The sequence below is a fragment of the Miscanthus floridulus genome, chromosome 15 (genome assembly GCF_019320115.1).
Source record: "Miscanthus floridulus cultivar M001 chromosome 15, ASM1932011v1, whole genome shotgun sequence".
Taxonomy (NCBI): domain Eukaryota; kingdom Viridiplantae; phylum Streptophyta; class Magnoliopsida; order Poales; family Poaceae; genus Miscanthus; species Miscanthus floridulus.
The window spans coordinates 74695812-74756759 of record NC_089594.1 but is presented as its reverse complement, the minus strand read 5'-3'; the positions used below and the strand labels follow the sequence as shown (position 1 = coordinate 74756759).

General features: G+C 43.9%; 2 protein-coding genes and 2 pseudogenes across 2 annotated transcripts; 3 read left to right on the top strand and 1 right to left on the bottom strand.

Annotated features, from left to right (window-relative positions):
* Positions 1 to 6752: 6752 nt before the first annotated feature.
* Positions 6753 to 12100, top strand: LOC136506711 (extra-large guanine nucleotide-binding protein 1-like). The gene is made up of 8 exons (XM_066501603.1): positions 6753 to 8265; positions 9085 to 9222; positions 9361 to 9465; positions 9555 to 9731; positions 9991 to 10171; positions 10381 to 10628; positions 10748 to 10914; positions 11241 to 12100. Exons 1-8 carry the CDS (start codon positions 7249 to 7251, stop codon positions 11836 to 11838), a joined length of 2631 nt encoding a protein of 876 aa, XP_066357700.1. The 5' UTR covers positions 6753 to 7248; the 3' UTR covers positions 11839 to 12100.
* Positions 12101 to 12715: 615 nt separating this feature from the next.
* Positions 12716 to 13290, bottom strand: LOC136506712 (uncharacterized). The gene has a single exon (XM_066501604.1). It carries the CDS (start codon positions 13122 to 13124, stop codon positions 12852 to 12854), a length of 273 nt encoding a protein of 90 aa, XP_066357701.1. The 5' UTR covers positions 13125 to 13290; the 3' UTR covers positions 12716 to 12851.
* A 459-nt stretch (positions 13291 to 13749) lies between these two features.
* LOC136506710 (probable histone acetyltransferase HAC-like 3) lies at positions 13750 to 23573 on the top strand (annotated as a pseudogene).
* Positions 23574 to 30646: 7073 nt separating this feature from the next.
* Positions 30647 to 35056, top strand: LOC136506430 (probable LRR receptor-like serine/threonine-protein kinase At3g47570; annotated as a pseudogene).
* The last annotated feature ends 25892 nt before the right edge of the window (positions 35057 to 60948 follow it).

The window sequence follows — 60948 nt, the reverse complement described above, 5'->3', positions numbered from 1 at the left end:
AGAGACAGGATACACACAGAGCAGGTGTTACCTCCTGAGCAGCTCGCCTATATGTACCCACCAGGAGGTGATAGAGGAGCAGTGGGGAAGGTTTTAGGTCTTCACCCTACCTATAGATACCTGGACAAGATATTCAAGAAGACTATTGACTACAAAAGAGGAGACAAGGGCAACATTGCAGATTATTCCAGGAACCTGCTCCACAGGATGGCACCTGATGCACAACCATTTAGTGTTTTTGACTTTATTTGGTTAGAGATCAGGAGTGTGGGAGAGAGGCCCCTCAAGGGCTATGGATTTGCACCTTACATCATGTTTATGATTGAGAAGGTCATATGACACACATTTGAGTATGACAAGACGCATAAAGTCCTGAAGATAGTAGATGACTTGACAGAGATTGGGGTACCTCCAGCAGGACCAGGAGGAGGAGCAGCATCAGAGGCAGATGCACCTACAGGTGGTGCAGCAACAGGACGGGCTTCCCCTCTACCCCATGATCCTTCACGTTCTTCTTCACGTCGTCGTAGTCCTCCTTCTCCTATTTGCAAGATGTTCAGTGCTATCATTGGGATGTACAAGGACATACGGATCTGTCAGCAGAAGGAGAGAGAGGCTAGGAGGAAGGACACTCAGACTTTGAAGCAGATTGCTGCTAGACTTGAGCTTGATCCTCCTAGATCTCCACTATTAGATGAGGCAGCTAGTGAGCCTGAGACTGAGGAGGAGGAGCAGGGTAGGTACGACACAGAGTTTGTTGAGTTCCTTCAGTAACAGGGGCGGTAGCAGCAGCAGGCACCAGAGCACCCTAACACTTTACCACTACAGGCTCGGGTGCCTACTCACTCTCAGCCACGTTCTAGTGCTGTAGACGAGTATGCTTCAGACTGGTGGAGTGACCTCACGGGTAGTTTCAGCTACTATGGGTCTAGTGGCTATGACCCGTCTGGTGCTGGTGGTTCTTGTCCAGCCGGTGCTCCACACTCAGATGGTGAGGATGTTGGTAGAGATGAAGATGATGATGATTGATCTCAGCTTTTAGAGACAACTTGCAACCCCTTTGTCCTTAGTATGTCATTGTTGGATCTTTATGGTGATAGATAACAAAGGGGGAGAGAGACTGATTAAAGCTTCAGGATAGTTTCATTTGCTTATCTTTGTATCTAAAGATATGTACTGCAGGCTGTAGTTTCTTGAGTTTCTTTTTTGTTTCTGAGCTTTATTGATGTATCTTGAGTTTGAGATGAGACTTACTTATGCTTTATCTATGTATCTCTTGAGACATGATATTTATTTATATATCAGTGGTTTGTGGACTTGAGAAATATGTAATGAGTGCTATGTCTAACATACATGTGTTGTATTTATTTTCATAAGGACTATGCATGCTAGAATGAAAATATTTGATGTGATGCCTTTATATTTATTCTTGTGCGATATATCTTGTCATGTGCATCATGATTTTACTTTGTCACACACACATACACCCCACAGATACAATGATTTAGGAGGAGTCTTCTATATGTTTTAGTATATGCAATTGACACTTGAGATCATTTTGTGAATTCTAATAATAAGCACATATTAAGGGGAGCCTCTCATAAATCATTAAACCCAAAAGCTTAAATGTTTATATTCTTTTGTAAGCTTTAATCAAGTTGTCATCAATCACCAATAAGAGGGATATTGAAAGTGCATCTAACCCTTTAGTGGGTTTTGGATGATTCAATGACAACGTGATTAAAGGTCTAACCCGTTTGCTAAGTGTGGACATGTAATAGGTTATCTCACAGGTACTTAATAAAAGCCAAAATAATATGTTGTTGTATAAACAATCTAGTTCAAGCACAAGACAATAATGCAAATGGAATTCATGCAAAGGATTATTTATTGTGGGATTTCCATGTACTATGTGTCGGTGCAGAAAGTGATCAACTAGTAAATATTTGTAGTTTTGCTGTACGTTGTGATCGGAGGTGGCCTAGCACTCAATGACACATGATTTATACTGGTTTGGGCAATGTGCCCTACGTCTAGTCGGAGTCGGTCGGTGACTTTATTCCTGAGCCCAGGTGCTCGAAGTCTGTAGTGGGGTTACAAACGAGAGGGAGAAAGATGGGGTGTACAAGAGGTTCGGTTGGCTCCAACCGGAAGGGCCGAGAGTGACAGGAACTTCGCTATGAGCTAAGTATTCAAGCGGGTGCTTGAGGTCCGAACCTAGTGGTTCTGTGGTTGTGAGCTATCAATCTAAGGAACTCTGGCCTCCTGGAATCGGTCTGGTCCCCCTTTGTTGGAGGAAGCACACCCCCTTTTATAGATGAAGGGGATGGCTTTACAAGTGAGAGGGTGAGGGTACGTATACTATCGAGCCTTGTTGCCCACGCCTATCGAGCCTTGTTGCCCACACCGACGAGTACAAGATAGTGGTAGGCGCCTACAACACTGTTGCTGTCGCTGTAGAATGTCAGATGCACACGGGATGTCGTGCTGCCTTTTTTAGGGATGGTGGACGTCGGTGCCTGCAAATACTATTTGATTCCTAGAGGCATGTGAGGAGTCGCGCTATGTTCACCCGGTACGGTAAATCCTGGTGCCCATACCACGATCGATGTCCAGAGACACACGGGGGGTCTTACCGTATGGGAGTTTTAGCGGCCCCTACAACACTGTAGAGGGAGATGTCGGCGCCTACAATACTGTTTATGTCAGGTGGCTGTAGGGTACTATTCTGTGTAGGGTATGGTCCCTAGTATAGTGGTTTTGACTTATGAGCCTTGCATTGCCTTTCTTCGCACGTCTTCTGGTTCCTACCGAGTGGGCGTCCCTGGTCGGATGGCTTCAGTCAGCTCTGAGTGCGCCGGTCAGAGAAGAGCGGTGATCAGGGTTCCTACGAGCCCCGGTCAGAGGAACGCGGGGTTGAAGTCGGAAGTAGGGCTTGGGGCAGGCCTTCCAATCGGAGAGGCCATCCGGAGGCGGCTGAAGCCCGAATCGAGCGCTCCGGTCGAAGAGGTGGGCCGAAGTTGCCGACGAGCGGGCATTGCTCTTCTTAGGCCTGGCCTTCTGGTCGGTTGCTGGACCGTTCCTTTACCCTGTTATTTTTAGACTCTTGGGCCGAGCCTTGGCGTAGAAGCCGGTCCCCGAGGGACCCCGGGTTTATGAACCCGACACTATGTGAAAGCAAGCCCGATAAAAATTAGTTGATGAGACATGAGGGATCACATATGGAATAGTCTCATATTTGAAGCTTGCTAAATTAAAATGAAAAAGATGACAATACAAATGAATAGATGATTCAACACAAGATGTGATTTGATGGCTTGAGATGGTGAAGATAGCAAGAAAAGGCTTCGAGGTACTAAGCAAGGGTGAAGGGCAAGCGACGGCTTGGCGAACGAAGAACCTAGCTAGGGTGAAGAAGAAAGTACTTGCATTTAGTTGAGGTACTAATCAAGCTATGATGGTCATATTGATGTGGAGGATCAAATCTATATTGAACAAAGTGTTAAAAGTGACTTGATGCATTTGGAGTTATTCATATTTAATGAATGAAATCAAGTCATGTACTCAGGATGGCTATGCTCAAGTGAAAAAGATTAAAGTTGACATGTTGGCACCCTCACTTGATAAAGATTGGAATACATGGCTTCGGTTGAAAGAGATCAACTCAAAATGTTTAAATTCATTATACTTTTAAATTTGAGTTAATAGGAATGTCGTACTGTTAAGAGGGATGCATCATGTTGATAGATAATGTTTCATAAGTGCTCAAGCCAACCCATGTGAGTTTTAGAGTGTTTGAGAGACAAAAGAGCTAACTTGATTTTGCTGGTCTGGTAATACCGGACGTGTTCGGTATTGATACCGGACGTGTCCGGTATGTGCCCAGCTACGATAAAATTCTTGATGTATTTGGGTTGGTTCGTCGGAAGTTCCGACGGTCAGAAGTTCTGATAATAGTCGGGAGTTCCGACGTCTTGTGCTTAACTGACTTGAAGAGTTCACTGTGGTGGTCATACCGGACGTGTCCGGTATTAACGGCCAGAGGCCAACGACTAGTTTTCAAATGCCTTAAGGGTCGTGAGTTCCGACGTAAGTCGAGAGTTCTGATGGTCGGAAGTTCTAGCATGCGTCAAAAGTTCTAACACCTCACATACTTTAATTCAGTTACCATGGTTTTCAAATGAGCTGAGGGTCAGAAATTCTGACATGAGTCGGGAGTTCCGACGGTCGGGAGTTCTGGCATTCATCGGGAGTTCTGACTCCTCACAACCTTACTGTAACTCAGTTACCGTTGGCGTAGTATAAGTCATACCGGACGTGTCCGGTATGCGGTATGGCAACGGCTATAAAACGGCTAGTTTTTCTAAGGGGGCTATAAAATACCCTCAAGCCTCCATCTTTGGAGGCTGTTGATTCTGCTGGTTGCAATACATATGTTTTGAGCCTTGCCAACTCTCCCAAACCCTCTCTTAGTGAGTGTGTGATCCAAATTGCCAAATCAATTAGTGGGTTGAGAGAAATTCAAAAAGAGAGTAATCCAACCACTTGAGCACTTGTGCATATTATCAATCTCGTGATTTGCATTTGTTACTCTTGGACTCTTCGGTCCTAGACGGCTAGGCGTCGCCGGAGAGCACCCGAGAGATTGTGGTGTGCCTCGAAAAGTTTGTAACGATCGATTCCGCCGCCTTGGAATCAACTAGTGGAAGGAGAAAAAGGAGTTGGAAAAGACTCAGACTAGAGTGACCTTCGTGGTACCCTCTAGGGTTGACCTTCGCTGGGTCACCCGCAGCCCCCTCAACGGAGAGTAGGACTCGAACGAGTCTGAACTTCGATAAAACAAATATCGTGTCTCAATTTATATTTCATTTGATATTTGTGTTGCTCTAGCTCTTGTGTAGGTTCTCTGTGTATCTTGTCATCTCTATTAGGTACCTGCAGTTTGGTTGGAAGATAAAAAATTGAAAGGAGCAAGCTTGGGGCTGTTCAACTGAAACCGTGTATACTAGACACGTTCGGTATCCATACCGGACACGTCCGGTATTAGAGCTCAGTGCTGAATTTATTTGATCTCTGTTCTAACTTTGTGTTGCAGGGTTGTAACTTCTAGATATATTCTTTATACCTTGTTTACTCTATGGCTAACTTGTGAGGGGTGGTATTACTTTTAATTTGGAGTTTCCATTTTGGAAACTCTCTTTACTAATCATTTCCGCATTTAAAGGTGTTAATTTTCAGAAACGCCTATTCACCCCCTTCTAGGCGGCATCCTAGGTCCTTCCAGAATGTATGAGACAATACTATATATATCATAGAGGGTTTTGCTAGGAAGTGGGTATGGCCTCCATCATCGCGTCACTGGATAGGTGGATCTGGCCCTGGCATTGAACTCCTTCCTCTTGACTTGGCTCGCTGGCCGACGCCTGCTAGTGATGCCTTGAACCATGTGACCTCCGACCCTAGGTGAGTCTAAACCTCCCAGATTTTGTTTTTATACTTCTTTTGCGCTATCACCCTCATCTCGTTCTATTCTACTATATATATGCCTTACCGACTTGTCGACTCAAGGTGTCATTTCCCCTACCCCGCTCAGTGGGCCTCGACCACCGCTCCGCTACCCCGCATTATGCCCACAGCCTTTGTTTAGGGTAGCCTACCACCGACGACATTATCTTTACAGTCGTTGCCACTCAGCACATAAACTCTACGCCCAAAATCTGAACCTCGAACCCTACCCCGCTAAATACTTCACCAAAGTTGGCCGGGAGAGGTGCAAAATGGACCAATCCGAGCCCGACAAAAAAATCAGGTGCTCGGTGGCTCTAAAATGGTTAGGCACTACCTACCTTTTCCTAAAGGGAAGCATGCAATGAGTTTTAACGTTGTGTTTGGCAAGGTTCATCCATGTGCATGGTTATCGCTCAATCTATCATGTCATTGATGTTAGTAGATAAAGAAGCTATTATTTGAATTCAAACTATACATCCCTAATGTAAATGTTTAAAACACAAGGGACCTAGGACTTGGTAGCCTCTTTTCTGGCTATGTCATTGATGTTAGTAGATAAAGAAGCAACCCAGCGTCCTAAGTTGGTAAATAATAGCTTTACAGTCGAACAACCCGGTTGAAGATAGGATTTTACGTTACATGTTGCATGTCCTCTCTCCCACGCAAAAGCACTTTAGGCCTTGTTTAGTTCCACCCCAACTTTCAAAAAGTTGCTACAGTGCCTGTCACATCGAATGTTTGCGGCCCGTGCATGGAGCATTAAATGTAGACGAAAAGAAAAACTAATTGCATAGTTTGGTGGGAAATTACGAGACGAACGTTTTGAGCCTAATTAGTCCATGTTTGAACACTATTTGCAAAATAAAAACGAACGTGCTACAGTAGCCCCAAAATCCAAATTCATCCAACTAAACAAGGCCTTAGGTTACATAGGTTTGGGAGGGCCGAGGGATTACAAGTGAACCAGCAAAACGATACGCGCCACCACACTCTCCTACAAATAAGCCACCCTACGTGTGGCCTCAGTTGTGTTCAATGGTTGGTGTAGCCGCAACAAGCCACCCTACGTCTGTTTCCATAATCAATAGTCTTGTCATCTTCTGACTCTAGCTACGGGCATTCTTTACATTTTTTCTTCCTCCTAGTCAATGTAGTTTTACTCGTTCATTTGTAATCCCTCACCCTACTAAACCTACCTAACCTAAAGTGCTTTTGCACGGGAGAGAGGACATGCAACATCTAATGTAAAATCATATCTTCAACTATCCAAAACCCAAACGACAGTGCTTATGATTGGTTTAGTTGTCGTCTTCGCTGTGTCCGCCTTCGTCGTTGGTTGTCGTGGACTCGTTAGAAATAATTCCACGTATATATTCTAAAAATACCAGTAACAAGTTCTTGCAGGCACCAATTGAAACCTGAGCATCTGAGCTTGTTGAAGAAGAAACAGAAAATATAGACGCGGCAGGCAGAACTGGTATATCGGTCCACGGACCCGGCTCAGAGTTCTCACAGGCGAAAGCACTCGCCTTCTCCACCTCACCACCTGCCTCTCCCCTCCCTTTCGTCTCGCTCGTCTCCTCCCTCGCGCATGCTCCAAAAAGCTACTCCTCCTCCCCTCTCCTGCTTTCCCCTCCTCGCCTAGGGTTTCCCACCCCGATGCCTCTCCCGAAAACCTAGCCGCCGCCGCCGCCGCCTCCTCCTCACTGCTCTCCTCGCCGCTGCAGCCGTTTTCCGGACATGGCCGCTGGCGCCAGCGCCAGCGCCAGCGACTACTCTTTCGCGGCGGAGTACGACGGCCCGCCGCTCCCCTACTCGCTCCCGCGCGCCATCCCGCTCGACCTCTCCCGCATCCCGCTCGCGGCTCTGTCCTCTTCGCCCCCGGCCTCCCCCTCCGCCTCCTCGTCCCCGCTCCCCGTCGTTCGCCCGCTCACCCCGTCCTCACTCTGCTCCGCCATCCACGCGCACGCCCACCCGGCGCCCCGCTCCGCCGCCCCCGCGCCCGCCGCGGGAGGAGCTGTGGTGGATTCCCCCACCTCCGTCATCGAGAACCACCACGCTGCCGCGCACCACTCCGCCGAGCTCCCCTCTTCCCCCTCCGACGACGAGGGCACCGGCGCCGGCGACGGCGGCGGCCCCGAGGCGCTGCCGCTGAAGCCCCGCCACCACCAACCCGCGGTCACCTTCGCCGAGACCAGCGGCTCCCTCCTCCAGTCCTCTGACGACGAGGACGAATATGAGGAGGAGGACGACGGTGCCGACGCAGGGGACGCCCGGCCCCGCGCTGCTGCCGGCCAGTCGAGCGGCTCCCTCTCCCCCGCTCACTGGAGGGGCGGCAGGACCCGTGGCTGCTACAGGTGCGGGAAAGGAGGCGGCTTCTGGGGCCGCGACAAGGAGTCGTGCCTCGCCTGCGGTGCGCGGTACTGCGTCGGGTGCGTGCTCCGGGCGATGGGCTCCATGCCGGAGGGGCGCAAGTGCCTGGAGTGCATCGGCCGGCCAGTGGCCGAGTCCAGGCGGGACGCGCTGGGGCGAGGGTCGCGCGTGCTGCGCCGGCTTCTCAGCGCGGCGGAGGTGGAGCTGGTCATGAGGAGCGAGCGGGAGTGCGCCGCGAACCAGCTGCGGGCGGAGGACGTGTACGTCAACGGCACCAAGCTGTCGCCTGAGGAGCTCGTGGTGCTGCAGGGGTGCCCGTGCCCGCCGTCGAGGCTCCGGCCGGGGTTCTATTGGTACGATAAGGTGTCTGGCTTCTGGGGAAAGGTATGTGGCTTGTGACGATCTTAATTTTCCTGTGCTCCTGGGTAACCTCTATCTGTTTGATGCAACAGCAAACACTCTATAACTAAACTGGTTGTGATTCGTGTCCATTTAGTAGAAGTAGGGATATTACACCAGTCAATGTGCAAACATGAAGTGAGGATTGCAAAGTATTCTGTCGGGTAAACTCTTTGAAGGATATTTAGTAGAAGTAGGGATATTACACCAGTCAATGTGCAAACATGAAGTGAGGACTGCTAAGTATTATGTCGGGTAAACTCTTTGAAGGACAATTTATGTGATTTTTTATAGTTGCAGTTCACTATATCTATAGTATTATTAGTTGGAATCATGATGTATGTCTGGAACACTGGGCGCATGGTGCTGTTGAACATAATCTGCTGGAATATTTAGTTGACTTGATGGAGCTTTGATGAATCAGCACCGTCAGGCATGTTGTATGATGGTCCACATGATCTCTCCTTGTCCTAGGAATGATAATGTATTGTGTTCTGTCTAAATCAGGAGAATCTGATAATTTTGATTACACTGCTCAGAAAAGATTGCACACCCAAGTTGGCATGCCAGCAATTTAGTCATGATATATAGACCATGATTTTGGCATATCGTGCTGTGGTTTAGGTAGGCTTCTGTTTTGGGGAAGGATTCAATAGGAATTCTGATTTTTTTGGTCCTTTTCATGCAATTTCATAATAGCTCAATAACTCAGTGGTGGCATTATGAATTTTTGCTTGTTTCTTACAAACGTATAATAATTTATCACCGATAACTCTGACAAACTTTTCACTGAAAATATTCCAGGAGGGACACAAACCACATTGCATAATCACTGCAAATCTAAATGTTGGAGGTTCTCTAGATCAAAAAGCAAGCAACGGGAACACCGGAATATTGATTAATGGGCGAGAGATTACAAAATCTGAATTGAAAATGCTTAAGGTTTGGAATCGTATATTCATATGTTTTTTTTTAGATAATGGAGAAAAATCTGGCTTCATCCCTCTACTACTAGTTCTTGACATATGTTGCTATCTGTATTTTTTTAATAAAAATTTTAAAATAAATGTTTGATTTCAGTTGGCAGGAGTCCAATGTGCTGGGAAACCTCACTTTTGGGTGAATGCTGATGGGACTTACCAAGAGGAAGGCCAAAAAACTGTTAAAGGAAAGATCTGGGATAAGGTAACCCTGAGATTCTTCTTGTCTAGATGGTGTTGTAATTTTTAGGTTGGTAACTAACCAGCTTTGAATTTGTCTGCATTTCTCACCAGCCTATAGTGAAGCTTCTTAGTCCTGTTCTGTCATTGCCAACACCCAACAAAGCAGCTAATCAATCTAGCGAAGATGCTGTCAACATAGTAAATCGAGTCATCCCTGACTACCTGGAACAAAGAACAACCCAGAAGCTTTTGTTGGTTGGGTCAGGGGCAAGCACCATACTCAAGCAGGTACGTATGCTTATGGACATCTAGCATATTCATGTGCACAAATAACTAAATCGGTCGGCTGTAGTAAGATTACCACCCAAGATATAATTTGCAGTTTGCACATGTATACAACAACAACAACAACAAAGCCTTTAAGTCCCAAACGAAGCCTTTAACTATCACTATACAGTTTGCACATGTATAGTGATAGAATATCCTGCACCCCCACAAATTCGCAAAGTTGTATGGAAATTGATTTTGAATCTATTGAATACATCAGGCCAAGTTCTTGTACAAGAGCGGCAAGCCATTTTCGGTGGATGAGCGTGAAGATCTGAAACTTATCATACAAAGCAACATATACAACTACCTTAGCATATTACTTGAAGGCCGTGAGCGGTTTGAAGAGGAATCTTTAGCTGATAGAAGAAAAATCAGTCCATGTGACCCTTGTAGCTCTGGTATGACCAAATCTTCATGGAAGTTTTACAACTTCCATTCTTTCCTTTTGCCCTTCTTTTCGGCATAACTGAGTAATTGAAATGCCAAGTGTTCCAGGACACTCCTATTTTTTTTTTTTTTTTTTGTAAAACAATGTACAAAAAGGAAATGTTCCTATATTGTAATATGCCTACTACAAGTGATTTTTTCCTTTTTTGTTTTTCTGCAGGCTGTTGTGAATCTGGAGTATGTGATGAAGTCACTGAGTACTCCCTTATTCCACGCTTGAAAGCATTCTCGGATTGGATTCTTAAAGCAATGGCTTTAGGTAATCTTGAAGACATCTTTCCTGCAGCAAGCCGTGAATATGCACCACTTGTTGAGGAACTATGGAAAGATCCTGCTATTCAAGCTACATATAGAAGAAGAACTGAACTGCCATTCCTTCCACCTGCTGCCAATTATTTTCTTGACAAGGTATTATTGGCTAATGGCAGTCCTTTTTTTTTCTTTGGTTTTGTAGAGTTGGAAGTGTTGATTTGCATAGTGCGAATTGCGATTGTTCATTTTTTTAACTGTTTGTCTGAAATGACCAGGCTGTTGATATATCTCGAATGGAATATGAGCTCTCAGATATGGATATACTGTATGCTGATGGGATTACATCCTCAGATGGATTAGCATCAACTGAATTCTCTTTCCCTCAGCTGCCTTTGGGTGGACTGGGTGTTGATGAGCCTGATGCACAAGACACCTTGCTAAGGTTAGTTCTTCTGGATCTGTCACATAAGACAATGGTAGTCTGTTATTACCTGTCTCACTGAGTCTGAGGTTTGTTATATTGTGTTGTCCGGTATTATCTTGGCTAGACACTTTTTGTAAATCTGTAAAAATGTGAACAAGATCAGTTTTTTTTCTCTTTTTGATGTATGGGCACGAGGTATGTTCATGTAGAACCAATTAAACCTCACATGCATGTTTAGTATGCTTCACTTATACTTATATTCTAGGTTCAATTCTTTATTGCTATTGGGATCTCAACTGTAATAGGTGTAATAATGATGAGGGGACATTTTCATTTGTTTTCAGGTACCAGTTGATCAGAATAAACAGTAGAGGTTTGCATGAGAACTGCAAATGGCTACAAATGTTCGATGATGTGAGGCTTGTTATCTTTTGTGTTGCTGCTAGCGACTATGATGAGTACTACGAAGATGCAAATGGCACCATTGTCAACAAGATGGTAGAGAGCAGGCAGCTTTTTGAGAGCATTGTTCTTCATCCAACATTTGAACAAATGGATTTCCTTCTACTCCTCACCAAGTTTGATCTCCTGGAGCAGAAGATCAACAATTCCCCACTGACCTCATGCGACTGGTTCGTTGACTTCACTCCTCTGATCAGCCGCAGCCTTCTCAACGGCGGCAGCAGCAAGCCCACGCGCACCAGCACCGGCGCGACGCTGTCCCAGATGGCCGCACACTACATGGCGACGAAGTTCAAGAGGCTGTTCCAGTCCCTGACTGACCGGAAGCTCTACGTGTCCTACGTGAACGCCCTGGACCAGGAGTCGGTCCGGTCGGCGATCCGCTACGGGAGGGAGATCGTCAAGTGGGAGGAAGAGAAGCCCGTGTTCGGTGCCAGCGAGACGGTCTACAGCGAGGAGCCAAGCTCCTTCACTCACTGACTTTGACACCCCGCCTTTGCTGTGTGCAGAAGAAGAGATGTAAATATTTGTGCATTTCCTCCCCAGCACCCTTTCTTAGAGTTGTGGTACCCCCATTCCTTTTGTTCGTAGCTGATCGTAGCTGATCATCGGCTTGTATGTCTGTTTAGTTATTTGCAAGTAGAATGATGAGGCGTGAGAAGACCCGGCCCGTTCTGATTCTTGTAAATTGTATTATGAGTTGCTTGCATTTGATGCATTAGGCTGGCGCAAATTGAAGTCCAGATCATCGGCTTGTATGGTTGTTATTTGTGATATATTGTCTGGTTCGTCATCAGTGACCATACCATGGGACTGGGAGGATGCATTGCCCATTGCTGAGATATTTTGCTGGGAGAAGGGTGCATCTTCTGTTGAGATATTTGCACTTTTGCCTCTGTGGAGAAGCGAGAAGGTAGACGCATCTGTTGAGATATCTCCCAGGCCCACTTTTGCTGGGAGATATCCATTATTGAGATGCGTCATCTTCAATTGTGGGCCTGGGTACGACGATGCAGATGGTTATTAAAATTTCAGAAAGACCTCGTTAAATAGAACATGAAATCATCGACCACTTCCCTATAAAAAGAACAGCTAAAACTTCGACGGACGTACATAACAAGGCCGGCCGATTTGTGTTCTAGCAGATTGTTCCTCGAAATTGAGCATTGATTTCGGATTTGAATTTCTGTGGATGTAATGTTTTATAATGTTTTGGGTTCCGTAAACTGTAAAAATTCGAATTGCATTTTAGGCAACTGACAGAACTTCACCTCTGACTGGTACATCGCTCCGCGTGCATGTCCAGTTCACACTGAAACTTCGTGCCTTTGCTCATGCTCTCATAGAACCGGGAAAGTGAGCAATCAGAAACATGGCATTGCAATTTACAGCATTTACACAAAACCATGGCGCGCAGTTATTCCGCCTGTACAGTACAGCGCGCGCCGACGACGGACACGACCGACGGGCGACCTAGGGGTCAGCTCAGCTGCTCAGCTGGGCGAGAACCGGTCGAGCAGCAGGTAGAGCGTGGTGTCGGACATGGCGCCGCCGCACCTCGCGACGTCCCCTCCCTGCTTGTCCCTCCCGACGGCCGCCGCGGCTCCTCGCACCGCCTTGTTGCTGTCGCCTCGTGCCGGCTTCTGCTGCTGGAGCTGGCGCGGGTCCTCGCCGGTGGCGGCCACCGCCTGCCACGTCCCCTGCAGCGCCGACGCGAGCTCGCTGAACCACGCGCCGCCCAGGTTGGACGCCGTCGTCGAAGCCATGGAGATGCTTTGCTTGCTTGGATCCGACGCAGAGCAGAGCTGATCTGAGCTGGAATTCAGTTGGTGTGGTGTGGGACTATGTGCTGTGCGGATGACAGTGTGTGTGAGAGAAACAAGGCCTGGATGTGGATGAGCTGTTGGTTGCCGTGTCTGTCAGGGGGCCTTGGTGGCCTGTGCTTATATAGATGCCGCGCGCCCGAACGGATCAGGCCTTCTAGACAGCGGCCGCGAAACGGTTGGCGCGCCCGCGCGCCCCGCCCCGCCGTGCCCGCGGTTTCGCCTCAGCTCGCCGGGTCGCTGTCGGACCGAGCCCGACTCGTCAGCTGCGAGCCTGTGAGGGCTCAGGCGCGTGCGTGCGGCGTGCCATGCCGGATGCCGCGGCCCTCGTCCTCGTCGTTCTTATCGCGACGACGTGTCGCCGCCGTGTCGGTGTCACCGTGTGCTTCCCGGCTGGCCCCGTGCCGGCGACCGGCGACCCTTCCAAAGGGAGGAAGCGCGTGCGTGCGTGCGTGAGTAACCTCGCTCGCTGCTGATAAGCCTTCCAGCTCCGGTCCGCCGTCGCCATCGCAACAACGTAGACGTGTGCTGTGGCGCGGCGCGGCGAATTCTAAATTTCTAATACGGTGGGTGATGGTGATGCTACCAGCTGTAGCCGCCGTGTGCAGGGGGCGTGCCGTCCCTCCGCCTCGTACGTTCCGGCCGGCCGTCCGCCGTCGCCTTCTTCCCGAAGCATCTCGGCAGCCAGCCAAGCCCATGACCAGCAGCGGAGAACAGATTGGATCCGCGCCGCGGAGATGCCGGGCCGGATGCCCGAATAGATCCATGGGCCGCCAGCATCTTCTTCTCATGGGCCTGCTTCCGAGTCCGCAGCCCACGTGCCGCCCCAACCCGTAGCCCAACAGGACAACGAGCCCGGCTCCGGATCGTTTTTCTGCCCCCACTCTTAATTAACGAACCCGTTCTCTCACATGCACATCAATCGTCTAGCAAACGACTCTCCAAGTCGGGTCTGATCCGAGCTGGACCCGCGGAGTGGCCCCCACGGCCTTGACTTATTTCCGCTTTCCCTCCGCATCGTCCCCGTCCGTCTGACAGCCTCCTTCCCGTCCCGTGCCGCCGCCCAAACCCTAACCCTAGCCTTGCCGCCGGCGAGGCCAGGAGCGCCCGGAGCCCCTGACCGCCCCCCCGCCGACCCCGGAGACGACGTCCCCCGCGGCTGTATCGCCGCAGGGGAGATTTAGGTAACGCCCCCGCCCTCCGTCCCACGTAGGGCTCGGTCAGATCCGATCTGCTGGCACTCGCTGCAGGAGTCCCGGCGACGTACGGCTCCCCCCTAGGGTTAGGGTTTTCTTGGGTTCTTCAGTTTTTTTTTCTCGTTGGGCGTGTGGTCGCGATGTATGCCTCGTGCTCTTGCCCTGCGTGCTTCGTCTGACCCTGTAGTGTGGTTTTTAGTCTTTTAATTATTAATTAATTATTGTAATTTCTGATATCCTTTGATGACTAGTATAAAAAAGAAAATAAAAGAATGATGTCTTTAGCAGTAGAATTGGGGTTTAGTGATGAATGCAGCATGCAATCCTTATGTTGTCGCTTTGTTAGTAATCGTGCTGTTACACTTGCGGCTTCCTGTTTGGCCAGTCTGGTGACAATGTCTAGTACCTGAGCCGTATACGACTAAAAAGAAAAAAAGAATCAATGTGGGCGCCGGTTACTGGTGCGTTTCGTATTCTTCTACTCCAAAATGTGGGATATATTTTTAGCGTTAGCTTGTGCTCAGATAACTGTCGGTCTTTATGCTCTTCTTCCGTTTAAAAGTTGTTTACCTTTTTAGGCGCATTGCTTCCCAGTGACTGTACTTTCTTTTTCTAATTCTAGTATATGACTTCTTTTGTGATGCTTTGCTTTGCGTTAGCGATATACTGACCTGTGACTTGTCCTCATCCTGCATTACGGTGACTGTATACATTCTATTTCTAGTATGGCTTCCTGTGTGCTGCTGTGCTTTGCATTAGTGGTATATCGTCATCTTGTGCTTGCAGCTGCTTGTCGAGCTCTTGATGACTTGGTAATAATCTGCATTTCAGTGAATGCCACAAGCATGATGACTCAAACCCTGCAAGGGAAAGTTATGGCCTACACACCGAGCAGCTTTCCTATTCAGCAACAGATGTCGCTGGAGGATCTTGAAATGCTTCATCTGGATAACATGAACCAGGATACCTCTCCGATTCGTGCCATCATTATTCAAAAAATGTAAGTTTGGAAACTACCAGCATCGATACTAGTTTTGACTTGCAAATTTGTTGTTGCTGTTAGTATCTACGGCTGTGCGCTTGTTGTGAGCAAGAAATCATGTTACTACTGATACATGCTAGCAGTTCACCCAGCTACTTCACTGCATTTTAGTTATTGGACTGTTGATCTTCATGCTTGCTAATATATTGATGTTCATATTTGTCTACGTAGGCTTGCATTGTTCTATGGTTCCATGAACGTAAATGCAGTGAGTTCATTTATTCACATGAATGTATTGTTGGCCGTATGATTAAAATTTGGCAATCCCATTCCCCACTTGAAATACACGACCAATATTCTCAATTCGTACTTACCTATTATCAGAATCATCCATTCTTTGTGTAGCTCCAGAAGATCGTATGGTGCATTTTCTCATGTGGGCACACAATTCTGCAAAAAAAAAAAAAATGTATGAAAATATCTGATAGTTACAACTAAGAACTTTGTTTCTGTGTATTCCCCTGTATTCACCTAGGTAGCCTGCGCCATTACTTGTCTATAATGCTTTCATATTGAATTGTTACATCTTACAAGGCTGAATTCTTCATTTTATTTGTATTTTGTTGATACAGCATAGTTAGTCTTATACCTCAGTATATGGTGTTGCACTGTATTCATGAGCATCTAGGTGCAGATTTTACTTGTTTTTATTCAATTTTATTTACTTGATTCCCAGCCCATATAAACAATTTTTTTAGTTATATATATGCTTCCCATTTTGAGTACAAGTTCATTTTTATCTATCTTTAGTATACACCTTTTCCTGCATAAGCCAGTGGTTTGAAATTTCTTCAGGAATACTAAAGAGTGGTTTAAATGGAGATAGTGGATTCATTCTTTTCTTTCCTTTTGCCTTTGTTTCCTTTTTCACATTGTATATTCTGATGTTTCTTTTCTTCTATCTATCCAGTGAAGCATGCCTGAGAAACATGGAAGAATTTTGTAACTTGTGCCCAGATTCATGTCTGAAAGCTTCAAGAATCATTGACAACATGCTCTACAAAAATGCTCCACAGGTGTGTTCTTTCATTCTGCCATGCAACCACAATCAATACATTATATAGCACGCTAGTATCTTTTATTTAGGTCTGAAAATCTTGCTCTTGAATTACATCCTAAAAAAATCTACAAAGCTGCCCCTGGGAGTAGAGATGATCCTCCCAGGCGTAGCGCAGTGGAGACGAGGATGGTGGCTGGATCTAAAACTTAGAGCTGCAACACCATGTTACAAATAAGGGAGACTTAATTGGATGATAGTATTGAGGCCCAATGGCGACTATATATATATAGAGTACATGAGAGACATAAGAGGGAAACCCTAGACTAGGAGATTACGGTAATACCCTTGACTATTATACCTTAAAAAGAACAGTGCATGTTTGACCCATGCTGAGTGATAATAATTTAGCTATTGTTGTACCTTGTGTCCTTTTTTTTCTGTTGCATATCTTAGTTACTTAACTCAATAACTAAATATCTTACTAGTTTATGATGCCTTTCTAACATCTACCCATTTTCTATATCAGCTCCATTGTTACATGGATCTTGACACAGTAGAGGGCAGGGTGAATGATTTGCTCAGATCTTTTCCGTATAGAAACCAAAGAGATCCATGGATATCTTCAGCAGTTCCATCAACAAAAGATTTGCGGCAGCTGCCTGGGATACAGATGACAGACTCTAGTGTCTATCATACTAGAGTTGCCCCTGCTTTTACTAATTTGCCTGCACATTCAGGAGATGTACCTCCACATACTGTGTTCACTTCTCAGAGTAAGTTGGGATTATGAGCTCTACTTTTATCTCTCAACATACCTTTAAATTTATCATTATTCGTTGGCTATATTTTGGCAGGATATGTACCACAGAATCACAACATGGCCGCTGCTAATTTAGCTCTAGTTGAAAGGCCTGAAAGCTTTATGAGCACCGTAGTTGCTCCATCTGTGTCAGGACTTCCTAACTGTATTTCAGGCCTTGGTGGGATTGATAGTGCTGGATTGCAAAATGGCTATTTAAAGGACCATTTTCCAGGTAAATTGTTTCACATCCCTTGCCTTACATATTTGATTAGAAATGACCATTTGTACTTCACAAATTTGGTTTGGTCATCTCATTAAAATGGTATGAGCAAATTTTGCCAGGTGATGCTTATCGTGTTGATAGTCCACAACCGTCTATGTCTGGGAGTTCCAGTCCTTTATCAGCCGTGTGTGATCCAACCATAAGTTCGGGTGCAATGATAAGATCATCAATGGACTCTATCTCTAAAGCAAGTGGGCAAAAACTCTTTACCGGCGAAAGACAATTGTTTCAACAATACAGAGAATATGAGAAAGAGTTAGATGGTGCATGGAGCCACCCAGCAGAGAAGGCAGTTCACTCAAATAGGACAACTCAAAGCAATGAAATCTATTTCAAAGAAGAATGTGGACCTGACACATTCATGGAAATGAAAGAAAACTATTGGCGCGCCTTGGACTCTAGAGATTCGTGCAGGGAGATATACTCAAATTTAAGCACACCCAATGCTCAGTATCAGTGCTTCATGTCTGATTGTGATCCTTGTGACCCTGAGAGAGAAATTGTTGAGAGATCTGAACAGACATCAAATAGCACAGTATCAAAGCCAACTTCACCTATTTCGGATGAATCTTCTGGCAAGCGTCCAGCAAAACGCCTGAAGGCTGATGCTCCCACTCTTGTCAATGTCAATCAAGTAGAGAGTCCAAAGGAGCGAAAACCTGTTATGAATGAGAATCATGTATCTGGTGGTGAAACAGTACAATCAGAAATCACAGAATTACCTGCAAAATCACCTTGCAGTTCATCGGGAGACATTAATGCTGACAGCAATAATACGCTTGAACAGGGTAGTGAAGATGCACCTAACACGGAGATTGTTAAGGAAGAGGAATTGTACTGTGCAAAGGGTGACATTGAGATGAAAGAGGCTAAGACTGTTGCATTGGATCAGACACCAAGAGGGGTCAATTTAAGTTCAAGTCGAAAGAGAGGGGCTTCTATACTTTATGCATTAACTGCTGAGGAGCTTAGAGATCACATGAGTAGTCTAATAAACCAGCATACTTGTCTGGTGAGTGGATAACCCTTTCAAACTCCTGTGTTTTCTGTGACTTTGTTTGATCCTGTAGAACCAACATATTATACCGCCAAGCAGTCAGATAGTTGTATGATAATCACACTCATGGCTATTATATGACTGTCTAATCATACTCATGGCTATTATATAACTGTCTTATTGCTTGACGGCATAGTACATTGATGCTACAAGATCGAACCAGAATCTTGTGCATGATTTATCCATGGTTAAGAATATAAATTTTCTTCCACTCAGATTGGATCAATTGTATCATTTAGTATTTTAACATAATTTCCTTGTTTTTTTCAGAGCAAAGTGACACCTCAAGAATTCCCATCAATTGATGGATTGCCTGATCAGAATACATGCAGTTTGTGTGGGATGGAGAGGCTTCTTTTCGAACCTCCTCCACGATTTTGTGCTCTCTGTTTCAAAATTATAAATTCTGCAGGGTGCTATTATGTTGAAGTTGAAAATGGAAGTGAGAAAACTTCTATATGTAGCAAATGCCACCATCTTAGCAGTTCAAGAGCTAAATATCAGAAGAAATTTAATTATGCAGAAACAGATGCTGAGGCTGAGTGGGTAATGTTCTTTTCATATATCAGGTTATCCTTATGTCTATTAAATTCTCATCTTTTGTTTGCTTGCATTTTTCAGTGGGTACAGTGTGACAAGTGCAAAGCTTGGCAGCATGAAATCTGTGCTCTTTTTAACAGAAAGTGTGAAGGGGCAAAGGCTGAGTATACTTGCGCAAAATGTTTTTTGAATGAAAAGGATAGTGGAGATATTCAGGCACTGGAGTCATCCACTGTTCTGGGGGCACAGGAGTTACCAAGAACTAAGCTAAGTGATCATATTGAGCAAAGGCTTTCAGAGAGGCTTGAGCAGGACAGGCAACAGAGGGCGAGTGCCTCTGGAAAAGTTGCTGAAGAGGTATTTATCATACACACTAAAGACATAAGAAATTATTAAGGCTGATTCATACCTGCTACTAGTGAGTGTCTAGTCATGTTAAATCCCCATATAAATTTTATTCCTATTCCCATTTTCTATATCCTTGTGTTCTACTGGGCCTTTTTTCTCTTGTTGATCACATAAAAGTGTTAATCCTTTTTTTACTATAACGTTCGATGTTGATCCAAGTAATCAGTACTGAAAACATGTCTGCACTCCAAATCCATTTCATTTGTTTCTTTATATAATCACACAGTTTTGTTGTTAATCTGTATCTTGTCGTGGCATTGGTGATGCACATTTATTTGGCTTGATGATGCATCAGAATTCTATTAAGTTTATTATACATAACAAATAGGCTGCTTTACACATTTTTTCTTTTTGACTGTTAGTATTATTGAGTCTGTTTTGCTTGCATTGCATTTCTTTGGACATCAAGAAAGGATGGTCAACACACAAGAGTCCATGTAGTTTTTAACCCACTAAATTCATGTAGCTATCCAGGTCTTGTTACAATCCTATCCAAACCTGGGAAGGTTAGAATTTTGGGAAAAAATATTGTGATCATTAATGCTTATTCAAATAATACTACACACGTGTTCTTAGAATAGTCAGACTGTCTATGTTGGTTCTAATTTTATTTGCTTCAGTCTATAGGAACTGCATTGTAAACTGATGTCAACTCCATGGAAAGTTTATTTACTTGTCTTCTGTGCTCCAATTTTAGGTACCAGGTGTGAAAGGTCTTACAGTTAGAGTAGTTTCTTCAGCTGAAAGAATACTACAAGTCCAACCACGTTTTCGTGATTTTTTTAAAGAAGAAAAGTATCCTGGGGAATTTCCATACAAATCGAAGGTACATGATGGTTGACTGATTAACCAATATATCCCATTTGTCAATGTCTAGTAGATAATTATAGCTATCTTGTACTAATTTCTGTGTTTTATACAGGCCATTCTCTTGTTTCAAAAGATTGAAGGTGTGGATGTTTGCCTGTTTGCCATGTATGTACAAGAGTACGGTTCAGATTGCCCATCACCAAATCAAAGGCATGTTTATCTTGCATATATCGATTCTGTCAAATATTTCCGGCCTGAAATCAAATCTGCAAGTGGAGAAGCTCTTCGCACCTTTGTGTATCATGAAATTTTGGTATGAGAACTCCAAATCATCAAACATATTTTTGTCTTTGCTTGCGCAAATGAGTTTATGTTTGTAGAATCTAATCATTCCAATGCTTATTGTAGATTGGTTATCTGGACTACTGCAAGAAACGAGGATTTGTAAGCTGTTCCATATGGGCTTGCCCATCTACGAAGCGTGATGATTATGTTTTATATTGTCATCCAACAGTACAAAAGATGCCCAAGTCTGACAAGCTTCGAAGCTGGTTTGTCTTTCTAACATGATATTGAGGAATTAAAACTTTTATTCTATATGGGCCTTAATTTGTCAGTTTTATTTATACTTTTAGGTACCAGAACTTGATCAAGAAGCTGTTAAGGAGGGTGTTGTTGTGGAGCGTAATACACTCTCTGACTTTTTTCTTCAGCCTACAAATGAGTGCAAGGCCAATATTTCAGCAGCATGCTTGCCATACTGTGAGAATGATTTCTGGCCTGGAGAAGCAGAGAGGCTCCTTGAGAAGAAAGATGATAATACTTCTCAGAAGAAAGAGACACAGGTAGGAAGGCTCTTGCGTGTTGCCAAACGCGACGACAGAAAAGGAAACCTTGAGAATATTTTGCTTGTGCACAAGGTTAGTTTGTTTTATTTTTGATCTTGCCTTCCAGCATTTTGTGGGAACCTATCATCTTATTTTTCATTATTGCCAGCTTGGGGAAAGGATGCGCACCATGAAAGAAGATTTCATTATGCTTTGTCTGCAACAGTTTTGCAAGCACTGTCACCAGCCTGTCGTATCTGGCAAAAGTTGGGTTTGCACTAGCTGTAAAAATTTCCATCTTTGTGACAAGTAAGTATTTCTTCTAATTACAGTTGTCTTTTTTACTCTGCTCAGAAAGTTGTCTAAAACTTTGATGGCTATATAGGATGGCATCATGATTGTTTAAAACAGAACATCAGTGGAAATACCTTTTGTTGAAAAAAAGAGTTTGTGTACTTAGTTAACCTCGTCAACTTCCTGCTTCTTGCATTCATTTGCCAATTAAAAACCAAAGATGAGTTTTTGTACTTAGTTAACCTCGATCAGTAAGGCAGCAATTATTTTGATTATTGATTATGTGTTGGTTTTCATAGGTGTCATGCAGAGGAGCAGAATACGGCACAGAAGGACAGGGCATCCGGCCACCACAAAACAGAAACATGCATTTCAAAGAGTATGTAGACAAATTTCATTTCTTGGCTTGATTTTTTTTTCATTCAAATAAGTTGACAACTTGCTTATATTCAATAGATGCATGATGGATCAATATACTAACCATAGTGGCTAACTGTCCGACAGATGGAGGTAGAACCTCTTCCGGCGACTGATGATGGAGATCCGACAATGGAAAGTAAGTATTTTGACAGCAGGATCGATTTCTTGAAGCACTGCCAAGACAATCAATTCCAGTTTGATACCCTCCGGCGGGCAAAGCACTCTACAATGATGATTCTGTATTATCTACACAATTCGACCTGCTCTGTTTGCCATCGTGCTGTGGATCAATGCTTGGTGTGGCGGTGCCTAGAGTGCCTGGGCTGCACCTTTTGTGATCAATGCTATAAACAAAATGGTCAAAGTTTGCATAGTCATGAATTAAGGCAGATTCACACTAGTGAAACTTTGCAGAAGCACACTCTACAGGTACCCATTTTAAATTAGCAACTGGACCTTCTAAATATCTTCTTGTGAAGTTTTTATTTCTGCAGCGGCTTCTGGCATTCTTTTGTTTTGGTGTTCTTTTCATAACATTTTGGGGCATCGGTGGCAGATCTCATGTGGATCGCACCATCATTCTTAGAAACAAAACTTGCTCAAATGATTTTTTCTTTAAGAAGTTATATGTGAAATTTGCAGTTGCATATTCTATAGTGTGAAGGTGTTCATCTTTCTGTTAATTGCTTATGTTCACATAAATGAGATCAGATTCCATAGCTCTTGGCTTCCATACATGATAATTCTGTGTTCTAATGAATCTTGTGCATGTTTCCAAAGCAGGATTACATTGATGGCCTTGTGCATGCATCGAGGTGCTATGATCCACGTAACTGCACCCATCCAGGTTGTTTAACCCTGAAGAAATTGTTCTTCCATGGTGTACGATGTGATATCCGTGCCCGCAACTGGAGTGGTTGCAATAAGTGTGTCTTTATGTGGAAACTTCTTCTCTGCCACTCAAAAGATTGCAACGATGTAGACTGTCCCGTTCCTAGATGCAGGTAAAACCATGGCTCATCTGAACTATTCAGCTCTTCTCTCTTGAAACCCGTCTGCATTGCTTGATAGGCCCTCTTTCACGCGTTAGCTCACCCACAATTGTTTTGTGGTCCTTGTAGGGATATAAAGGCATACATAGCTGAAAAGCTGAAGCTTGTTGGTCCTGTGTTGTAGCAGGCCATCTGGTCAGAAGCCGTCTTCTTGTATAATCTAGTACTGGATTTCCTCCCCTCATTAACCAGTAAAATTTGTTGATGAAAATGCAATAAACTGCGGTTGGCCATCGCTGGTGGATGGAACTGCAAGGTAAATAAAAGTGGTGGCTTAGTGCTGCTGGTGAGGTGGCCGGCTTCATCGGAGTCATTTGTTCCGTCGGTTTCCCTGGCATTGGTAGAAAGGCGGCGGCTTCTGTGTGCTCATATGAGCATGGCCTGGTGTCTGTCTGATTTCCTCCAATGACACTGAGAGGATCACCAACGGAAGCTTACATAGGCAATCTGACATTGGTTTTTAGTGTCCGTACATACCATGTACATATAGTCTTGTCTCCTTTGCGACTTATAGATGTACCAACAGAAATAGGTGGTTTGGTTTTAATTTCTTCATTGTCAAAGTTTTGTTCCAGAATGTGTCGAACAAGGCCACATTTTTGTTAAAAGTGTTGCAGTGCTGTGGCGGCATCCAAAAGTTCAATGAATGTGTATAGTCACCCTTCCTCTGTTCACGGATAGTCTTGAATTTCATGAGAAGAATGTGGACCTTTTGTAGATCGTAGATACTCTTACCATCTACAAAAGGTTATATATTCAAGCTTCTCATGATTTTCCCCCCAAGGATGAGAAGAATGTGTTGTAACCTTTTGTAGATCGTAAATACTCTACGATCTACTGAAGGAAATATTCAAGCTTCTCATGATTTTTTTCCCAAGGAAACTAAATTGCTCTCTAGCAGATTCACGTCCACGCGACGAACCGTACCGGTGGCAGTTGTATGGTGAGGACCAAGACCAAACAACGTGCAACCAAACTGACATTGTGACACAAATCCAACCAAACTGACGCTGGCACAATTCACATGTATCCCTCGCCCCCGGCGATCCCAGAAGAATCAGTCACAAGGAAACTAGCTGACCAGGAACCGCACATTTTCGCTAAGTGTTGTAAGAACATAAAATCCATTATTAGGATCATTTTCTTTTATAAAAAATATAACCTCCTTCATATATTATGCTGCTAAAATTTGATTGTTAGCATTTAAGATATACTCTCTCCGTTTCAAATTATAATACATTTTGTTTTTTTCTATGCTTTTACTATATATCTAGATATAGTGGATATTTAAGTGTATAGTAAAAACTATGTATCTAGAAAAGTCAAAATGTTTTATAATTTGTAATGGAGGGAGTACTTTTTTTAAAGTTTGACTAAATAATTTTTAAAGGAAAATGTGCGTCCTGCATGACATAAAAAAAATAATGTTATATTTTGGAATAAACCAAATCCATAATTAGCATCATTCTTTTGAGATGGGAAAAAAGAAAGAAAGAAAGAAAGAAAGAAAGAAAGAAAATAAGAGTAGAAAGAAAGATTACAAAAAGGTCTGAATCCATGCATGATTCAAACAAAGATGAGCTTGCTTTCTTTGCTCCGTGAATCAACAGAGACAACTCTCTTGAGAAACCTCGTTACAGTTCTGGACATTAGCAGGCAAGTTGTTGAAGATTAGACCATTTTTTGTCGTCCAAATTGTCCAGCACAGGAAGATTACTGTATTCATAAAGGAAGGAGAGCCAAGCTGGTCTTTTAATGGATTAAGAGCTTCCTCAGTTGTGCAGTTTGATGGTATCACAATGTTGATCCATCCCTAACAATCTCTTGCAAAGTTGCAATTCAAGAACAAGGGCGCGTTTGGTTGCTCACCATATGTCACCACACCAGAGCTGTGACTCGCCATAAAAATCAGAAACATCTATTTGGTTACACAACTAAGGCTGCCACATAAAATCGTAGTTGCCACAAAGTGTGGCGCTAAAATTTGCTGCTGCCAAGTGCGGCACGTCGCAACTTGCCCCAACCTTCGGCGTGGCCAGCAGTGGCCTGTACCCAAACAGGCTCCAGGTGTTCCACCTCTAGAAATAAATGATGACAGTATATTTATCTCTTGCAAAGTTGCAATTCAAAAACAAATTCTAGAGTTGTCCTAGCACTACTAAAAAAGGATTTTCCTACTAAGATTTTCGGAGAAGCTCATTAATAGAGGCGGGAATTTTTGGGTGCCACCTCTTGAAATGAAGAGGCAAGTCCAAGCGAAAACCAGCCTCTGCATATGTTAATCATTTACAAAGCCCACTCTGTTGATAGTCCATTAACCGAAGCAATCGAGTTAAGACGTCTGCCTTTGTTAATGGATTTATAGAGATGGCTGGGTAACGTTCACCATGAGAACTCTAACAAAACCGACAGCTGTCAGAAACACGACACCTCAAACCACAAGCCATCAATCCCTGTTGCCTTGCTGGGTTTGGCGGCTCTAGCGTCACTTGTGAGTACACTTCATCTATCTCCACATCCGCTTGCACATGTTTACAGCTCATCCTAGCATCCGCAGGAGTAAGAACAAGCAAAACGAATCCCTGCGTCTAGTAATGTTTGATGAGGGAGAAATTTGTGTGAGATCATAGAGCTGGCATATCAGCTGCGGCGGTGTAAGCAACGAAGCAGTAGCAATAGCAGTTGATGAACGGGGAAAATAGAGGAAGACTTGAGGAAATGATTAGATAGAGTGAATTTGGTTCATCTGTTTTCTTATTTCTTCCTCACGCATGCTGGATTCAATTCAGATAGTGATGCTGTATTTAGACCCTGCGGTAATTGCATGTTCTCTACTGGTGTTAGTACCTTGTTTATTTTATCGAGAAGGAAGTCTTATAACCCCTCTGTCTCATAAAGAGTGTCATTCTCGCTTTTCGAGAAGTCAAATATTTTTAGCTTTGACCAAATATATAAGAAAAAATATTAACAATTATGATGTATAATTAGTATCATTAGATAAATCGCTGAGTATTTTCATAATAAACTTATTTAAAGATATATAAATGTTACTAATAGGTTAAACTTGAAAAAGTTTAACCAGCACGAACCCCAAAGCGACACTCTTTTTGTGATGGATGGAGTATATATTACCGATGAAACAAATGACCAGAAAAATTCCATGAGCATATATATATATATATATATATATATATATATATATATATATATATATATATATATATATAACTCACATTAATTTTGATTTGTTTTTGGCACTTACAAGAAATATATCATACATACACATACATTACTTGAGTTATTTGAGTATCCAGACATGAAAATGCATTCTCGATAGAAGAATTATATACTGTATTTGGATTTTTTCTTACATACACCGTGGGGTAGTGTGCTTGCATCGACAGATCAAAGGAAATCAAAGATTTTTCTCATGTTTCGTGAGCCTACATTGTTCCGAATGAACAGAGACAAGTTGAATACGGACTGCACGTTTCTGGACAGAGAGAACCTTCTCAAGTTTCGTGCGAATCAGCAGTCCAGCAAGAATTTGCGTACGGACTGCACGACGGTGGACAGCGTTGCACGCCCGGGCCGCTCCCCCTCGCTGTAATGAAGGTAAAAAAAATTCAAGTCACAGACAAATAATGAAACTAAAAGAAGAGCGCTAGAGAGAACATGATACTATATAATGTAAGGTTTTAGGGAGGTTGATGCCGTAGAAAAATGTTTGTCTTTGAATAAATCTTCTTTTTGCTACAGCAAATAATTAGTGTCATTGACAACGTGGATATGGGCTACAACTGTGCCATTATTTGCAGAGAGAGCTCCAGCTCAACAAAAAAAAACCTATGACTTTGCCAAAGCTGGATATTTATAGCTCAAAAAAATATTGGATATGATGTAGAACTGGATGCACGAGAGCATGCATATGAATAATCTTGTTTATAGACGAAATATTTAATCTACAAACTTTGTCTATAGAATAGTCCATTAATTTATGCAGGATTCTAAGGCACTATTTGGATCTATAAGACCAACAATTAATTGACTAATTTTTAGTCCCTATGGATCCAAAAAGATAGACTAAAAGATGGTAACTAAATTATGGACTATTTAATCGACTACCGTAAAGAGGAGCTAACAGGGACTAGTTGTGATCGAGCCCATGGATCCAAATAGGACCTAACCATCGTATGAGCAGTAGACATGTCATACATCTCATGCTTAGTTGCATTTATCAAGAGTTCATTTTCAAAATAAACAAAACAAACTATGCAAATCCTAGCACCCAATGCTTGATGGTTAGACCAGTTATTCGGATGATCTGACTGATCATAGGCCTTGACTGACTAACACCTCGGTCTGTAGCCTCACTCAGGTCAACACTGATTTAGAGCTTGGCCACCTAATCACTTGCACGTGCTTAGGTGGTTAGATAGCATGTCCCAACGAATAGACTAGTAGGTCACGGTGACACTTACTCCCTCCATGCCAAATTAGAAGTCATTCAAACTTTTTTAGAGAGTCAACGTATATCAAGTTCGATAAAATTTGCCTTCAAAAAAAAGTTTGATAAAATTTATATAATAAAATAATAACATTTATGATACCAAATAAGTATCGTTATATTTTTCATTAATTGTATTTTCATAGTATTTGATGTCATAAATCTTTATAATTATTTTTATAGTTTTGGTCAAACTTGATATATTTTGACTCTCTAAGAACATTAGAATGACTTATAATTTGGAATGAAGGCCCTATAGGCCGGTGAGGCGGTGACTGTCAGGAAGGTTCACCTATCATTCTCTCGCTAAACATATCAAGTGTGGTTATACGAGCCGTCTCTCCCACTCTTTGTAAGGGATGAGCTAGTTGCCTGGAAAATGTTGTGTTCCTCGCAAATAAATAAAAGTGTGGTTATATGATTTTACAATGTCAAACTGGAAAAAAGATCAATCATTTGCTTTTCCCTCAACGTGACAGAAGGTAAAGGAGAGTATACTTGATATACTTTACCAGAGGGGCACTGGGGCCGTTGAGTGAGGCGTCCGCTGACGAGGAGTAGCAATAAACTGAGTACGGCAAAGAAAAGAATCCGGCAAGAGCAAAAATTCGGTGACATCGTTGCTGTTTCGTGGTGCGCCGTTTGAGTTGCTGGAGAAGGAAAAGATATAGCAGCCGAAGGAACAATCGGCTTACTACTAGGAACGGGGAGCGCTCGCTCATATAAAGACGGCACTGCTCCAGCATCTACAGAGAGAAGAAGCCTCGTGTCATCACTCGAACTCCCAAGTGTTAACGAGTTTCCCTGGCATCCGCCGAGGAAGCTGCCTCTGGGAGACCGTACCGGGTGACAGCGGAAAGTAACGCGAGGTCCGCGTGATTGGGTTGCTGTGAGATTTTGGACGGCTAGCCTATGGGTGCATAAATTCTCGACACATGTCTTATGGAGGTATCAAACTCACTAGGTGAGATATCACGAAAGCAAAAATGATGGCACGATTAAAATTTATGAAGCAAGAGAAGAGATTAGATTTTATCATAATGGAACTAGGTGTACACGGTTCCATGTCTAAGAAACGTGTTGAGATTGGCATTGACGACGGCGGCTAGAATGTCTCATTTCACGTGACTATGTCCAAAGTCCAATCCTGTGCAATCTTACTAAATGCTATGGGTACGTAGCCTATGAAACCGAGGATTGGAATTGTGGTCCAAGAGACTATTTCATTCAACGGTCACAACTCCTTTGGATGATATGACAGTTTTGGAAACCCTAGAATGAAACTCACCACTGATGATGGTCTAGAATCTATGTTATTCTTCTTTCCTACGTGGATAAGAGAGATGAAGAGGTTATATTTTTCTAACCACCATTCTTTGCTTTAAAGTTGTGCTTATATAATTTGCCATCGGCTTCGCCAGATCATAATCTCTTGGTGTGGTGGCTTCAATATAGTCATATACGTGCTGTTCGTTTAGCTTATAAGTTATACTTTTTCAGCCAACGAACAGTAGTACTTTCAGCCATGGCTTATCAGCCAAGCGAAAAGAGCAATAAAGTTTTATGTGAGATTTGTCTACATCGTTTTTAGTACAGTACAAGCTTATATCGCACTCTCAATATCTTTTCAAAGATATGAGGACAACTGCGAATATCTAACAATCAATACCCACCATTATTGCAATTTGGGACTCCGCAAGGCCCACCACCAAGGCTTCTGCTACTAAGTTTAGCAATAAACTGACTGAAAAGCTTCGTGACTCTAGTCTAAACGGCTGCCCGGATGGTCAGCGCACCGTGTTTTGCACGGATCGATACACGACCCTCGGGCCATGGGCGATGGCACTAATATCTTGGTAGGAAAATAGCCGACGTCCGTCCATCACAAACACGGATACACGAGCCCTCGGGCGGGCGATGGCACTAATATCTTGCTAGGCAAATAGCCGACGTCTTGCATACCCATTTCGTCTGATCGGTTTCTTTCTTTCTTTGTTTTTTTCTGTCAAAAAGATTGCCGGTTGGCGGGTACATCTTAAGTTGATAACCGGTTGTTAACAAAAAACTAGGAGTGATTTTCAAAGTATCATATCCTCTTATCTCAAAAGAACAAGTTGTGTCCTAGGCTTTGTTGACCTATCTAGGACAGCAACTAAGCGACGTCCACGTCCACGTCCTAACGGGTTCCTCTTAGACGAGAGGTTCAACGATTTACTTGTAAACTAGTCATTCTTTGTCACATAAACGTTATATTAAAGGCATGTTTGGTTATTTACCTCACTGTGCCACAGCGCAACTCTAGCTCCGCCAAAATTGCGGCGAGCAAATACGGCGCCAGACATTTAGCGAGCTTTGCTCCGCTTTTGTACAACGGCCTCAATTTCTACGTGGTACGACGTATCTCTGGCTTGGCAACATGCGGAAGCCAATCAAACGCTCCCTAACTCTTTACTAGTTTTACTGGTAAATCTAGTCGTTCCTCAATACGAAAGCATGAGAATAACCGTTTCTGAGAAGAAACCCATGTCAACTGGGTCTCCCGGTTTTTTTAGAACCGAGGAGAGAGGTTTTCGCAGGCAGCACCGCGAGATTCTATTTTTACAACCCGTATGCTCTGGTGTTTTTGTGTTTGACTAAACTTTGCGTCAACACTCAACAAGCAATATGCCTAGGGACTTAGGAAGAGATCCAACAGCGAAGGAGTTCAAGCCTCTGCATGGTATCTTCTTAAAATTAGATTAAATTGCACTCACCATACAACTATCCAAGTGGACACATGTTAGTCCAACATCTTATAATTGTCCAATTTAATACAACTATCTATGTGGGTGCATGTTAGTCCAATATCTTGTAATCTATTTAATTTGATGCGAGAACTTGGCTCATTGGTGCATATACGGTCCAAGGCCCTGTTCGTTTCGCTGAAATTTGGCTTATGCTGATTTGTTGTAAGAGGAAAACACTGTTCGTTCGTTGAAAAGTACTGCTGAAGTAGTACTGAAGAACAGGGCACAAGTATTGTAACAGCGTGTCTTTGTACACTCTGAATCAATGTCATTGGAAGCTATACCCTAGCATGCTCATCTCATCCATCACTCGGCTTGAATCATTTACTATGTTACGATACCATTTCTGAATTTGGCCAAATATAAAAACTATCATTGATTTCATAAATATGAAAAATACCAAACCAGCCATTTTGTATACTATAATATTGTTTTCATCCATTTCACCCCTACCCATGGTCATCCATGGCTTGCTAAAGCTGATAAGTGGGTTGTCCATCATGGAGGTAGGGTTGGGTGGGCATACGGTCAACCGAAACTGATCAGTTCAGTTCTCCGGTTTTCTATGAATTTTGGTATACTGGTTTTTTCTTTCTATACCAAAAAATTGGAAAAAAATCATTATCTTTTGCTTCACCGTCTCTGGCTCCTTCGTCACTGTCGCGGAGGCATGCCTAATGGGACCTTGATCTTTGCTGAAGTGCATACCCTTATAGTGCAATTCAAACTGTCCATGCTTCGATGTCAGTCTTCGCTGGAGTGCATACCCATATAGTTCAATGTAATCCAAGTTTAATTGTCGATGCACGGGTGTGATAGTCTGAGCTGAAATACTACAAACCACTGACTTAGGGGACTGCCGACAGCAATGGAACTCTCCCGCCTTCTATAAATGCAACGTAAGCGCAACCATGAGAGAAATCACAACTCCAGTCTCAACCGCACATTTTGCCTTTGCATATTACATGCATCCTCCAGGAAAGTTCATCCGTGCTTCTGGCCACTATCATGTCCTTCATTTTCAGCTTCCTAGTCGTCCCTGTATTGACACTTGCAACACCGCCCAATAATGATCTCCAAACCCTCCTTTGTCTTAGGCCCGACCCTGCCGGGCTTATAACCACATGGAAGAACGATTCCCTCAACTTCTGCAGTTGGTCTGGTGTCAGTTGCGGTAAGAGGCACAAATCTCGTGTTGTCGCGCTGAACCTCGACTCATTCGAGCTCAGTGGCCAAATACCTGCTTGTATTGCGAACCTCACTTTCCTTGCAAGAATCCACCTCCCAAATAACAAGCTTACAGGCTCAATTCCACATGAGCTTGGCCAACTAAATAGGCTGCAGTACCTCAACCTCAGCTCCAACTACCTCAGTGGCCTGATTCCGGAAACGCTGTCTTCTTGTTCACGTCTTCAGATTGTGGATCTTGGGACAAACTCCCTCCAAGGTGAGATTTCTACGCCACAAACCTGAGCCGTCGATGCTTAAATAAATCATGAGAAGCTCATCATCAGCATTATAACAGCTTTAATGCAGGTATCCCAGAAGGGCTGGGGATGCTCCAAAATCTTTCAGTTCTGCATATCGCTGGAAACAGTCTGACGGGAAGCATTCCTCTTTCACTCGGATGCAAATCACCTTCTCTGATATCTCTTGTTCTCACAAATAATACCCTCACCGGAACAATCCTACCGTGCCTGGCTAATAGCTCATCACTTCAGGTGCTGGACTTGACACAGTCATCTTGGTGGAGAGATCCCATATGCTCTGTTAAATAGCAAATCACTGAAAACAATAGCACTTGAGCGGAACAACTTTGTGGGGTCAATACCTGCTGTCTCGGACGCTGACTCTCCCTTGGAGAAGCTCATTTTGGCATCAAATGATCTCTCAGATGTCATACCTTCTTCGTTAGGGAATCTTTCTTCCCTCACCATGCTCTTGCTTGCATACAACAGTTTAGAAGGTAGCATCCCTTCAAGCATAACTAAAATTCGAAACCTGCAGAATTTGAGGGTGAAATTCCAGCCTCCCTTTACAATATGCAGAATTTGAGGGTGAAATTCCAGCCTCCCTTTACAATATGCTCTTGCTTGCATACTGGACCTGACTTACAACTTCTTGTCAGGGTCTGTCCCAGCCTCCCTTTACAATATGTCAGTTCTCACTTACCTTGGCATAGCCACGAATAGCTTTGAGGGTGAAATTCCACGTAGAATCGGGTTCACCCTTCCAAGCATCGAAAAAATGATTTTCCAAGGGAACCAATTCGATGGCCAAATACCTGCTTCGCTAGCAAATGCAACCAACCTCAAGGTGATCGATCTACAGTATAACTCGTTGCATGGAACTATTCCTCTTTTGGGTTCGCTTCCCAGCTTGATGGAACTAACTCTAGAGATGAATCAGCTTGAAGCTGGAGATTTGTCTTTCCTTTCCTCACTAGCCAATTGCACACAGCTGGTCAAACTGTCTCTGTCATATGACAAAATTCAAGGAACACTGCTAAATTCCATTGGTGGTCTTCCGAAAAGCATAGAGTTTTTGCTGCTGGAAGCAAATTATATATCTGGTACAATACCACCAGAGATAGGGTACCTCACAAATCTTGTGGTTCTTTACATGGGGAAAAATCAGCTCACAGGAAGCCTCCCAGACACACTTGGAAATCTTACAAACTTATTTATACTAAGCTTATCACAGAACAAACTTTCAGGACCAATTCCACTCTCAATCAGTAATCTGAGTCAACTGAATGAGCTCTACTTACAGGACAACGATTTCAGTGGCCTGATACCAGGAGCTTTAGGATGCTGCAAGAATTTAGCATTGTTGAACCTCTCTTGCAACAACCTTGATGGCAGCATACCGGAGCAGCTCTTTACTGTTTCCTCCCTGTCTGGAGGCTTGGATCTGTCCCACAACCAGCTCTCTGGACAAATACCACTTGATATCGGCAAGTTGATCAATCTTGGTCTGCTCAACATTTCCAATAACAACTTGTCAGGACAAATTCCCTCCACTCTAGGCCAGTGTGTCCACTTGGAGTCCCTCCACATGGAAGGGAACAATCTTGAAGGGAAAATCCCAGGTTCTTTCGCTGAACTGAGAGGGATAATCGAACTAGATCTGTCTCAAAATAATCTGTCTGGACAAATACCTGAATTGTTTGAGTCCTTCAGCTCCTTGAACCTCCTCAATCTGTCCTTCAACAACCTCCAAGGTCCAGTACCCACTGGTGGGATATTTGAGAATACAAGTGCAGTCTACATTCAGGGGAACAAGAACTTATGTGGGAGCACCCCATTGCTAGAATTGCCGCCCTGTGCAGCAAAGGCCTCCAGACAAAACCATAGTTCCAAAATTCTCAAGGTGCTAGGATTCAGTGCTCTTTCTTTGCTCCTTGTATCATGCTTAGCTGTCATACTTTTGAAGCAGAGGAAAAAAAGTCAAACAAGAAGCTCATCCATCCTGCAAGGAATTGAAGAAGTACTCATATGCTGATGTTTTCAAAGCAACAGATGGTTTCTCCTCATCCAACTTGGTTGGTTCAGGAAATTCTGGATCAGTTTACAAAGCTAGATTTGAGTTTGAAGAACAGACAGTTGCTGTCAAGGTTTTCACACTTGATCAACTTGGCACACCGAAGAGTTTTCTTGCTGAGTGTGAGGCATTGAGGAACACACGCCATCGGAATCTTGTAAGGGTGATTACAGCATGCTCAACATTTGATCCATCAGGGCATCAGTTCAAAGCTCTTATTCTTGAATATATGCCTAATGGTAGCCTAGAGAACTGGCTCTATCCTAAGATAAACAATTATGGTTTGAAAAGACTACTGAATTTGGACTCCAGAATAACAATAGCGATGGACATAGCTTCTGCTTTGGATTATCTACACAACCATTGCATGCCACCTGTGGCCCATTGTGATTTGAAGCCAAGCAATGTCCTTCTTGATGATCAGATGGGAGCGCATCTTGCTGACTTTGGTTTAGCGAAGTTTCTTTACAGTCCCAGTCATTCATGCCATCATAGTTCTACAAGCTTACTGGGACCAAGAGGATCAATTGGATATATTGCACCAGGTGAAATTTTTTCCTTAAACGACCGGAAATTTTCCATGTCACAACAATATTTGTTTAGGTTTTTGTTTTGCTGTTCTACTATCTAACAAGATTCTTTTAAGTTTTCCAATATTGAGAGATTAAATTGTTTGATCAATTACACACAATTTACAGAGTATGGTTTCGGGAGCAAACTCTCAACTGAAGGCGACGTCTACAGCTATGGTGTTATCATCTTAGAAATGCTCACAGGAAAGCGTCCAACAGATGAGATGTTTACTAATGGTTTGAACCTTCACAAATTTGTGGAAAAAGCATTTCCACAAAAGATTGGTGAAGTTCTGGATCCGTGTATCCTTCCAAGTTCTGTAGATGATGGTGATGTGGACAACAATTTGGACCATGGAAATAATGCAAGAGCTGGCTTCGAAAGCTGCATCATGCATCTTGTTAAGCTCGGTCTCTCATGCTCTAAGGAGACACCAAAAGATCGACCACCGATGCAGGATGTTTATGCTGAAGTCATCACAATCAAAGAAGCATTCTCAGCGCTACATATGGTTGAGTAAAAGGACCGTTGGTTCTGTTGTTCACATGCTAGACGAGCATGATGGCCTTTGCCTAATTTTCTTTTGAATGTCCATTTACTTTAAGAATCATATATTTTCTTGTATACCTTCCGTCAAAAAAATAATTCTCGAATACCCAGAGGACTTTGTATTTACTTTAAGAAGGGCTTGTTTCTCCATTTCGGTACTGCTTTGTATTTGTTATCTATCAGAGCTAATAAACACACTCTGAAATAAAGTTTTCTCGACACAGAAACTATATTACCTTGGTTACCTGGTCTCAGTGGGGGATTCAGAGAAGAGGGGGGCGCTAAATAATAGGAGGATATAAATCTTACTAGAGGTACACTAGATATAATAGATATAACGAAGAACACAAACGATGATATCAACTTAAAATGCCCAAGCAATATGTACAACATTTTAGATAGAAAAATGACTAATAAAGAGCATCCATGACCAAAAGCATATATGTAACTAGCAATATCGCATTGTACAGAGAATTGTATTGTATTCAATATTTTCTCCGAGAACTTCGAATTACATTGTATTCAATACAGCATTATCAATATTCTTCAACTAGTAAGCTCAGGTTATTTTTAGCTACTCCTGGGTATGTTGCAAATCATCCAACCCAAGTAGGCCGATATGTTCAATAATGGTGCGAATACGTTAACTTAGCAATTTTCACTAGCACACTGTCATGAGCTCTTGGCAAGTCGAGCAACAAACCTGCATCATGTTGAGGCGGGTATGGTTTGGTTTGATCGGCTCTTGGTGATGGTAACACGGCATTGGGGTAGACGCAGAACATCAGTTTTCAGTTAGACAGTGCTCCAGCGATCCTGGCAACGAATTCAAACAAGAGCAAGCACATCAGCCTCAGTAGGCTACGAACAATCGAATGGCTTAGAATACGGATAAACAAACCAATTACACCATGCTGCTCATGGTGGTGGTGTCTCGGCGGCAGCGGGCTCGTACTCGTAGAAACTTTTGAGCAACCTGGACGCCCAGCCGGCTGCGCACCTGGGCAGTAGGCACCGCCGTACCGGGCGTGCATCTGGGCAGCACCTATCCGCCCGGTACGAAGGAGGCAGCAAAGCAGGCTGCAGCAGGGGCGCGGCGGCCGGCCACGGGCGGATCTGGCGGCGCTCCAGCATTGCAGTCACGGAGGAGCCTGCCACGGAGGAGCGGAAGTAGAGAACAGAGGGCGGAGGCGGAGCAGAGTGGTGCGAAGAAGCGGAGCGGAGGGGCGTGGTCGCCGGGCGCGGGCGGGGCTTCGGGCATGGTGACTGTGCTTTTCGGTGCTCGGCGGCCGGCGCTCTCGCTCCAAAGCCAGGACAGTTGGAGGCGGGATGGGGGCGGGTCAGGCGCGAATTGGGCTAGGTTCCGGCTAAGAATGGCAACGGGGATGTACGTTTCATTCCGTTCCCATCCCCATTAAGGGCCCGTTCGTTTACGTCGATTTCTGGTCGGAACGCTTCCCGGTGATAGCTGATGGGTATAAAATACAGCTGCCTTCCGGCCGGGATCGGTTCCGGCACTCCATTCCGCTCGAAACGAACGGGCCCTAAATGTATTAGGTATAGATTCTTACTCATCCTCGTACTCGTTGAGTATCGGTCGGGTAACAGATACCTGACGAGTATTACATATCCGATAAATAAGGACACTTGGGGTCGTAACTTTATAATCGGAGACGTTTCTTCTTCACCTGGGTATAAGTGTCGGAGTCTCGAAGATGCCGAGGAGAAAGAGCGACGTTGCGAGGAGGACGAGCAAAAGTGGCAGAGAGACCGAACTGAGGAAGCGAGGGGCACGAGCGCTCGTGAGGCAGGCGTGCTTGTGCTGCTGACGGAGATGGTGAGAAAAAATTGAACTAGGGTTCCTAGAACACACAAACTATATATATATATATGATTGTTCAAATTTGGACCAAAATACCTATGTTGAGCTTCTTTAGGCCTAATACTCGCATGACAGCTCAAATAGTCGGGTTCCCCAACGGGTAATGGGGACGGGTAAACAGAGAACGTTCCCGTACCCGCTATACCCGTCGATGATGGATTCTTGTCCATTTATATGCCCACGGGTAAAGATATGATCTCATCCCCGTCCCCTAATGGATCAAATACCCGTTAGGTATCAGGTATCGGGGCCCCATTGCCATCCTTAGTTCTGGCAGAGTCGGGTGGGGCAAAAGGCCTATTTCTTTGGGCTGGTTTGGGCTAGGGAGATGAGTTGCTAATAAAGATGTCAACAGGGCCCCGTTCCCCGATTCCCCGTGGGGAATTCACCCATTAGGGAACGGAGATGGTATAATTTTCTCCCCATAGGAAATTAAATGGAGAAAAAATTATCCCCGTCAGGTATGACGGGGACGAGGATGGTATGCATGCCCCTGTCCCTGTTCATGGCGGGGACCCGATGCCTCCCTCTCCCTCACGCCCCTCACGCTCGGCGCGCCCCTAAGTCCCCAACGCCTCTCCCTCTTCCTCCCTCCACTCTCTCTCTGTCTCCCTCGGGCCTCGGCGGTGCTCCCCTCCCCCATGCCCCAGCCCGACACCCCCTCTCCTCCCCTCCTCTCCATCCCGACAGCGCCCCCTCCTCTCCCCATCTCGGTAGCCGGATCCGGAGCACGGCACAGCGCACGCGTGCGACCCGCCTCGCAAACCCTAGCTCTCCCACTCTCTCCCTCTCCCATTGAAATCTCTAGTTTGGTTTTGGTTAATTGATGAAACCCTAAGTACTAACCTAGTTTATCAAGATGATTATGAGATAGGTAGTACTACTCCAAGTGATGAAGCAATGGCGAAGATCATGACAATGGTGATGGCATGGTGATAGTCAAATGCTTAAACTTAGAAAAGAAGAAAGAGAAAAATAAAAGGCTCAAGGCAAAGGTATAAAATGTAGGAGCCATTTTATTTTAGTGATCAAGACACTTAGTGAGTGTGATCATATTTAGGATAGATAGCCGTACTATTAAGAGAAGTGAAACTCGTATCGAAATGCGGTTATCAAAGTGCCACTAGATGCTCTAATTCATTGCATATGCATTTAGGATCTAGCGGAGTGCTAACATCCTTGAAAATGTTTGTGAAAATATGCTAACACATGTGCACAAGGTGATACACTTGGTGGTTGGCACATTTGAGCAATGATGAAGGAGATTGAATCGAAAAGGAGTTAGTCGCGCTGGTTATAGAGTGACCGGACGTGTCCGGTATTTCGGCAGCAGACTCAGCGACCGGACGCATCCGGTGTGAATCAGAAAAGGCAGCAGACGGCAGAGCAGCCGATCGGACGCTGGCAGCGTCTGGTCCGGTACCACCGGACGCGTCCGATCGGGCGTGGTTGCTTACTGTACTCCACCGGACGCTGCGACTCAGCGTCCGGTCATTTGTGACTCTGCGTCCGGTGTGAGCGTCCGATTGTCAGCAGAAGGGGCAGCAACGGCTAAGTCTGATGTGAACTGGACACGTGGCAGTCTGGGGGCAACCAGACACGTCCAGTATGCCGATCGGACGCGTCCGGTATTCACGACCAGAGCGTTCGGTGCTGCGTCCGGTGCAGTGTGACCGAAGCGTCCGGTCGACGCGCAGTCAGCCCGTTTTTTGAGCCAACGGCTCTATTTGATGGAGGCTTCTATTTAAAGGCCCTTGGCCAGCTCAAGCCATAACTCTTGCACATTTTCATTGACATAGCAACCTTGTGAGCTTAGCCAAAGCCCTTCCACTCATCTCTATCATTGATTCATCATCTTTGTGAGATTGGGAGAAAATCCAAGTACATTGCTTGAGTGATTACATCTAGAGGCACTTGGTATTCGTGTTGCGTTGCGAATTTTGCTTGTTACTCTTGGTGGTTGCCACCACCTAGATGGCTCGGTGCAGCGGTGGAGGATCGGCACGAGTTGGTGATTGTTCGTGGCCGCCCTTGGTGATTGTGAGAGGAGTTGTACCTTCCCCGGCGGAGCGCCGAAAGGTAACTCTAGTAAATTGCTCGTGTCATTGAGTTACCTCACTTGTGGGTTAGTTCTTGTGGTGTCCAATCGTGTGGACGAGGTTTATGAAACACCTCTTAGCCGCCGAACCACCAAGTATTGGTCGACACAACGGGGACATAGCGTGTTGGTAAGCACGTGAACCTCGGGAGAAAATCGATTGTCTCTTGTCTTTGGCATTCTCCCGGTGATTGGCTATATATTCATCTTGTGATTGGTTCATCCCCTACACGTCGGTATAATCACCCTACTCACTTATTTACATTCTTGCAAACTAGTTGATACAAGCTCTTTAGTGTAATTAGAATTGAGATCTTGCTTTATTATTTACATTTGAAAGCATCTAGGCCCCTAGTTGGATTTCAGTGATTAATGACAATACAAGATTACTATGACTAACGTGTGTTTTGTAGAGGCAAATAAAGTTAGTTCATGGTAATGGAGATCGATTGGGCAATCGAGGTTGTCATGCCCCTACGATGGAAATCGTTTCAGTTTTCAAAGGATTGACGACAAGGTTAAGGATGACTAGTTCTAAGTGTCGATTGAAGTTGGAGAGACACTTAGAATAGTTTAGGACTTTGTTTTTCCTTTGGCCGTACTATTAAGGGGGGTATAAACGGGTAGCTTGACCTAGTTGAGTCTAGTGAGTTAGGTGTGGTGCACACTTGTTAAAACTAGCTCTAGGTAGCTCCTATGAATGCCTAAGATCATTTGGAGCAAACTTCATTCACATATGATCGAGAGTTGGAAGTGAATGGAGGGTCAAATACTGACCGGACGCTGGCTCCGGTGCGACCGGACACTGGCCGCAGGGTCCGGTCAGTTCATTTGACCGAGGAGAACAAGTCTGGTGTGATCGGACGCTGGAAGGTCAATGTGACCGGACGCTGAGGGCCAGCGTTTGGTCGACTCCAGTAAGGGTCTAGACTTGAGAAAGTGTGACCGGACGCATCCGGTCAGTGCTAACCGGACCCTGAGTATCCAGCGTCCGGTCGAGTACAGTAAGCATCTAAGAGCGACCGGACGCGTCCAGTCAGTACTGACCAGACCCTAACAGCGTCTGGTCATCACTTGAAAACTGTTGCGCGGGTTGAACTGACCAGAGCGTCCGGTCAAAACGATCGGAGCGTCCGGTCATCCCGTAGAAGCTCATAACGGTTCGTTTTTTAGGCTGCCTTGTAAATAGAAGCTCCACTCGTGTGTGGAGTTACTTTTGCTCATTCCAACAGCTGAGAAACACATTTGTGAATGCCAAGAAGAGCAAGGTCCTAGTGAGGTGTTTGTGATTTGAGAATCCAAGAGTGAAACCTCATTAGTGAATCAAGAGTAGACAAGTGTGCATCCATCTTCTCATTAGGCTTCGCGTGGTCAAGTGAGAGTTCATGCTTGTTACTCTTGGTGATCGCCATCACCTAGACGGCTTGGTGGTGATTGGGAGCTTGGTGATCACCCGGCAGAGCTTATGGGTGACCTAACTCAAGTTGTGAGCGGCTTTGGGTGATTCGTCGTGACGGAGTGTCGAAGAATCAACCCATAGAGAGCACTTGATCCTTGCGCGGATCAAGGGGGAGCTACACCCTTGCGCGGGTGCTCCAACGAGGACTAGTGGAGAGTGGCGACTCTCCGATACCTCGGCAAAATATCGCCGCGTTCCTCTCTCCATTTACTTTGAGCATTTACTTTAAGTATTTACTTTGAGCAATTCAATACTTGTCTTTACATTCGTAGAATTGCTATGCTAGAGTAAGTTTGGAACATATGTTGCAAGTCTTTTGTGCTTTAATTCGATAGAAACACTTTTCTAGGCACAAGGGGTTAATTGGGCTATCTATAGGATTTGATTATTGCAAGAGAATTTAGAATTAGCCCAATTCACCCCCCTCTTGGGCATCTTGATCCTTTCAATTGGTATCAGAGCCTCGTGCTCATGTTTTTAAGCTTAATCGCTTAGAGCAAGATGTCTCACGGGGATGGACCTCCTCCTATCTTTGAGGGAGATGATTTTCCATATTGAAAAATTCGCATGGAGGCATACCTAGAAGCTCTAGACGTTGGAATTCTTAGAGCCGCCTCTCAAGGGTTCCCAACACCTAAGAATGCCGCACAACTTCAAGGCGATGAAGTGAACTATGAAAAATGGAATGCAAAGGCTCGCAACACCATCTTTAGAGACCTTTGCAAAGATGTGTTTAATCGTGTAAGGAACCACAAAGACGCCCATGCACTATGGTCGGACGTTTGTGCGCTCCATGAGGGAACCAAGAGTGAGCGTGAGGAACGCTATCATCTTGTAATTAAAAAGCTAAATTCTTTTGAGATGTTTCCCAAAGAAAGTGCTAATGAGATGTATTCACGTTTGAATGTTCTTATAGAGAAAGTCAATGGGCTTGGACTTACTCAAATGTCGCCATCCGACGTTGTGAGAAAGATTTTGAGTGTCCTCCCCATTGACAAATATGGGCACATTGTGACCGTGCTACATCAAGGTGATCTTTCTACCGCTACACCGACACAAATCTTGGGAAAGATCAATGCTCATGAGATGTACATGCACATCACCCCACAAGATGGCTCATCCTCTACAAAGAAGAAAGAGAAGGACTTAGCATTCAAAGCTAGCCAAGATAAGGGCAAAGCAAGACTTGAGTATGAGAGCTCAAGTGATGAAGATGATGAAGAAAGCCTTGCTCTCATGGTGAAAAAGACCGCCAAGATGCTAAAGAAGCTAAACAAGAGTGGCATCAAGTTTGATGGCAAGAAGAAGAAGTTCTTCACTAGCTCAAGAAGAAAGCCAATCTCCGAGATGGATTGCTACAATTGTGGCGAACTTGGCCACCTAGCTCATCAATACACAAAGCCTAAGAAAGACAAGTTCAAGAACAAGGGCAAGAAAGATGATTCAAGCGATGAAGATGAAAAGAAAAAGAACAAGCCATACAAGAAGAGAGATGGAAAAAGAGGGACTTCTACAAGAAGAAGAAGAGTGGCAAGGCCTACATTGTCGGTGATTGGCTCACGAACATTGATTCATCAAGTGGATCATCCGATGATGAGAGTAACAATGAGAAGGTGGCCGCCATTGCTATTGATCTTGCATCCTCACCGCCACCATCGCCATCATCCTCTACACACCTATGCCTTATGGCCAAGGGTGAACGTAAGGTAACTAAGAGTGATGATAGTAGTGATGATGAGCAAGCTAGTGGTGATGATAGCGATAGCGATGATGACTCACCTACATATGATGATTTTGTCAAAATATTAAGAAAATACACTAAGATCATTAGAAAGAGTAGAGCTACAAATGAAAAACTTGATGCTAAAAATGATTCACTCTTAGCTAAGTGTGATACATTAGAAAAGGCTAATGATGAGCTCAAAGAAACAAATAATTCTATATCATCCAAACTCAAGGAGCTCAAATCTTTCAAGAAAGAGCTTAAAGATAAACATGATAAACTTGAGTGGGTGCACAATGATCTTATCACTAGTCATAATAAGCTAAAAGATGAATACACTGCTCTTAAGATTAATCATGATACTCTTGTTATTGCTCAAGAATTTCTACCAAATGAGCCACATGATGCTACTAACCATGTTGTCAAGATTGATATAGCTACATCATGTGATGATTTAATTGATAAGAGCATTGAGCATGGATCTAGTAGCAAAGGCAAGCAAGTGATTGAGTGCAATGACTATGATGAGTATGTCAAGCTCAAGAGTGACAATGAGAAGCTCATGAAAGATCTTGAAGAGATGAAAAGTCACAACACTATTGTGCTAGAAACTCTTGATCATGACAAAGAGTTGATCCTTGAGAATGAGAAGCTCAAAGAAGAGAAGAACAATGATATTCTCAAGGAAGAGAACAAGAAGCTCAAGATGGAGAAAGAGCATCTCAAGGTGGGATTGAGCAAGTTTGCTAGAGGCAAGAATCTCCAAAGTGAGCTACTCATGAATACCGTCATGAAGATGGATAGAAGTGGCATTGGATATATGGCAAGTGTAGAGAAGAAGAAGGCTCAAGCTCAACACCAACAATCAAAGCCAAAGCTAAAGCCAAAGAGATGTTTTGAGTGTGGACAAGAAGGCCACTTTGCTCATGAGTGTCAAACTCCACCACCACAACCCTTGCCTAAGCATGCTAGACCCTTTGCTTTCAATGCTCACTACATGCTTAGAAAAGATTCTAGTGGAAAGATAAAAGTCATGTTCTTAGGACCCCCCAACAAGAGTAGGCCTACGAAGATTTGGGTGGCTAAGTCACTTGTTGAGAAGGTGAAGGGCCCTCAACAAGTTTGGATCCCTAAAGCTTGAATCTCTTGTGTGTAGGTGAACTACAAGACCGGTGGAAGTCATTGGGTTATTGATAGTGGTTGCACTCAACATATGACCGGTGATCCTTGTATGTTCACCTCACTAGATGAAGAGGTAGATGGACAAGAGAAAATAACATTTAGAGATAATTCAAAGAGCAAGGTTAAAGGATTGGGCAAAGTGGCAATATCAAATGATCATTCCATCTCCAATGTACTCTATGTTGCATCATTGAGCTTCAACTTGCTATCCGTTGGGCAATTGTGTGATCTTGGCTTTCAATGCTTATTCACCAAGAAGGAGGTTGTTGTATCCAAGGTAGATGACAATCAAGTGATATTCAATGGATTTAGATACAACAACTTATATCTAGTTGACTTCACCTCCGAAGATGCAAACTTGAAGACTTGCCTATTCACCAAAACAACACTTGGGTGGCTATGGCATAGAAGACTTGCTCATGTTGGGATAAGCTCACTCAAGAAGCTTATGAAGAATGATTTGGTGAGAGGGTTGAAGGATGTGAAGTTTGAGAAGGACAAGCTTTGTAGTGCATGTCAAGCCGGCAAGCAAGTTGCAAACACTCATCCAACCAAAGCTTTCATGTCAACCACAAGAGTGCTAGAACTCCTACACATGGATTTATTTGGACCAACAACATACAAGAGTTTGGGAGGAAATCTCTATTGTCTTGTGATTGTGGATGACTATTCAAGGTATACATGGGTGTTCTTCCTTCATGACAAATCCGAAGTTGCATCTTATTTCAAGAAGTTTGCCAAGAGAGCTCAAAATGAATTTGAAGTGAAGCTCAAGAAGATAAGAAGTGACAATGGCAAAGAGTTTGACAACACAAACATAGAAGCTTATTGTGATGAAGTTGGAATCAAACATGAAGTCTCCACAACCTATACTCCTCAACAAAATGGTGTAGTTGAGAGGAAGAACCGGACTTTGATCACTCTTGCAAGGACAATGCTAGATGAGTACAACACCCCTGAAGTTCTATGGGCGGAAGCAATCAACACCACATGTTATGCATCCAACCGCCTATTTCTTCAAAAGTTCCTTATCAAGACACCATATAAGTTGCTCAATGGGAAGAAGCCGGACATCTCCTTCTTTAGGGTGTTTGGTTGCAAGTGCTACATCTACAAGAAGCGACAACACCTAGAGAAGTTTCAAAGACATTGTGATATAGGTTTTCTTGTTGGTTATTCATTGAAGTTCAAAGCATATAGAGTATTTAATCATGCCACCGGCTTGGTTGAAGAAACATATGATGTGGAATTTGATGAATCTAATGGCTCCCAAGGAGCACATGAGAATCTTGATGATGTAGGTGATGAACCATTGAGGGAGGCTATGAAGAATATTCCGGTGGGAGACATCAAGCCAAAAGATGATGAAGATGATGTACAAGTCATTAACCAACCTTCTTCATCAAATGTACCACAAGATGGTGAAAAAGATGGGAGAGTAGAAAATGAAGATACTCATATCTCCCATGAGCAAATGGTGGTACAAGCACAAGATGTTGATGCTCCACAACCTCCTCCTCAAGTGGTCAATAGAAGAAATACACCTCTCCTACAAGATCATCCACAAGATCTTATCATAGGAAGTCCATCAAAGGGTGTAATGACTCGATCTCAAAAACTTACTTCATTTATTGCTCATCACTCTTTTGTCTCTTGCTATGAGCCTACCAAGGTAGAAGAAGCTCTTAAAGATCCGGATTGGATCAATGCCATATATGAAGAGTTGAACAACTTCACTCGCAATGAAGTTTGGACTCTTGAAGAGCGACCAAAAGGTGCAAGAGTCATTGGAACGAAATGGGTGTTCCGCAACAAGCAAGATGATCAATGTGTTGTTATAAGAAATAAGGCAAGACTAGTTGCAAAAGGGTTCTCTCAAGTTGAAGGCTTGGATTTTGGAGAGACTTTTGCACCGGTTGCAAGATTAGAAGCCATTCATATCCTACTTGCATATGCATCACATCATGAAATGAAACTATATCAAATGGATGTGAAAAGTGCATTCTTAAATGGCTTTATTAATGAACTAGTCTATGTTGATCAACCTCCCAGGTTTGAAGACCCTAGATATCCTAATCATGTTTATAGGTTGTCCAAGGAACTATATGGGCTTAAGCAAGCCCCAAGAGCTTGGTATGAGTGCCTTCAGGACTTCCTCATTGAGAAGGGCTTCACCATTGGAAAGGTCGATACTACACTATTCACCAAGAAGCTTGATGGGCATATCTTCATTTGTCAAGTATATGTTGATGATATCATCTTTGGATCATCAAATGAAGATTCATGCAAAGAATTTGGTGAATTGATGTCGAAGGAGTTTGAGATGTCAATGATTGGTGAGCTTACATTCTTTCTTGGTTTTCAAGTCAAGCAAATGAAAGAAGGCATCTTCATCTCTCAAGAGAAATATACAAAAGATCTTCTCAAGAGATTCAAGATGGATGAATGTAAGCCAATCAAGACACCAATGCCTACAAATGGACATCTCGACCTAGATGAGGGAGGTAACCCGGTTGATCAAACTCTCTATCGTTCTATGATTGGTAGCTTGTTATATTTAACCGCATCTAGGCCCGACATCATGTTTAGTGTGTATATGTGTGCTAGATTTCAAGCTAGTCCTAAGGAAACACATTTAATTGCCGTAAAAATAATCCTTAGGTATCTTAAGCACACACCAAGCTTTGGCCTTTGGTATCCCAAAGGAGCTTTATTTGAATTAATTGGCTATTCCAATTCGAATTACGCCGGATGCAAAGTTAATAGAAAGAGCACATCCAGAGGGTGCCATTTGCTTAGTAGATCATTTGTGTCTTGGTCCTCCAAGAAACAAAATAGTATGGCTTTATCCACCGCCGAAGCGGAATACATTGTCGTGGGTGCTTGTTGTGCACAAATATTATACATGAAACAAACTTTGCTAGACTATGGAGTAGTTCTAGAGAAAGAACCTCTTTTGTGCGACAATGAAAGTGCGGTAAAACTTGCATATAATCCGGTTCAACACTCTTGCATCAAGCATATAGATATCCGCCATCACTTTCTAAGAGATCATGTGGCTAAAAATGATATATCACTAGAAGGTGTAAGATCCGAAGATCAATTAGCGGATATCTTCACTAAACCGCTAGATGAGGCTACATTTTGTAGATTGCGGAATGAGCTCAATGTACTTGATTTTAGTAACTTCACTAAAAATTGAGCTTGTGTTGTCCCTTGCATTCATTGTAATATACAACATGCTTAATTTGTGGCAATGCATATAGGGCTTGTCTAACATGGTTAAGATAACCGCCGAAAAGCGTGTGAAGAAGCTTAACCTTGGATCAAACTTGACAAGCAACTAGATTTACTTACAAGTATTGCATATGCATGAATGTTGTTTTGTCGTTTTTGTTCCATTTGCCCTCTTGTTGCCTATTTTCTTAAAAAGAATTATAGCCTAAGGCAAAATATTTTGAAAAATATGAGGGTTTGAGAGAGGTCACTCACATCAGTCCCAATTGGTGTTTATTTGGATCTTATTCAAGTTGGGACTTGATTGGGAATAGGCAGCGCGAAGGATGTTTGAAGATTTGCTGAAAAAGATGCACCGGACGCTGCTGTCCAGCGTCCGGTCAGTTCACAGGAGGTGAACTACTGCCGATGGAGTGACCGAACGCTGCGTCTGTGCGTCCGGTCAGGAGGGGATCCAGCGTCCGGTCGATCGAAGGAAGGACAAGTTGTACTGATTAGACCCTACCTGCATCCAGTCATGGACCACCGGACGCGTCCGTTCCTGATTCCAGAGAAATTGGACCTCTCTAGAATCGACCGGACGCTGGGTGGTAGCGTCCAGTCGCTACCACCAGAGCGTCCGGTCAGTGGATCTCGCGTGGCTTTAGGACTCCTTTCTCCGTTTCCTAATTTGTCGTGTGTGGGGAACTATTTAACCATAGCTGTACCCTTGTTCGCCCCTCACCTCGCCTTTGCCATACCCCCCAGCACCGTCGCATCCCACCATGCCCTAGCCCAAGCCGCCGCCAAATCGCGCCGCCATAGCTCACCGCGCCACCGCCCAGCTAGCTCCGCCCGAGCCTTCCCGCGTGCCACCACGCCAGCACAGCCCACGCCAACGCCGCCATCCAGCACGGCACGCCGCCGCAGCCTAGCCCGTAGCCGAGCTCTGTGCCCCGGCCACGCACGCCATCGCGCTCAGCCCCCTCGCTAGCCGCACGCCGACGTAGCTCGCCGGAGTTGCCCTGTCCGCGCCCCTGCTCTACCTCTTGCCGGAGTCATCTAGCCCTAACCCTTAGTAAGCCTTTCTTTTCTATCGATTCATCAGGCTACTCATCTTTTGCGCTGCAACCCGAACTTCATCATTGTCACTGATCCACAGCCAATTCCTCGCAGTGCTTCGAATACCCTAACCCTAGCTCAGTTCCGAGGATCCCTCGCGTGACATCTCATCTTTTCTCGGGTCGCTGTTCATTAGGTAGAAAGCCATTCGATTTATGTTCACATCTACATTGCTTTCTCTATTAGGGTTTTGCATCTATTAGAAATATTGTATTTATTTGTATATCCATCTATTCTATCGTGCAGCGTGTCGTGCCGCTGAGTTTCGTGTGTCAGTTGTCAGATAACTCGGGGCCAAGCTCGCGAGTACGAACCAAGGCCAAGCCTCGAAAGCGGCAGTTTGACAGTTGATCTTCAGCAGCGACAGTTCATCATCTTGTCAGTTCAGATGGCTCGCACCAATAACGTTGGTGGTGGCCCAGGTGATGATGATCGGAGGCCCCCGCCTCACCAGCCAGCCGGATCTAAGGGCAAGTCAACCAAGCAGGTGACATCCAAGAAGCGGAAGTACCCCGATGCAGAAACAACGAGAGTAGCAGCTGTTGCAGAGGCCGCAGAGCATGCCGAGAGAGGTGGTGCCCGCAGCGGAGTTGTCATTACAGATCAGCCGGTTTCACCAGTAGTCAGAGCTGTGATTGAGGAGGTTGAGCATCATCATGGTAGTCTAGCTAGGACTGCCACGTTTGCAGGCCGATAGGTTGCCATTAAGGAGGGTCAGTCAGCCGAGCAGGAGCCAGTTCAGCAGACTCAGGAGGGCGAGCAGGCACAGCAGACCTAGGAGGCCGAGGAGACAGAGCCAGCACCCTAGCTTCGCCGCTTTGGATGGACCCGAGTACCAGTCTCGCCTAGGTCGCCGACACAGCAGAGGGGATCATGTCCTCCACCTAGACCACAAGGTCCACCTCCAGTGGTACACCTTGACTTGAGGGCCGCTACAGCCAGGCAGGTTCAGCAGCTACATTTTGTTGAGTTTGAGGTTTGGTTTCCTCCGAGGAGGGATGAGAGAGCAGCTGAGGGTTTCTACGCGCCATTGTAGGAAGATTTCTACAATGCTTATCTCAACAGTGGGGTAGTGTTCAGATCTCAGAGAGTCTGTCGGATAGAGTCTATTGTGGCAGCAGCCGGAGAGCACATTTGGCCTTACTTATCATATTTGCCAGAACTGACAGATTTGATTGGACGGATAGGGATATATGTACCATCTTAGGTTCGTCAGTTTTATGCTTCACTCTTCATCGATCCACATCACAGATTCATTCACTTTGCTTTCAGAGGCAAAGACTACAGAGTGACGAGTGGTAGGGCCAAAGAGATACTATGGCTACAAGAGCAGCCTGTCAAGATGCATGAGGTTTGTTATGGATAGCAGGAGCCTCCTAGGCATCCTCATGGAGGGTTGGTGCCTCCTACAGATTTAGTGCGATATTGCTTCAAGGAGCCTTTTGGAGAGGGGTCGAGCAGGAACCCCAGTGACTTGACTCCTACAGCGAGAGTGCTAGAGGCCATTATCAGGAGGACACTGCTTCCTAGGTTAGGATATAGAGAGGGCCTGACTCACTTACAGCTCTGGCTTCTTAATGCCCTAAAGCAGCAGATGGTATTTGATATCTGGGACCTCCTTCTTTCAGAGATGGAGGATACTATAGCTGAGGGATTCAAGGGTCGCAGGTAGCTTCCCTATGCTCACTGGATCACGTTCCTCATCCATAGAGTAGTGCTTTATAAGCCCCCTAGTATGATGGATGAGTATACAGGTGCCACCACAGAGTTCCCAGCTTATAACCTATCACAGAGGATCAGACACACCACTCCTCAGGCACCCAAATAGCCTAGCCATCGTCTCGACGTGCCAGAGTTCGTAGCTCAGCAGGATGAGATCATCAGAGGGATTACAACCACTGAGGAGGAAAAGCTAGAGGCACAACAGGAGGTGAGCGAGTACAATGACAGCTCTAACGATGACTATCTGCCTATTTCTTAGATGCCTCCACGCAGACATGATGTAGAGGCCGGTAGCTCTAGTTCTGCTCCACCTGCTCCGCAGACAGACCCTGCTCTCATTGCTATTCTTGAGTGGATGCAGTAGACACAGGATAGACAGGCACAGGAGACAGCTGCTACTTTTGCCCAATTTCAGACTCGACAAGACAAGTTCCAGAAGCAGCAGCAGGCCATGCAGCAGCAGCAGCAGCAGCAGATGCATCAGCAGCAGATACTCTTGCAGCAGCAGCTTATGGGTTTCATGCAGCATGTAGTGACAGCTCTTGGGGCCCCATAGCCACAGCTTTCGCCCCAGCTTGCTCCGCCTGCCACCACTTCGACGACTCCAGCGGTACAGCCCAGTGGGCTCTAGAGTCAGGGATAGCCTCCAGCTCAGTTTGCTTCACCTCTTATATAGGTGTCCCAGTGGTTAGCCTCACCCATGGTAGCCCCATAGTTCACTCCACTTCAGACGGGCTTCACACCAGAGCAGTCTTCCTCACTATTCATGCCTATCATGTCAGTCTCTAGGAGTCTTGGAGCATCCTTTAGCGAGTTGACCGGCATGCCTACTCTACCTCACATGCATACCGCCGGTCCGTCTATAGCAGCCCTAGTCACTGTGACTACTTAGAGGCTCCCCTCGTCTGTTGCCTTGTTAGATCCTACGACAGATATACTAGCAGCTTCACAGGCAGCCCCAGCCCCAGCTCAGACCTAGACCGCTTCAGCCACACTTCCTGCTACAGAGGGTCAGTCAGTTCAGAGCTCAGGGTTAGATGATGATGGTGCCCAGTTCTAGCTTGCCCCACATTCTTCAGCGTCCGGCTCGTCCGCTGCAGCTCCGCCGACTGACCCCTAGGTTTTGGTGTTTGACGCCAAAGGGGGAGAGGGTTTGAGTATGTAGACTCAGGGGGAGCGTCATTTAGGGGGAGCTAGTTATATAGTATTAGCTTATTATATACATTTGGAATTTTATTTGTGTGATACACTATTCCTTATGCATTCATGTGTTTACTTTCATGCATACTATTATATATATGTGATAGTGCTATCTACGTGATTGTGATAATGACATGTGTGATTTCTACTTTGCATCATTTAAATGTCATATCACTTGTGTTATGCTCATTTGCCCTTGCTTCCGCGTTTATTCTTTGAAGCAAATGAGCTTTGTTACTCGTACTCATGCTTAATTCATATTCTTTAAGTACATTGTGTTGGCTTGGGTCATATAAGCTTGACTAACACTTTTGTTCTTACCGACAAAAGCTTATGTGAACTAAGCCCGTCAAAAACCTCACTCATTAACATACTCGAGGTAGTATTGTCATCAATCACAAAAAAGGGGGAGATTGAAAGCATCTAGGCCCCTAGTTGGATTTTGGTGATTAATGACAATACAAGATTACTATGACTAACGTGTGTTTTGCAGAGGTAAATAAAGTTAGGTCATGGTAATGGAGATCGATTGGGCAATCGAGGTTGTCATGCCCCTATGATGGAAATCGTTTTGGTTTTCAAAGGATTGACGACAAGGTTAAGGATGACTAGTTCTAAGTGTCGATTGGAGTTGGAGAGACACTTAGAATAGTTTAGGACTTTGTTTTTCCTTTGGCCATACTATTAAGGGGGGTATGAATGGGTAGCTTGACCTAGTTGAGTCTAGTGAGTTAGGTGTGGTGCACACTTATTAAAACTAGCTCTAGGTAGCTCCTATGAATGCCTAAGATCCTTTGAAGCAAACTTCATTCACATATGATCGAGAGTTGGAAGTGAATGGAGGGTCAAATACTGACCGGACACTGGCTCCGGTACGACCGGATGCTGGCCGCAGGGTCCGGTCAGTTCATTTGACCGAGGAGAACAAGTCTGGTGTGACCGGACGCTGGAAGGTCAATGTGACCGGACGCTAAGGGTCAGCGTCCGGTCGACTCCAGTAAGGGTCCAGACTTGAGAAAGTGTGACCGGACACGTCTGGTCAGTGCTGACCGGACCCTGAGTATCCAGCGTCCGGTCGAGTACAGTAAGCATCCAAGAGCGACCGGACGCGTCCGGTCAGTACTGATCGGACCCTGACAGCGTCCGGTCATCACTTGAAAACTGTTGCGCGGGTTGAACTGACCGGAGCGTCCGGTCAAAACGATCGGAGCGTCCGGTCATCCCGCAGAAGCTCATAATGGTTCATTTTTCAGGCTGCCTTATAAATAGAAGCTCCACTCGTGTGTGGAGTTACTTTTGCTCATTCCAACAGCTGAGAAACATGTTTGTGAGTGCTAAGAAGAGCAAGGTCCTAGTGAGGTGTTTGTGATTTGAGAATCTAAGAGTGAAACCTCATTAGTGAATCAAGAGTAGACAAGTGTGCATCCATCTTCTCATTAGGCTTCGCATGGTCAAGTGAGAGTTTGTGCTTGTTACTCTTGGTGATCGCCATCACCTAGACAGCTTGGTGGTGATTGGGAGCTTGGTGATCACCTGGCGGAGCTTGTAGGTGACCCAACTCAAGTTGTGAGCGGCTTTGGGTGATTCACCGCGACAGAGTGTCGAAGAATCAACCCGTAGAGAGCACTTGATCCTTGCACGGATCAAGGGGGAGCTACACCCTTGCGCGGGTGCTCCAACGAGGACTAGTGGAGAGTGGCGACTCTCCGATACCTTGGCAAAACATCGCCGCGTTCCTCTCTCCATTTACTTTGAGCATTTACTTTAAGTATTTACTTTGAGCAATTCAATACTTGTCTTTACATTCGTAGAATTGCTATGCTAGAGTAAGTTTGGAACATAGGTTGCAAGTCTTTTGTGCGTTAATTCGATAGAAACACTTTTCTAGGCACAAGGGGTTAATTGGGCTATCCATAGGATTTGATTATTGCAAGAGAATTTAGAATTAGCCCAATTCACCCCCCCTCTTGGGCATCTTGATCCTTTCAATATTCATCTAGTTGAGCTCTTTAGAGTAGCAAGATTGAGAGCACTTAGTGAGTAATTTCATAGCAAGTTTGTGTGCCTAAGTAATCATTGCAACTAGAATTGTTGGATAGGTGGCTTGCAACCCTTGTAGAGCTAGAGCAAGTTTGCATTACGCTATTTGTCATACTAATCAAATTGCTCTAGTTGATTTGTAGATTTTTAAATAGGCTATTCACCCCCCTCTAGCCATATTAGGACCTTTCAAGTGATATCAGAGCCGTGGTCACCGTTTGATTGAAGGCTTAACAACCTCGGTGTCAAATTATGGCTCAAGTTGTGTTCAACCATGTGGGGGGCAAACCACCGTTCTTTGATGGCACATGCTATGATTATTGGAAGAGAAAGATGAGGATGTATCTTAGTTCAATCAATGATCAAGTATGGGAAGTGACCGAGAATGACTATGCTATCATTGATCTCGATGATCCAACCAACTAAGATAAGATCAACAAGCAATGCAATACAATGGCTCTCAACACCATATACAATGCCATTGATTCCAAGGTGTTTGAGCAAATCAAGGATTGTGAAAGAGCAAATAAGGTGTGGAAGAGATTGGAGAAAATATATGAGGGCACACCGGCGGTGAAGAGTGCCAAGTTGTACATCCTCAAGGACAAGTTGACAAGTTTCAAGATGAAGGATGATGAGAGCATTCCAGAGATGTTCCATCAGCTACAAGTAATTGTCAATGACTTGAAGGCTTTAGGAGAAAAGATCAAGGATGATGATGTCTCCCATCGATTCTTGATGTGCTTACCTCCAAGATTTGAGATGCTGATATTGCTCATCATAAGAGGAGGATTGAAGGATATTACCCCTAACCAAGTACTAGGTGATGTCATGACACAAGAGACATACCATGTGGAAAGGGAGAGGGATGACAAGAAGGAAGAAGAAGACAAGAAGAAGAAAAGCAAGCATTCAAGGCTAGCTCATCATCATCAAAGAACAAGGGCAAGTCCAAGAAAGAATCAAGTGATGATGATGATCTTAGTGATATTGATGATGAAGCTATGGCTCTCTTTGTACGCAAGATGGGAAAATTCATGAAGAAGAAGGGCTATGGTGCAAGAAAGAGAAGAGATCACACCAAGAAGAAAGAGTATGTGAGAAGATGCTACAATTACAAAAGCCCCGATCATGTAGTAGCAAATTGTCCATACAATAGTGACAATGATGAGGATGAGAAGAAGAAGCACAAGGAGGATAAGAAAGAAAAGAAGGAGAAGAAGGAGAAGAGAATGACCTTTCAAAAGAAGAAGAAGGGTGGAGGCTATATGGTCACATGGGATAGTGATGGCTCTTCGGATAGTGATAGCTCTAGTGATGATGACAAGAAATCTATCAAGAGAGCACTAGTAAGCATCGCCATCAACAACAAGCCCTCCATCTTTGACACTCCATCGACATGCCTCATGGCAAAACCTACCAAGGTAAAATATGATGTGAGTGATGATGATGAATGTGAAAGTGATGCTTGTAGGAGTGATGATGATGATGATGATGATGAGTACTCTAAGGAGGAGCTCATGGACATGTGTGAGCAATTACATACTTGCTTTGAGATGAAGAGAAAGAAGTGCAAGGAATTAAAAAAGAAAGTCAAATTTCTTGAGCAATCCCTTGATGAGCTCAATGCCACTCATGAGAGGCTAATGGAAGCCCATGAGAAGCTTGGCAAAGCTCACTCTAAGCTTGAAAAGGCTCACTCCTCTCTCATGGAGCAAGTCAAGAAGGAGGAGGCCAAGAAGGAGCAAGTGATAGTAACATATGATGTGGGACTAACATGTGATCTTATTGGTGAATCTTTTCATGAACCCATTATTGTTGCTCCTACTAACACTTCTTGTAGCAAAACCATTACTACTCCACCTATGAATGATACATCACTAATGGTGGAAAATCAGAACCTCAAGAAGGAGGTAAATGAGCTCACTCGTGCCTTAGGCAATGCCTATGGTGGAGAAGCCCACTTGCTAAAGTGCTTGGGTAGCCAAAGATTTTCTCTCAACAAAGAGGGATTAGGCTATACCCTCAAGAAAGGCAAGGCGGTCTTTGTCACTCCCAATGCTAGCTTTGTGAAGGGCAATGGTCAATTTTGCAATAGATGCAAGCAAGTTGGGCATATAGAGCAAAATTGCAAGACTAACAAGAACAAGCTACCTAATGTATCCTCAATCAAATTTAATTCTTGTTACATGCTTTATAAGGGTGCCAATGGTGTGAAGGCTAAGTTCATTGGTACACCAATTGTGGGCCCAAAGAAGAAGGCCATTTGGGTACCAAAGACCTTGGTGACTAACCTATAAGGACCCAAGCAAGTTTGGGTACCTAAAAAGAATTGATCTTCTTTTGTAGATAAATTATAAAGCTGGAGGAAGGCATTGGGTGTTTGATAGTGGGTGCACACAACACATGACCGGTGATCCAAGAATGTTCAATTCAATCAATGAAAGCAAGAGCAATGGGATTGATAGTATCACATTTGGTGACAATGGCAAAGGCAAGGTCAAAGGGCTTGGTAAGATTGCAATATCCAATAACTTGAGCATTTCCAATGTGCTACTAGTAGAGAGCTTGAACTTCAACTTATTGTCGGTAGCTCAATTGTGTGATCTTGGTTTCAAGTGCATATTTGGTGTGGATGATATAGAGATCATAAGTGTAGATGGCTCTAACTTGATATTTAAAGGATTTAGATATGAGAATCTATACTTAGTTGATTTCAATGCTAGAGAAGCTCAATTGTCAACATGTTTGATCACTAAGTCTAGCATGGATTGGTTATAGCATAGAAGGCTTGGTCATGTTGGAATGAAACAATTAAACAAGTTGATTAAGCATAACTTAGTTAGAGGCTTGAAAGATATTACATCTGAGAAGGATAAGCTATGTAGTGCATGTTAAGCCGGAGAGCAAGTTGAAAACACACATCCTAAGAAGAGCATGATGAGCACATCTAAGGCATTTTAGTTGATGCATAAGGACTTGTTTGGACCAACCACATACACTAGCATTGGTGGAAACAAATATGGATTTGTGATTGTGGATGATTTCACTAGATACACATGGGTGTTCTTTCTTGTTGACAAGAGTGATGTGTTTGCAACGTTCAAATCATTTGTCAAGGGTGTTCACAATGAGTTTGAAACAACAATCAAGAAAGTTAGAAGTGACAATGGAAGTGAGTTCAAGAACATTAGAATTGATGAGTTATGTGATGAATTTGGAATTAGACATCAATTCTCGGCCAAGTATACTCCTCAATCAAATGGGCTAGTTGAAAGAAAGAATAGAACCTTGATTGATATGGCAAGATCAATGTTGAGTGAGTACAATATGAGTCATTCATTTTGGGCTGAAGCAATCAACACGGCTTGCTACTATAGCAATCGACTCTATTGTCACCCCATGATGGAAAAGACACCTTATAAGCTATTGAATGGAAGAAAGCCCAACATAGCATACTTTCGGGTTTTTGGTTGTAAATGCTACATATTGAAGAAAGGCACTAGATTGAGCAAGTTTATAAAGAAATGTGATGAATGTTTCTTGCTTGGTTACTCCACTACTAGCAAAGCTCATAGAGTTTGGAATTTGGCTAGTGGTACTCTTGAGGAGGTTCATGATGTGGAGTTTGATGAAACAAATGGTTCCCAAGAGGAAGATGAGAATCTAGATGATGTAAGAGGCACTCAATTGGTCAATACAATGAAGAACATGGACATTGGTGAGTTAAGGCCTAGAGAGGTGATTGATGTTGAAGATGACAAGAATCAAGTGCTCTCTAACTCAAATGTGTAAGCTAGTGGTTCTCATGATCAAATCCAAGCAAGCACTAGTAATGGCAATGTGCAAGATCAACAAATGGCTAGTTCATTATCTCAACCAAGTGATCAATCGAATGCTAGCAATCAAGTGCAAGTGCTTCAATCAACCAATGTTGCAAGAGATCATCCATTGGATACTATCATTGGTGATATTTCAAGAGGTGTGCAAACAAGATCAAGATTTGCTTCATTTTGTGAGCACTTCTCATTTGTGTCATCTATTGAACCTAAGAAGATAGATGAAGCTTTGAGGGATGTTGATTGGATCAATGCTATGCATGAAGAGCTAAACAACTTCACAAGAAACCAAGTATGGGATTTAGTTGAGAGGCCTAAGGATCATAATGTGATTGGAACTAAGTGGGTCTTTCGGAACAAGCAAGATCAAGATGGGATAGTAATAAGGAACAAAGCAAGATTAGTGGCTCAAGGTTACACTCAAGTTGAAGGTCTTGACTTTGGAGAAACATATGCCCCGGTTGCAAGATTGGAAGCAATTAGAATTTTGCTAGCCTATGCTTGTGCCCACAACATCAAGTTGTACCAAATGGATGTGAAAAGTGCATTTCTAAATTGGTACATCAATGAGCTTGTGTATGTTGAGCAACCTCCCAGTTTTGAAGATGAGAAGAAACCCAACCATGTCTACAAGTTGAGAAAGGCTTTGTATGGATTGAAACAAGCACCTAGAGCATGGTATGAAAGATTGAGGGATTTCCTACTCTCTAAGGGATTCAAGATGGGAAAGGTTGACACCACTCTCTTCACAAAGAAGCTTGGAAATGACTTGTTTGTAATGCAAATCTATGTTGATGATATTATCTTTGGATCAACAAATCAAGAATTTTGTGAGGAGTTTGGCAAGATGATGGCAGGTGAGTTTGAGATGTCTATGATTGGAGAACTTAGTTACTTCCTTGGTCTTCAAATCAAGCAAATGAAAAATAGCACATTTGTGAGTCAAGGCAAGTATATCAAGGATATGCTCAAGAAGTTTGAAATGGATGAGAGTAAAGCTAATAGTACACCAATGAGGACAAGTGGAAGCTTGGATAGTGATGCTAGTGGCAACATGGTGGATCAAAAGATGTATCGGTCTATGATTGGAAGTCTACTCTATGTGACTGCATCAAGGTCAGATGTGATGTTTAGTGTATGCATGTGTGCTAGATTTCAAGCCTCACCAAGAGAAAGTCATTTGAAGTCAACTAAGAGAATATTGAGGTACTTGAAGCATACACAACATGTTGGATTATGGTATCCCAAAGGAGCAAGATTTGAGTTGATTGGATATTTGGATTCTGATTATGCGGGATGCAAAGTTGAGAGAAAGAGCACATTGGGCACATGTCAACTATTGGGAAGATCACTTGTGTCTTGGTTATTAAAGAAGCAAAATAGTGTAGCACTCTCAACCACTAAAGCGGAGTATATTTTGGCCGGTAGTTGTTGTGCTCAATTACTTTGGATGAAGGCTACTTTGAGTGGCTTTGGAATTAGATTCAAGCAAGTGCCATTGCTATGTGATAATGAAAGTGCTGTAAAGCTCACCAACAACCCGGTTCAACACTCAAGAACAAAGCATATAGATGTCCGTCATCACTTTATAAGAGATCACCAACAAAAACGGGACATTTGCATAGAGTGTGGGCACCAAAGATCAACTTGCTGACATATTCACCAAGCCACTTGATGAAAAGAGATTTTGCAAGCTAAGGAATGAATTGAACATACTTGACTTCTCCAATATGTGTTGATGCACCCCCACTATATGACATGCCTCTCCTTCGAGCAAAGCAAGGTAAAGTTGATTGACATGTCATCCATCCATTGCTAAGGACTTATTTAGTGCATCTAGTCATTCCTATCATGTCCTAGGCTCATTCATGAAAATCAAATGAATTTGATGCTTATATGGTACCCCTATTGCTTGTATGTTTGAAATGATCTAGTGGTAGCATATGACATGTTTGTGGGCTTGTAAACCTAGTGTTTGATTTAGAAAATGAGCTATAAGTGTTTAACTCAACATGGTACAAGATAACCCTTATTTAGAGGTGTGAAGAAGCTTGTCCTTGGATCAAACCGAGTTAAATATCTTTTGCAAGTAATCTAGATTGAACCACATTGGGAAAATGATCCTCATTTCACATGTTTTCACCCCAACATATCCATAATTTTAGGCCACCTTTTGGGCAAATTGTTGACATTAATAATCCTACCCTATCTATACTTTAAGCCTTTGTGGTCATTGATGACAAAGGGGGAGAAATAGTGTACAAAGATTGTGAAACAAAGGGGGAGAAATAATATATGACAAAGGAAGGGGATCAATTAAAATTGTGAGCATACAAATAGGGAGAGCAAGCTCATAAACTTGCATAGTGCATTTGAATGTGCATTACATATATTTGCTTGCATGGCATAAGTTCTAATTTCAAATATCTATGTTTGTGTGGTGTATGCTAGTTGTAGGTTTGAATGTTGAAATGAAAAACTAGCCTGCATAGGCTAAAGTAACTAGACCTATGTTCACTCTATGGAAACTAGATCCTTGCTTGTAATATTGATCTCATGAGGTATTCTAGTTTTTGGTGTATGTCTAGTTACTAATGGTGCTAAGGATGGTATATTGGTGCACTCCGATTGGTATCACGCTTCAAAGGTCCATCTCTTATACCTTAGCATCATTTGGTAGAAATTGACTCCTATATTTCCTATCTAATCATATGTGCAAAGCTTCAATCCAAACTCTTATCACATATGTAGGGGGAGCAATTGCTATCATATGGAGTTCATGAAACTTGCCCATATCCTTTACACATGGTAAATATGCTTGGGCAAGCAACATGGATTCAAATGTACTTAATTCATATCTTTGTATAAGGGTTGTCATCAATTACCAAAAAGGGGCAGATTGAAAGCTCTAGTTTGGTTTTGGTTAATTGATGAAACCCTAAGTGCTAACCTAGTTTATCAAGATGATTATGAGATAGGTAGCACTACTCCAAGTGATGAAGCAATGGCGAAGATCATAACAATGGTGATGGCATGGTGATGGTCAAATGCTTAAACTTAGAAAAGAAGAAAGAGAAAAACAAAAGGCTCAAGGCAAAGGTATAAAATGTAAGAGCCATTTTGTTTTAGTGATCAAGACACTTAGTGAGTGTGATCACATTTAGGATAGATAGCCGTACTATTAAGAGGAGTGAAACTCGTATCAAAATGCGGTTATCAAAGTGCCACTAGATGCTCTAATTCATTGCATATGCATTTAGGATCTAGTGGAGTGCTAACACCCTTGAAAATGTTTGTGAAAATATGCTAACACATGTGCACAAGGTGATACACTTGGTGGTTGGCACATTTGAGCAAGGGTGAAGGAGATTGAGTTGAAAAGGAGTTAGTCGCGCTGGTTATAGAGTGACCGGACGTGTCCGGTATTTCGACGGCAGACTCAGCGACCGGACGCATCTGGTGTGAATCAGAAAAGGCAGCAGACGGCAGAGTAGCCGATCGGACGCTGGCAGCGTCTGGTACGGTACCACCAGACACGTCCGGTCAGGCGTGGTTGCTTACTGTACTCCACCGGACGCTGCGACTCAGCGTTCGGTCATTTGTGACTCTACGTCCGGTGTGAGCGTCCGGTTGTCAGCAGAAGGGGCAGCAATGGCTAAGTCTGATGTGAATTGGACACATGGTAGTCTGGGGGCGACCGGACACGTCTGGTATGTCGACCGGACGCGTCCGGTATTCACGACCGGAGCGTCCGGTGCTGCGTCTGGTGCAGTGTGATCGGAGCGTCTGGTCGACACGTAGTCAGCCTATTTTTTGAGCCAATGGCTCTATTTGATGGGGGCTTCTATTTAAAGCCCCTTGGCCGGCTCAAGCCATAACTCTTGCACATTTTCATTGACATAGAAACCTTGTGAGCTTAGCCAAAGCCCTCCCACTCATCTCCATCATTGATTCATCATCTTTGTGAGATTGGGAGAGAATCTAAGTACATTGCTTGAGTGATTGCATCTAGAGGCACTTGGTATTTGTGTTGCGCTATGGATTTCGCTTGTTACTCTTGGTGGTTACCACCACCTAGACGGCTCGATGCAGCAGTGGAGGATCGACATGAGTTGGTGATTGTTCATGGCCGCCCTCGGTGATTGTGAGGGGAGTTGTACCTTCTCCGGCGGAGCGCCGAAAGGTAACTCTAGTAAATTGCTTGTGTCATTGAGTTACCTCACTTGTGGGTCAGTTCTTGTGGTGTCCAATCGTGTGGATAAGGTTTGTGAAACACCTCTTAGCCGCCGAACCACCAAGTGTTGGTCGACACAACGGGGACGTAGCGTGTTGGCAAGCACGTGAACCTCGGGAGAAAATCGATTGTCTCTTGTCTTTGGCATTCTCCCGGTGATTGGCTATATATTCATCTTGTGATTGGTTCATCCCCTACACGTCGGTATAATCATCCTACTCACTTATTTATATTCTTGCAAACTAGTTGATACAAGCTCTTTAGTGTAATTAGAATTGAGAGCTTGCTTTATTATTTATATTCATCTAGTTGAGTCTTTAGAGTAGCAAGATTGAGAGCACTTAGTGAGTAATTTCATAGC

Excerpts from the sequence above, each read along its gene's own strand:
- LOC136506711 (XM_066501603.1), top strand. The coding sequence starts at position 7,249 with ATGGCCGCTGGCGCCAGCGCCAGCGCCAGCGACTACTCTTTCGCGGCG. Across the intron at positions 8,266-9,084 it reads TGTCTGGCTTCTGGGGAAAG|GAGGGACACAAACCACATTG; the intron begins GTATGTGGCTTG and ends AAAATATTCCAG. Across the intron at positions 9,732-9,990 it reads CAAGCACCATACTCAAGCAG|GCCAAGTTCTTGTACAAGAG; the intron begins GTACGTATGCTT and ends TGAATACATCAG.
- LOC136506712 (XM_066501604.1), bottom strand. The coding sequence starts at position 13,124 with ATGGCTTCGACGACGGCGTCCAACCTGGGCGGCGCGTGGTTCAGCGAG.